The 72,089-nt window shown below is 45.4% G+C and overlaps 1 pseudogene; it reads left to right on the forward strand.

Annotated features, from left to right (window-relative positions):
• Positions 1-11,123: 11,123 nt before the first annotated feature.
• LOC147706319 (uncharacterized) lies at positions 11,124-46,258 on the forward strand (annotated as a pseudogene).
• Positions 46,259-72,089: the final 25,831 nt, after the last annotated feature.

The following is a 72,089-nucleotide window of genomic DNA, read 5'->3' on the forward strand; positions in this document are numbered from 1 at the left end:
GCTGAGGGAAGGAAGCCCCAGAAAGCCTGCATATGAAAACGAGACAGTGCATCAGCCGCCTGATTCAGTACCCCTGGGACATGTTTTGCTCTGAACAGCACATTCAGTTGCATACAAAGTAAAACAATCTCTTTGAGCAGTCTTAAAATCAATTTACATCGTGCTGCCTGACTATTGATGCACTCGACCACAGTCATATTGTCAGACCAAAATATCACAGAGTGATCCTTGAACCCTTCCGGCCAGGTTCTCAGGGCCACCAAAATGGGAAAAAGTTCCAGGAAAGCAATATTACTTGTCAGACCATTGTCATGCCACCATGTCGGCCACCTTTGTGCCGACCATTTTGTGCCGAAGATGGCACCAAAACCTATGCTACCTGCAGAATCTGTCCATAGCCCCAGCTCTTCAGAGGATACGGCTGGTTTGTTCCATATGACTCAACCATTAAAGTCCGCCAGAAATGCTAACCAAATACGCACGTCCTGGCGGACCTCAGCCGATAGTCTCGTGCGGTGATGGCCCTCCTTTAGGCCGACCATAGCTTGGGCAATTGAACGAGAAAAGGGGCGGGCCATCGGTATAACTCTAAGGGCAAAATTCAACTGTCCCACCAACTGCTGTAACTGATGCAGCGTAACTTTAGATCCCTTTAGACACTCTTGCAGGGTTGCCCTGAACTTCAACACTTTGTCAGCTGGCAAACGAAAACAACCTTCTCTGGAGTCTAACTCGATCCCCAGAAACTCGAGGCAAGTCGCAGGACCCACCGTCTTACCCGGTGCCAATGGCACACCAAACTGTTTCATTAATACACAAAATTCGGCCAAGGCCCGGCCACATTCGAGATCCCCGGCTGCCCCAAGGAACAGAAAATCATCAAGGTAATGCATTACATGTTTGAAACCCGTCTTCTTTGTGAAGACCCATTGTAGAAAACTACTGAATTTCTCGAAATAGGCACAAGATATAGAGCACCCCATCGGCATACACTTATCCATGTAATAATAACCCTGAAAGATAAAACCTAGGAGACGCTGATCGTCCGGGTGTACCGGGAGCAACCGGAACGCTGACTCGATATCTGACTTCGCCATCAGCGCCCCGGGCCCCAGGCGACTCAAAATGGCTACGGCCTCATCGAAGGATGCGTACCGCACCGAACACACTTCTGGGTCTATTGCATCGTTTACAGAAAGACCACGTGGAGCTGACAAATTATGAATCAATCGAAACTCACCCGGGTCCTTCTTGGGGACCACCCCTAAAGGAGAACAAACAAAATTCTGTACCGGGGGTACACTAAACGGGCCGGCGACACGACCTCGGATAACCTCTTTCCGGATCTTATCCTGCACTACAGTCGTATGCTGCAGGACGGAAAGTTGATTTTTGCACGTCCCGACACCCTGAAAGTCCCCCACCGGAATGCGGAAACCATATGAAAAACCGTTTCGCAGCAATCCAGCAGAAGTACGATCTGGGTATTCACTGAGCCAGGGAATCATCGCCAAGGTATCAATCGGGGTTGGTAAAGGCGCCCCTCGGACTATATTAGACCTGTTTGGCGCCTCCCCTACCCCCATTCTCACCCGTTCTGGCTCTGCACGAGGACTCAGGATGGGACGAACCGCAACCACTACATTCGTGCTTGAATTTACACGATCCCAGGGGCCTAGTACATTTACCTTTGTTGAAATTGAAGCAGAAACCCCTTTTCCCTGTATTACTGGCAGGTCTCGAGTAATCGTCGGTACTCGTACCTGACCGAAAGGGCGTCCCCGCATATTGGCGGGAGGACTCGCCAACATTGCTCCCCACCAACGGCATTTTCAACATTCCTGACTCTTTCATTTTCCCATGTCAAAGAATCATAACAGTCCCAGGTTAAACTTTTGTTATGCTCCTTCGCCTTCCTGAAGAGATTATCATAACAGAACCAATGGTTACCCTGGTGAGACGTCGAGTACCCCATGATTCGTGACTGATAGATCGGTAACTCGGAAAGCAATTCGGGCCTACGTTCCCCTAGGATCGACGTAAAAATTCCCCATGCATTGCCCCAATTGCCAATATTCTCATTCACTTTAAAGGCGGCCATTTTTGCGCGCCAAACACTCGGATGCATCAGATCCTTCTGACCCTTAACATGCTCCACCTCATAATGATCGACAAGCAAGGAGAAAATGTTCACATACTCCCCCGCCCAAATCTTTTCCTTTATTGCCAAAGGAACATGTTGCCCCAATCTTTCTCTACGAGAGGGTGCTGACTCATCCCTCGCGATCGGCAATGGCCGCTTACCTGCACCGGACGCTGCGTCAGTGGTCGCAACCGGGGCCTGCGGCTTGTCTATCACTGCAGCCGGCGCGGGCACCTTGGCTGCATCTCGTTTCTCACGCAACTGTTTCATCAGTACTTGTGCCTCGGCAGCCGTGGCGCCCTCGCTACTGTCGCCCAACCACGCTGCTAGCTGTGCCGCCAACTCGGGGGGCATATCCTCAGTGGATGTCGGGGTGACCACGACGGGAATCGGATTCCCCTCCACCAGTACCGGGGTTGGCGCCTCGAGCGGGGTACAGGGAACCGGGACGTCTCCCCCGGCTGGTCCCCTTCTAGGCCTCTTGGCTTTCCCTCCAGGAGCTGCTCCAGCCGATGGACGCCCCGATCCCCCCTCCCCATCTCGCTCCGCCACCCGCTTCTTCAGTTCGGACATCTCCTTCATGAGGACCCGAACCATCTGTTCCGTCGTCATTCTCTTCGCGCCTTTTTTGGGCATCTTTCCGACCAAGTATCTAGAAGACAAAAAGAAAGATCAAAAACGCTCAAAATTGGCTCTTTGTTCCGTCTCGAGCTCACGTGCAGCGAGGAGGTGCAGCTTCAGAGCACAGGAACAAGAGGATGTCTTCCGGTCTTGCGTCCCTTTTTATCCGTCTTCAGGGCGGGCGTAAACCCGCCCCTGCCTGCCCCGAGGGCGTGGCCAGCCGCGTCAGTGTCTAGGCCAGCCCACTCCAGGGCGGGAAAGAGCGCGCCCCGGCTACGCCGCTTCGGGCATACCAGCCGAGACGCGCCTCCCGCCCAAAATGGCTTCCCGGGGGGATCGAGGTACTCTGCCATACGTTCGGGGGGACCGAGTGGTCGCCCCTTTCCAAAAGTTAATTAAAGTAAAATGAAAGAATTAGAAAAAATGGGGTTATGGAAATACTTTTCACTTACAAGGGATTTCACTAAATTGGGTTCTTCAATGTGATGAAAGCCATGCATGTGCAAACATTTAAGGATTAAGATTTGAAACACATTATTCACGAAAAAGGGTTTTTCCCAGCCCCACTTGTGCCCAATAAAGACAATACAACTCTTCTACCATCACCTTTTCATGAGATTCCTAATTTTGTACAGTGTCAACATCAGAACTTTCACCATGCAATGAGAGGCGTAGAAGCCCAGGATGAGGACTTGAGTCTTGTGTGGGTTAAGCTGGAGGCAGAAGTCCTCATCCAGGTGGTGACTGCCTTCATCCCTTTGTGAAAGTTGCTCTTGGCGGCTGTGGGTTTGTCTGTGAGGGAGAGAATCATTTGGGGATGTTGAGTCTGTGGCTTCTGAAAATGGCTGCAAGCGGGCCATGCAGATGTTGAAGAGGGTGGGGCAAAGGGAGGATCTGTGAGGGTCTCTGCAACTTATCTCTGTGGGTTCTGATTTGAACGGTGGAAGTCTAACTCTCTGCGTTCGGCAGGTGAGGAAGGAGCGTTCATTCTAGGGCTTTGCCGCTGATGCCGGCGTCGTGGAATCTGGCGCAGAGGGTCTTGTGGCAGAAAGTGTCGAAGGCGGCTGAGCAGTCCAGGAGGATAGGGCCTGCAGTCTAGCCTTGGTCGAGGAGGGTGCCGTCTGTAGCGGCGAGGAGAGCGGTCTCAGTGCTATGGTTGCTTCTGAAGCTTGATTGGGAGAGGTCAATGATGTTGTTCATTTGAACGAAGTTGGAGTGTTGTGCATCAATGGCTTTCTTGATGACTTTCGCCGGGAAAGGAAACAGAGAGATTATTCTGTAGTTCATGAGGTCCATCGGGTTGCCAGAAGGTTTCTTCAAAAGGGGGGTGGTCTCCGCATGCCTCCAGTCTTCTGGGAAAGTTGCAGACTCAATAGAGCAGTTGATCGTGTGGCAGAGTTTGGGTGTGATGGAGCAGCAGGCTCTGTTGAAGATATGGGGTGGGCAGAGATCTGATGGGGCTCGGATTGGTTCTCTTCATGATCCTGAAGGTGTCATCAGAGGTGAGGGCAGTCCAGTTAGTCCAGGTCTGCTGGGGGCTGGAGCCAATGGGTGTGGAGGTTGTGGGTGGGGTGGGTGAGTCTTGGGTTGGCAAGCTGTCATAGATCTCCTTGATCTTGTGGTGTGAGAAGGTGGCAAGGTTGTCGCAGAGGTCTTGGTACAGGGGGATGTCTGCTTTCTCAGTGCTTGGTTTGGCAAATTCTTTGACTAAAGCGAAGAGTTATTTGTTGTTGTGTGCATTTGCTGTTCTGATGATGGTGGTGGTGTGCAGTGACAGCAGATTTGAAGATTGTGATCTTGCTGCTCCTCCATCTTTTCTTGTGCCGACTGCAGGTGCGCCTGGACGTTTTGAGTGCAGAGGAGAGCCAGGTGGCATTCTTGGAGGGCTGCTTCATTAGGGTTTCTTGAGGGGGACCAGTGTGTTTGTGCAGTGGGAGAACCAGCGGTGGATGTTGTGTGCTGAGGTGTTGGCATCAACGTATGTCTAATGTGGGGTTTTGCTGAGGGAGGTGGTGAGCTGGTCTTCGTGACCTTGTTCCAGCTTCTGAGTGGATCGCTGAAGATGTGATGGCATATGGTGGGTTTGGGCAAGGAAAAGTGGATGCAGTGGTGGTCATTCCAGTGTGGCTTGGAGGTGTGGATGATAGAGATGTTGTTGCTTGTGGAAAAGATGGGGTCGAACGTGTGTCCTGCGGAGAATGTCAGCATTGTGACCAGTTGTTTGAGTCCGATGGTGGTGAGGTTCTCCAGTAGGGATGATGTGTTGCTTTATTCGAGGTTGTCCAATTGGAAATTGAGGTTGCTGAGGAGGATGTAGTCCATTGAGGTGAGAGTGTGGTAAGTGATGAAGTCGGCAATGGCTTTGCTGAAGGGGGGGGCATGGTCCAGGAGGTCTTCAGATGAGGGTGCCATAGAGGATGGCGTTTGGGTTGATCTGGATCTGGAAATGGAGGTGGAAGTGGAGGTGCTCCATGTTGGGTGAGGGGTCGTTGGAACTGCTTGTGAGGCAGAGGGTGTCTTTGCATATGATGTCGATGCCTCTTCCTGGTCGATTGACGCAGTCATTGTGGATGATTCTCTATCCATCGGGGATGGCGGTAGCAATGTCTGGCGTTCATCCAGGTTTCTGTGAAGAAGGCGACATCTGGGGATATAGAGTCGAGCAGGTCCATGATCTCCAAGGCCTGTCTTTTGAGGGAGCAGGTGTGAGTACGATACCTCTGAGGTAGTTGGTTCCAGTTCTTGAGGGTCTTGTGGTCGGTAGGTCTGTCGTGCGGAGTCTGTAGAAGGTGCAGTTGCAGGTGCGGCAGATGAACAGGCCTTGGGTGTTTGTCTGCAATGCGAGGTGGTAGGCGGAGTGGCTTCTGGTGTTGCGTCATAGTGGTGAATGGCCCGAGAACCAGGGTTCATAGTGCTGGACGCTGTCCAGACGTGGATGAGCTTGCCTTCAGCGTACCAGTGACGTGTCTGCTGCATGACTGCACAGCAGCCACCAATAAGTAGTGCGAGAGGGCGGGCTGGCCAGCTGCGAGGTGGGACAAGTGGGAAGTGGTAAAGCGGCACTGGAGGGGGAGGGCAGCATGGGACAAGCAGCGGTGGGGACACAGCGAGAAAAAATGCACAAAAAGTGCAGAAGGGAGAAAGAGAAAGAAAGTGACAGAAATGCAGAAAATATCAAATTAAGGAAAAGAAGAGATCGGAGAAGAAAAGGCAGAAAGCAGAAAGATAGAAGGCAGAGTAGCAGCAGAGCAAAGATGCTCCCCACTGACCACCAGTGATGAGGCACAGGCGGGCGCCTGCGGCTGGAAGAAGGCCTCGAATTCAGGACCCGGAAGAGTCAGGGAGCAACAGATACCAGGCGGAGCTATGCGGCGAGGTAAGCTACTTACTGACAAGGTCAGTAAGATCCCTTCTTCACCTCGCAGCAGCCGCCATTAAGTAGAGTGAGTGGGAGGGATGGGCAACTGGGAGGCTGGAAAAGAAGAAAGTGGAGCTGGAAGAGGGCGCAGCTGCAGGGGACAAGCAGCGGCAGGGACACAGCGAGAAAAAAGGTGTAAAAAGTACAGAAGAGCAGAAAGAGAAAGAAAGTGACAGGACAGAAAAGATGAAATTAAGAAATTAGAGATCAGAGCAGAAAAGGCAGAAAGATGGAGGGTAGAGCAGCAGCAGAGCAGAGATGCTTCCCACTTGACCACCAGGGCGAGGCGCAGATGGGTGCCTGTGGGTGGAGGAGGGCCTCGAACTCAGCACCTGGAAAGGTCAGGGGGCAACAGCTACCAGGCGGGGCTGTGCGGCGAGGGAAGCTACATACTGACAAGGTCAGCAAGATTGCCTTGGCTGTGGCGCATTGCTTTCTTATGTCCTGTTGCTGATCTACACAGCTCTGTCTCATTTCTCCTCTTCACACCACTGCCACACCAAATGCAAAAAGTGTCCAGCAGTGCTTACAGCATTTGCGCATAGCTTTATTAACCCTACTGTGCCACAAACCTTTTCTGTGGCATTGCACTATGCATGTCAGGTAGATGCTGACCGTCATTTAAACTTGCATGCATAAATTAGAATGCTGTACGTTACACAAGTAACCAATACTCTGTAGCCTCGCAATTAAAAAACGAACGGCCACATGCATCATTGCACCCGTTTGCGATTCCTAAATTGCGAAAATTAAGGAATCGCAATTTAGAAATCGCAAACAGCAATGCATGAACAAATTGCATTTATTTTTGCGATTCGGTATTTTTCCTTAATTGCGATTCACAATTTGCGAATCGCAATTAAGGAAAACCCTTCCCATTGATTTCCATGGGCCAAAAGGCCCATAGGAATGAATGGGAAGGCATTGACATTTTGCGAATTTCAAATTGCGATTCGCAAAATGTGAATGCAATTTCACGGGTGCAGGGGGGGGGGGTCCAAAGAACCCCTCCCTGCACCCCTGAAATGTAACTTTAAAAGCAAATAAAAACTTTCAAAAATGCAATTTGTGCATATTTGAAAGTTTTCGGTAAATTAGCATGAAATTCAACTTCATGCTAATTTACCACTTCCAAATTGCGAATTCGCAATGCAAAAATGATCATGCATTGCATTTAAGTAATCTGAAATTGTGATTTCTTAAATGCAATCGCAATTTTAGAAATCACAACATGGTTGCAATTCCTAAAATTGCGAAATGCATGATGCATTCCAAATTAGTCAATTGCATTCGCAAACGGACGAAAATTGCGATTTGCACCCTTTGCGAATGCAATTCACTTTGATGCATGTGGGCGGTAGTGTGTAAATGTCTCCCTTATTGCTCAAGGTTGGTATTCGGGACGGCTCCAAGGTCATCGTGCTTTCCTGTGATTACTCCATACAAATAATTAATCAGTACAGTTTTGCTGTCTAAATTTTTCTTTATGAAGTGGAACATTAAAGAACAGCAGCTGCAGAGAAATTCATGAGTGTGTGTGTCTGTGTGTGTGTGTGTGTGTGTGTACGTGCTTCTGTGTGTGTATACAGTGCAAAGATCAAATTTGAGTTTATTACCACAGTACAACAATGTGACACGAACAAATTTAATGTTACTGCCTCTCACAATGCATTAACAGTTACTTTACGCAGGGAAGCATCTTTCCTAAAAGACATCGCTTCAATTGCTGCTGTCTGACCAATCTGCAAAAAATGTGATACTTGGCTGATGCTAGTTCTATATTGAATATTGATTAAGTCATCATATCATCAATGAGTGCTAGCTGATGATCACCCCAAATAGAATAGAAGCAACAAATTTGAACATTGGTATATAATTTGTCTAAAAATTCTTTATGGTAGATCATTAAGGGCCATATGTATCAAGCAAATTAGCATTCGCAAAGGCCGAAATTCCCAAAATTCGGCCTTTGCGAATGCTAATTTGGGAAATGGAATGTATGAAACATTTATCGCAGCAAAATAAGGAATAGCAAAATTTGCCATTCCTTATTTTGCGATTGCACTTAAGGAATCGCACATTTAACGATTCCTTAAATGCAATGTATCAAATAAAAATTAATGCAAAAATGCCCATGAGGATTCGCAAATTACCACCAATTTCTAGTTGGTGGTAAGTTGCAAATTCTGTTGAAAAAGCAATTTATTTGAAAATCAAAGGTGGCATCTGACGCTCATACATGTCCTTAGGGCATGTATGTGCGCCATATGCCCACACATGTCATTTTCAGGGGTGCAGCAGGGTGTTCTTGTGACACCCCAGCACCCTTGAAAATAATCGCAATTTGCGATTAGCAAATTGCTAATCGCAAATATCCCCTTCATTCCTATGGCTCTCCTGGCCCATAGAAATGAATGGGAAAATTGTGATTAGCAATTTGCTAATCGCAATTTAGGAATGTGAAGGAATCGCTAAAAATAAGCGATTTCCTACATACATACCGTTTTGCGATTTCTAAATAGCGATTCTTTAAAATTCGCTATTTAGAAATCGCAAATGGTGAGGATGATACATATGGCCCCAGGTAACCAAAGAAAACACAATAGGAAACAAAGATAAGACATATCGAACGGCCCATTAGGCAGCGGTCTCAAATACCATAATTTAATTCTTTTTCTTTCTCTGTATCAACAAAAATCCTCAGAAACCAATTACATAAAAAGAACGACAGGGCAAAAACTACAAGCAGTCTAGTTTCCTTAAAGGCACTTACATCTCCTCATTTACATTGTGCCTGCGGGTCCACGGGTTTCCATTTCCAATATGTGCCTAGATTCTACCCTACAAAATTAAAAATGTGATCATCCCTCATTTCTCAGAATTACATCCTCCGCAAAGTGTATGGGACGGATCTCCCTGCTGCTATGCATTTTGCCAAAGTGTCTTGCAATGGGGTAGTTGGAATCTGTGTTACAAATATCCTTTATGTGCCATGAAACTCTCTTTTTCACAGGGAATGTTCCAGTGCTTCCTTAATACCCCTCATGTTGTGGGCATCTCAGCTGAACGTGGTAAATAATCTACCTATATTCACTGGTTCATTCTACCCCTTGCTCTTTCGGGTCCAAAAAGTAATGCTTTTCTGGCGAAGCAGTCAGGGGCGTATTTACAACAGAATGATGAAGCATGGTGTTAACTCTTTCGGTGCTCATGGCGGCTCCCGGCCGTCATGCATCACAGTAGGCGTGTGCTCATGACGGCCAGGACCATCAGAGCATTGCAGCTCCGCCCACGTGCGGTAAGTTCCCCACCTGTGCGGGAGAATTATTCAGTGGGCGGAGTTCTGACGGCTCCCGCCCGTCATGAGCACACGCTCACTGTGATTTATGATGGCCGGGAGCCGTCATAAGTACCGGAGCGCCACACCCAACGCCCCCTCGCACCGTGACAAAATTCGCACCGCGGCGAAGGGATTAAGCAAAAATTGCTGACGCCACACCTTGCCATTCTGAAAACTAAGCGGGGCTTATTCACAAGAATGCGGCACACCCATGCGTTTCCTGTAGCACTAAATTAAGCTGCTAGCGCCAACGCAGGCATAGTGCAAGGGTGTCTGCATTGCGGGGAATGATTGTTTATGGGCAGGATGGGACACCTTCCTGCACATTCACAATAATTTGTGGTGATTTGCTGTTTCTATGTGTGCGGCACAACACAGCCCACATAGAAACAGCAAAAAAGAGGAGAAATTAACCATTTCTACTTGTTTTACTATGTTAAGACCAGGTTTTCCCTTGTCTGAATTTTGGGGCTGCCTCCTACGTACACCACCCTTGTAAAGGGGAAAGCGTGAAAATCAATGGGTGTTGCGGTGGGCCTTTGCCCACCCCTTTCACGCTAAGTGTAGTGTGAAAGTTGGCCCTATTTACTTGGCAGCATTAAGCTACGTTAAGAGGCTTAACACCGCCTTGTAAATAAGGCAAAGAGATTATCGCCACAGGAACGTCACAAAAAGTGACATTCCTGTGGCGATAGGGGATTGTAAATATAATTTTCATTTTTTTTCTCCTGCCTTCTTGAGTATATTGAGGAACACTCCGGCTTAAAAACGTAATAGCACTACTTTCTTCTCATCTTTATATACCTCCTATGGGTTTCAGTGGGTAGTCCTGTACACCACCAACAGATCCCCATTGTCTCTTATGCAGGCTTTAGAGAGAAGAAGGGGAAAAATTGCCTTCATAGGTACCCCACCCTAGCTTTTCATGAATCCGTGGCATTATGAATATACCCCAGCTTTAACTGGCTGCGGAATAACACATGACAAATTCTCCATCTTTACTGAGAGACCTGGCCGGCTTGTCTATGCCTTGTCCACACCTATGCCAATATTCACCTTCTCTTGCCTTGTGAGATCAATGCTTTCTCACCCTCTTCAGCAGTGAAAAGGGCCAGAGAGGAATTGTAATCACAAGTCTCTGAAGCACTGCATTGATCAAGGGAGGACATTGGTACCCGTCCATTTAGCCTGAGGGAGGGAGACTTCTTCCAGGATAATCCCCCAGCATTCCCAAGCGTGGGAAGATTCTCTTCTCTCTTTTTCCAAGGGTGGTATTCCCGAACCCTCACTCCATTGACCTAAAAGAATGGAAAATGTCATCCCACCACGCATTGACCAGAGATGCTGCTCTACTATGGCCGAAGAGCGAGGGCCAGGGGTGACACTTACTGGTATCAGTGTGCAGGCTGTCTCAGGAAGGCTAAACCGACATGCGCATTGAAGCCGCCTCCAAACTGAACTGCGTTGCTAGGTTGGAGAGTGCAAATTCAGGGCGCCCAGGCCAATCCTGATGCTGTTCTCATGCATGAGCACTGCATCAGGATTGGTCGCTTGAGAGTCTGGGAGCATGTGCCTGCAGTAGATTGGAGAAGAAGAGTGCGATGCGGCCGGCTGCAGGTAAGTTATTTTTTTTGCATTTATTTTTGTATTTTATTTGTTACCTTCCTTTGGGTATTGGGTATGGATGTTTAAGCAAAGCAATGCTCCTGCCATTGTTGAAGGAAGGGAATTAAAACAAGCATTAGAAAAGCTGGTCACGCCTTTGAGACCTTTCGGGTCTGCCATTGCCTTTTGTTCATGCTTTACACTGTATGCACGATTATCTATGCACATGCATTTGTCTTTATGCAAGCACGCATGCGCAAACACACATGCATGCTTCCACAATGATACCAATGTCTTTTTTATTTACCAATCCATAAAGGATCAGTAATACATGAAAAGTAGTAAAGCAAAAGCACTTTTTTTTAAATATACTGTGGAATGAGGGGCATTGGAGGATCAGTTGGGGTGGTAAGCAATTGAGAGTAGGCATGGGGGAGGGAAAAGCAGCACACGAGGAAAAACAATTTGGGGGACTGAGAGAGGAGCACACAAGGGAGCAAGAACACCACTGAGTGTGAGGAAGGAGAAAAAGACAGACAAAAGCAAATCACAGAGCAAGGGTGTGGGAAGCCCAAAAATGTGACTGATCACTATGGGGAAGGGGGTGAGAATGGAAAGGGGCGACCAATCGGTCCCCCCGAACGTATGGCCGAGTACCTCGAGCCCCCCGGGAAGCCATTTTTGGGCGGGAGGCGAGCCTCGGCTGGTATGCCCGAAGCGGCGTAGCCGGGGCGCGCTGTTTCCCGCCCTCGAGTGGGCTGGCCTAGACACTGACGCGGCTGGCCACGCCCTAAGGGCAGGCAGGGGCGGGTTTACGCCCGCCCTGAAGACGGATAAAAGGAGCATCAAGCCAAGAACGCATCCTCTTGTTCCTGTGCTCTGAAGCTGCACCCCCTCGCTGCACGTGAGCTCGAGACGGAACGAAGAGCCAATTTTGAACGTGGTAATCTTTCTTGTTTGTCTTACAGATATTCGGTCGGAGAATGCCTAAGAAAGTCGGAAAGCGAATGACTACCGACCAGATGCTGCGTGTTCTTATGAAGGAGGTGACCGACCTGAAGAAGCGAATGGCGGAGAAAGATGGAGAAGAGGGACCGAAACGTCCGTTGGTTGGAGCAGCTCCGGGAGGAAAAGGCAAGAGGCCCAGAAGGGGAGCAGCTGGAGGGGACATCCCGGTTCCCTGTACCCCACTCGAAGAGCCAACTCCGGTGCCGGCAGAGGGGAATCCGATTCCCGTGGTGGTCACCCCCGTGTCCGGGGAGGATATGCCGCCCGAGCTGGCAGCACAATTAGCAGCGTGGTTGGGTAAAGATAGCGAGGGCGCCACGGCTGACGACGCACGGGTGTTGATGAGACAGCTGCGTGAAACGAGGGAGGCGGCGAAGGCAGCATCGCCAGTTATCACGCCGGCTGCGGCAGTAGGAAAACCACCTGGGACAGGCTCAGCCGCAGATACAGCTTCCGGTTCAGGTAAGCGGCCATTGCCGATTGCGAGGGATGAGTCTGCCCCGTCAAGAAGGGAAAAGTTGGGTCAACATGTCCCTCTAGCTATTAAGGAGAAGATATGGGCAGATGAATATGTAAACATCTTCTCGTTACTTACCGATCATTATGAGATGGAATATGTGAAGAGCCAAAAGGAGCTCATGCATCCGAGTGTTTGGCGCGCAAAGATGGCCGCCTTCAAGGTAAATGAGAACATTGGCAATTGGGGCAAGGAGTGGGGGATTTTTACATCCATCCTGGGCGAACGTAAGCCCGAGTTACTGTCTGAATTGCCGATTTATCAGTCACATATCATGGGGTATTCCGTGTCACATGGGGGCAATCAATGGTTCTGTTACGATAATATTTTCAGGAAAGCGAAAGAACATGATAAAAACTTAACTTGGGATTGTTACGATTCTGTGTCATGGTCAAAAATGTCGGAGACTGGTATGTTGAATCTGCCATTAGTAGGGAGTAGTGTGGGGGAGTCCTCCCGCCAATATTCTGGGACCTCCTTTCGATCAGGCGCGAGTAACGAATACCAGTCCAGGCCGAACGGCACCACAGGCAAAAAAGGGAGTTGCTGGAACTTTAACAGGGGTAAATGTACGAGGCCCCAAGGGTCATGTAAATTCAGGCACGAATGTAGCGGGTGTGGGCAAGCGTCCCATCCTGAGTCCATGTGTAGAGCCAAAACGGGTGATAACGGGGGTAGAGGAGGCGCCAAACAGGTCTAAAATAGTCCGAGGGGCGCCTTTACCTACTCCGATTGATACCATGGCAATGATACCTTGGCTCAGCGAATACCCGGACCACGCTTCCGCTGGGGTGTTGCGGAACGGGTTTTCATATGGTTTCCGCATCCCAGTGGGGGAGTTTCAGGGTTTAGCGAAATGTAAAAACCAAACATCAGTATTGCAGCACACGACCGTGGTACAGGAGAAGATTGGGAAAGAGGTGGCTCGAGGTCGAGTCGCCGGTCCGTTTAATGTGCCACCGGTTGCTAACTTTGTTTGTTCCCCCTTAGGGGTGGTCCCCAAGAAGGACCCGGGTGAGTTTCGGCTGATACATAATTTATCAGCCCCACGTGGTTGTTCCGTAAACGATGCGATAGACCCGGCAGTGTGTTCAGTACGGTATGCATCTTTCGATGAGGCCGTAGCCATTTTGAATCGCCTAGGGCCCGGTGCGCTGATGGCGAAATCTGATATCGAGTCAGCGTTCCGGTTGCTCCCGGTACATCCAGACGATCAGCGTCTTCTTGGTTTCATGTTTCAGGGACACTATTACATGGATAGATGTATGCCAATGGGGTGCTCTATATCTTGTTCCTATTTCGAGCAGTTCAGTTGTTTCCTGCAATGGGTCTTCACAAGGAAGACGGGGTTTCATCAGGTTATGCATTATCTCGATGATTTTTTGTTTCTAGGGGCAGCCGGGGATCCGGAATGTGGTCAGGCTTTGAATGAATTTTGTGTCTTAATGAACCATTTTGGCGTGCCACTGGCACCAGGTAAGACAGTGGGTCCTTCGACTTGCCTCGAGTTTCTGGGGATCGAGCTCGACTCGGAGGAGGGTTGTTTTCGTTTACCAAGAGAAAAAGTGCTTAGGTTCAGGGCATCCCTGGAGACGTGTATTAGTCAGTCTAAGGTTAAGTTGCAGCAATTGCAACAATTGGTGGGACAGCTGAATTTTGCCCTGAGAGTAATACCGATGGCCCGCCCCTTTTCCCGCTCGATCGCTCAGGCCATGGGCGGCCTGAAGGAGGGTCACCATCGCACGAGGCTCTCGGCCGAGGTTCGCCAGGACATGCGCATTTGGTTGGCATTTCTGGCGGAGTTCAATGGTCGAGTTGTCTGGAATAAACCGGCGGTGTCCTCCGAGGAGCTGGGGCTGTGGACAGATTCGGCAGGGAGCATTGGTTTTGGTGCCATCTTTGGCACACAATGGTCGGCTCAAAAATGGCCGTCATGGTGGCATGAGGATGGGTTGACGAGTAACATTGCTTTTCTTGAATTGTTCCCCATTCTGGTGGCCCTGAAAACTTGGCCTGAGGGGTTTAGAGATCACTCTGTGGTATTCTGGTCTGATAACATGACCGTGGTTGAGTGTATCAATAGCCAGGCGGCACGATGCAAATGGATCCTGAGGCTGCTGAAAGAAATTGTCTTGTTGTGTATGCAATTGAATGTCCTATTTAAGGCAAGACATGTGCCGGGGGTGATGAACCAAGCGGCTGATGCGCTTTCTCGTTTCCGTATGCAGGCCTTCTGGGGTTTTCTGCCCACAGCGGACCCGGTGGCGGCACCCTTTCCCGAAGCTCTCTGGTCTCTCGGTGCCCCGAACTACGAAACCTCGTGGGAGAGAGTTTAGCACCCAGGACAAGGAAGGCATATGAAGGGGCGTTCCGTTCCTATTTAGCCTTTTTGGGGACTGCTGGAGGGGAGCTTTGGGGCCAGGAGGAGTGGGTAGTAAATTTCCTGCTGTCTTTACATCAGGCAGGCAAATCTGTGGCTACTGCCCAGAGGCATCGGGCAGCCATTTCCTTTGTGGCAAGGGCTTATGGGATCCAGGACCCGACAGCGTCTTTCGTTGTACAAAAAGCGCTACGTGGGTGGCAACGCCTTGAGGGTCGCAGAGTAGATGATAGGCGCCCGATAGGTCTGGATAGGCTGGCCCTGTTATTATCTGTACTCCCTTCAACGTGTTCATCCCAGTATGAAACAGTGTTATTCCGAGCCGCTTTTGCGCTGGCATTCCATGGGGCTATGCGGGTAAGCAAACTAGTGGCAAGGAACAAGCGGGATGTGACGGGGGGACTGTGCCGAGAGCACGTTCAGGTCAGAGGGGAGTCAATGTCCATCTCGTTTGTCAGGTCCAAGACCGACCAGAGTGCGATGGGGGACTGCATAGTCATACGAAGGATCCCCGGGTCCTCCATGTGCCCGGTAAGTTGCGTAGAAAATTACTTAGCGCAAAGGGTGGCATCATGGGGGGGGACATTGTTGCGACACGCTGACACCACCCCACTGACGAGGTTTCAGTTTCAGCGGGTGCTTGCGATGTCAATCTCCACTGCGGGCTTGAACCCCGGCGAGTTTGGGACCCATTCCTTTCGGATAGGGGCTGCTACAGAGGCTACAGCCAGGGGTCTGAATGTCGAACAAGTTAAACGTGTGGGGCGTTGGTCCTCGAACTGTTATAAAAGGTATGTGCGGTTGCACATGTTGTGAAGCTGTAATGATGTACTCACGCTTCTTGTTTTTCTTTGGTTTTTCAGTTGCGCAAGCCTACGAGGCGGGGCGGACTGGGCAGTCGACCCAACACCGGGTCAGCGGTCAGACATCACCGGCTGTGAAAAAGGAGGTGTGGGTCGTGGGCCACTCATACGTGAGGCGGGCCGCGGACGTATTCAAAGCAGGTGACATGATTCACGTGGCTGGGGAATACGGGTACAGTGTGTCCTTCTACGGAAAGGGCGGGCTCTGTATTGACCAGTTTCAATCATTTTTTGAGGGTTTGTTAGGGCGGACGAGGTCACCGCCGTCTGTAGTCATAGTACATCTTGGGGGCAACGATTTGGTGTCCACTGGTAGACAACTACTTCTCGAGGCAATGCTTTCCACTGTAAGTTGGTTAGCGAGAAGGGTTCCAGGGTGCACAATCGCATGGTCCCATATGATACCGCGAAAAGTGTGGCGGGGGGCTCTTTCAGTTTCTGCTCTGAATCATTCAGTAAGGAAGATTAATAATAAAGTGAGTCGATTGTTCCGTTCAAGTACACTGCATTCTATTTCGCATGGCTGTATTAAAGGGGACAGTATGTATTTAGGTGATGGTATTCATTTGTCCCGGGTGGGGAACGAATTACTCATAGGAGACCTGATAGCTTGGCTGGGGACGTTAGGACATGACCTTTAGTTAGGAGTGTGTGGGGGGTCCGGATAGCCGGTCAACTATCCGGCCTGTGGCGGTAAGGTCATGATCGGTGAGCACTAATTAGTAGATCCCTATGAGTGGGCGTCACCCATTACGGATGGGAGCGCTCGAGGGAGGTGGCCATTGGCCCCTCAACGGGTAGGCGGTCCCTTCTAAGGATGGGACGCCGAAAGGAAAGGAAAGGAGGTCAAGGCCCCTTCCTGGGTAGGAGGGGCTACAGCCCCCTCCTGGGGAATTTCCCGGGGCCAGGATATCTGCGACGGCAGATGTGGTAAGTTGTGTGGGGTTTGGGAGGGGGTCTACGCTACCTTCTAGATACCTCACACGAGTCCTCGAACGACCTTTAAGTGGCGTCGAGTTTATTGGGGCCCCCGTCAAGTCAAGGGAAATTGGTAGTTGCACTTGAGGTACACCTCTGTGCGGTCGCCCCTCACAAGTGAGGGGGATTTTCGGGTTTAGGGATCTTGACACCGGTTACGACCTTGCCGTTGGCCCTTAAACGTTAGGATGTACAATTTCAAAATGTCAAGTTAATGTTTGTAGGATGTTAGTTCGGCTAGGAGAACCTTTGTATTAGAGAATATGTTAAGGTTAGCCAAACATCGCAATGTGGTAATGAAATTGTACATAATATGAAACTGTTATTTTTAATGTTTTAATTTTGTTTCATATTTTAATAAATACGGCCGGGAAGGGTAACTCCTTCCCGACTTCCAAAAGTTCAAGAACTGTTTCCGGTTTCCCATCCTTGGGGAGTGTGTTGAGAGGGGGTAGCGGGTATCGCGGCCATAGTGAGTGAGGGTGACAACAGGGAAACAAATGCACTCTCATGAATGCTTAAGCAAAAGAAAAAGTGGTTCTCTAAAAGCCAGCAGTGGATGGATACAAGAGGCTATGCTCCAAAGAAGGTACAAACACATGATGAGCAAGGCAAGCCAACAAATAAGAAACAAGAAAAGGAAAGTGACAATAATGCCACTTAGTGTTTAGAAAAGGGCCTGCCGAAAGCCCACCGGAAGTTCCAGGTAAGCCAATAATAAATCTTGTTCAACCAAAAAGATTTACTGTATGATGTACTCGACCTAAAATGAAGATTCCACACGACCTTTTAAACTTTTGGCAAGTGTTCATTAACATCTGCAAAGATTTGAAAAAACTCCCCTTGCACAAAGTAGGGAAAGGAGTCGATTTACACCACCATGGCAATCTGGGGTGTTAAATCTTTGATGTCCTTCCACAAGAATTTCAATCTGATCAAACAAAATTTAGTTTTTCTATAACAAAACTGCAATTTCACTGACATGGCCTCAGGGGTCAACAGTTTTTTCTCTCATGATGCGGACAACATCATGAGAGCTGAAAATAAATAACAGAGAATCCTTTAATCCTTGGGTAAAGTGAGAGAGAAGCAGATCATGACAAACGCTTGCATCCTATAATGGAGGGGGGGAATGAAATATAGACCCTAGTTCATTGAGCAAGTGAGGAGTGGGTAACCAAACTACCCAGGTTCTTGTGAAAAATGGCGGAGAAGTAAAGCAAAGAAATGGAGGAGACCCTTACAGACCAAAAAAAGTCCTGTAACATTGTTTTTACATTTGTTTAGGTTTCTTTGTAGAATTGTACACATCCATGAAGGCTACCAAAAAATCACACTCATCGCGTTTGATTCATACAGGGGTGTGAGAAAGAAACTACACCCCCAACAGTATTTGTAGAATCAGTGGGGCATGTGGGTGAAAATAGAAACCCCCTTCGCCCTCTGGGGTATCACAAAATGCTTCACCATTCGGCAAGTAAGATAGGAAATACACTCTCCTTGGTCAAGGAAGCTGTGTGGAAAAAGGGTGCCCTTCCACCTTGACCAAGGGTGGTGGACTTCAAGACCCTAATTCCTAGTCTGAACATTATGCATGGTGCAGGGGACAAGGCCATTAGTAGGGCAGTGCCCCCACCCTTCACTAAGGCAGGAGGTTAGCAAATATTTCAACCTTCCAACCATTGGCTAAGGCAAATGAAGACATCTTTTAAAAAGTGTCTGAATCACAAACATTATAACTTAGCACTGATAACACATAACAACTCCAGCACCTATTGTACCCGTAAAATGTATGCACTACACCATGGTAAAGAACACCAGAGCACAAAATGATGCCACACCTTACTGTTGGAGAAACATGGCTGCAAGTTTATTTGAAGTGCGTAAAGAAATGGACGATCATATGTGTGATCCACGGGCGGCCAGCAATGCTAGGACCTGAGTTACCTGCCCGCCTGACTAGCCATGAGCACTAGACCTATCCTTGATCAGGTTCTTAGACCTTTTTAGTCAGTTCATCCAAATTCTGGACCTCACAAACAGGGGAGGTGAGTTGTGAGTTACCAGGCAAGCCACTGCTGCTCAGGATTACAACTGCCCTTGGGACTACCTTTCAGAACAAAATGGCACAGTGTTAAAAACTGAACTGCTGATGTGAAAATGAACAATAATATTGTTGTACTCCTGGTTAGTCTCAAAGAAATTCTTGTGGTTACCTTACAACAGAAGGTCCATACTTTTAGTCAGATTATCCAATTCTGAATGAAATTCTTGATTTATCGTTAATTGGAAACTCTATTTCTGATGTTAGTTTCTTATTTTAAATTGATTTTCTTCAATAAATTAGATGACTGGAAATTCAACATGCATTTCATTTTTCTGGTGAGTTAGATTGAGTGTATTTATTCTCTAAGGGGGAGATTTACGCTGTGTTTGCATCTGGGTTTAGCAACAGAAAACTGCATCCTTTTGAAGCAGGTGCAACAAAGAAGAAATGATTTAATTTCTCCTTCCTTTTCCGACTTTGCACTTGTGCTGCACTTTACAAAGAGGGAAAAGAGTTAAAGTCAGTCTATGCATAGTATTTTGCACTGGAAGGGTACCCTTCTAGTACAAAACCTATGCTAGACTCACGGAAACACCCTTGCACTATGGCACACAGATGTCTCTGTGGCACGCGGCAGCTGATTTTAATGCCGGTGCTAGGAAGAGGGGAGGAGAGTGCCATATTTCTGTAAATATGGGGCTCCCCTGCTCTCTCCTTCTCACTCAGCACAGCATTTGCGGCTGCTGCACTGCACTGCATGAAATAGTGGTAAATCTGCCCCTAAATGTTTTTGGGTTCATGATTTCTGAGTTATTATCAGTGTATCATCTGTATCAATTGCTAGGTGCAGAGTAGTATCTTGAGATATCAGTTGATAAAGGTAAACAATAGGCCAGTAATAGATTATAATATGCCATTTTTTATATGGCACAGTAAGAGGTACACACTAGAATTGACACATTTCTTTATCTTCTCTTCTTTGTATTACAGAGCCATGATTTTAGTGCACAGTGAGTGACTTTGATATTTTGGAATAATGTGATCGTAATATTGTTAATAAAAAAACAAGAAGTATACATGGACATGATACGGCAGCCATTTTATAAAGTTGGTGTTGAGGCCTAACGGAAGCCTAGATTAACTTAAATAAGAAAAGCACTTCAAAACACATCATAGCAATTTTGTTTCAGTTGCATTCGCTTCATATTAATACACACATGTAAATTCAATAGTGGAAATACTAATATATTAATAGACATATATGATTCAAATGCAGATATGTATCAGCAGAGGAGGCACACTTGAATATGATGCTTAAAGTTTAGCTCAAATGAAAGGGCATCAGAGCTTAAGCATTTACAAGAAAAGAGTTGAGAAGCATTACAAAGACATACCCAGGAGACAGCGTACTTTAAAATTCTTACTTTTAAGATTGTTTTTGTCATCAGCAATTACAAAACCTCTGTTACTATTATGATAATCATTTTTGCTTTTATCACCACCACCATCATCAGCCCCATAGTTACCATTATCACTATCATTAATATTATTTAAATTAATTATCCTGCAGGCAATAGAAACAGGTAATTGCCCTACTTGGACAATTATGAACAAGAGCTGCCATTGCATATGGTGTATGGGGTAACAGTCACTATCGATCCACTGGTAAACATAATAAGGGTGTTAGCAAACTAACACCAAAAATGGAGAGCAACGAGACCAAGAGCTTCATTTCACCATGAGACTTCCAATTTGTTATGCAAAAAATGGCTTTATTATGGCTGTCCCCCACTTGAAAGTGCCTCTGCTTCAATAGAAGTCAATGGAAGAAATACATTCTCCCAATTATTGTTTTTTAAATCTCCCACTTTTCTCTTAACATATTTTTGCCATGTATGAGGCTGGACAGTATTGAACACATAATGGCAGATTGTGAAAAGCTCCCCTATTTCCACAGCACACTTCTGGTGCTCTCTGCGGGTGGGCAGGCCATGTCTTAACCATGTTGACCTGGATTACCCCTCTTGTCAGTGATGAGCTAAGACGAGCAAACACTGATAGCGAGGAAGAGTGGAAATTAGAAAAGGGATGAATGACGTTAAAACCAAACTGTTACAACGCATACCTTTACAATGCTGTTTTTGCAATGCAACTTCCATTACAATGCATGCCATAACAACGCAAGCCATTAAAAAGCATGTACCATTACAACAAAAAGGACTATTTTAACACCGCCGGGTGCTTACTTCAGGAAAGGTGCTGGCCAGTGAAGGATATGCATTGTAATGGCATGCGTTGTAATGGAACTTGCGTTGTATTGACTCTGTTGTAATGGATGTTTTCCTTAGAAAAGCCTAGATAGAGTCATGGGAAGGGACAGAGAAATGCAGCAACAAAATGCTTCCATTGTGGGCCTATCAAGACAGCAGCTTTTGCCAATGAAGCTAGACTGGTTGGTCAGGGGATCAGCTCCTGATCTTGAATTTTGGGTAATAATAATGATATTACAAACAGTTATAATAACACCACCATCATCATCACTGGCAAAGCCAGTAGGTCTGACTACTTTATACCAGAGTCAAGTGTAAAATTGGTGGAACTTGGTAACTTCACTTTATGCTTGTTATGCTGACTTCCTGACAAATTCTGTCAATCAGCGCATGGTGGAATTATTCTGCCTTTCGAGCTTTTTGTTGTTGATAGAAACAACACAAGGCTCCATCAATACATGCTTCTGAGTGAGATGTGCTGGCCGCTGGCACGATTTCCGATTGCCACAGCCTTCCAGTGTCATTTTGTAACGCTGAGAGTCATGAGCAGTCAGGACTGCTTCTTGAGAAGATTGTTTACCCTAGAAGCAGCTAAATCATCTCCAAAATACCTTTCCAAATGAATATTCTACTCGGACGGATGGTACAGGTAGTTTTTTATCATGTAGCACACTTTTTTATTTTACTTAATTTCTTTACAGGGAGGAAGTGCCACATAAACTCCAACTTCCTTTTCCTGTCCATAAGGCTCTGCCCAGTGCTTTGTCTTTCTCTTGGTCACTTTTCATTTGGATTCTGAGGTGAAAAGATCACTCTCTTTGTCAGCAATTCCTGCTGCATATATCATTAAATTTTAAGGACTTTGTTTTTGTGACATCAAGTAAGGCAAAACGCGTTTGGATAAGGGTTTTGTTTGATAGAGCACATTCACCAATATATATTTATACATTTTATTCAATTTATAAAATGTATTGCGGTTGTGGTGGGTGTCCTGGAATTTCTCAATTTTTGCACTATTCATTTATTTTACCATGTGGCTTAGTCTGCCCATGAGCCATCTAGCCAGTACTAGGCTTTGGATATATGAAACAACTTTTTCTGTACGATATGTAGTTTTACAACATTTATGATTTAGGGATGCAATTGATTTAATGCGAAATATGTATTTTTTGTATTTCACTTTTTTTCTGCAAAAAGTGTATTTTGGTAGGGCAATATTTTGATACCTTGGGAGGATGTTTGTTTTTTGAAACTTTTCATAGCTGACTTAATTTTTGGTTTTGGCATTGCTGAACCAATGGAGGCATTTTCTTCTTTGTTTACCTTGCCTCCTTTATTTGCTAGCCAAGTGGTAATTTTTTTGTCTGGCCATTATGTGTGTGTTTGCCATAGGCCACCATTTTCTCTTTGTTTTCCATGCCATGTGGCTGGCTGCCATTTTGTGTAGTCAGTGTTCATAGGCCTGCATGTTTTCTTTTTAGTCCATGGCTCCTTGCTTTTTGTTTGAATATGTTTGAATATGTTGTCGGCGGCCATGATGTGTAGCCAGCCAGTATGATTTTGCCATAGGCCTCCATGTGTTCTTTATTGCACATGCCTGCTTGCTTGTTGATGGCGCATGATTTTAAAAATCATAATAAACGACATGTCTACTGATTAAAGTCAGAAAACACTGAAAGTATACTCTGAACACAATAGACACAGCAACACATAAAACTGATACAAGTGATCTCTGTTTTATGTGTCACTGTGTAGTAGAAGCACTATAAAAGCGTGCTTTAAAAATACAAGGTGAAAAAAGCATACATGCAATCAAAGCAATATTAACACATATAAACGAGTTGCACTGATGAGAGTCTCTTATAAACATGTTGTTTATTAATGTTAACTGATTATTTGTCCTGTCAATAAAGTGGCCTGTGTTTCTAATGGGTGCCAGCTTGCTTAGATATTTGTTAGACCTGGCATTCTTGGTGCGGTTTCCACCTAATGTTTTGCCTTCAAACCTCTTGTTCCCCTGCAAAGTACTTGTGCCCCATCCCTAAAACCTGCCAACATTGGCTTATACGCAATAGACATTTAATTTACTTGTGCCCAGGACCTATAAATAAATGCTGCTTGTCAGACTGCAGCACTGGTTGTGCCACCCACTTAAGTAGCACTTTAAACATGTCTCAGGCCATTGCAGAGCTTTTGTTTGTAATTAAAACTAACATTTTGACCTGATAAACTAAAACTTTTGCAAAGCCCAATCATTCTTTCTTAATATATATCAGTCATCCTTAGGGTAGGCCCTGGACAACCCAGAGGGCAGGGTGCAACATATTTAAAAAGTAGGACATGTACTATTAAGTTTTACATGTCCTGGTAGTGAAAAACACTTAAATTCAGTTTTCACTATGGCAGGCCTTTCTTTCATATTGGATAGCATTGGAGTGACCTTATTACATTTTATAAGTGTAATTTCTAATTGGGAAGAGATAACTAGTGTATGTTTGGTGTCTCTGGAATCACAATTTATAATCCTAATTTTGGTGAAGTTAGATTTTAATTGCAATACTGATATTGGCACTTTTAGAAAGTTGGCATGTTCTTGCCTTAGCCATTTGGTGCCTGCAGCCTGTCTCTGGGTCACTTGACTGGGTGTCATTGACAGTTGGGCTTTGTGCATTCCCCCTAGACATCCACACACAATAAGGAGCTTAGATGTGACTGCATGGGTCATCACTGGCAGGATGGGTGGGAGGAGCTGGACTAAGCTCCACTTATACTTAAATAGGCCGTGTCAAGTCTCCACGCAAAATGCTGCATATCCCCTGTAGTTAGTCTAGAGCCAGGGCTAGGATGGCAGGCCATCCTTGCACTTCAAAGGCATGCCTCTAGAAACTTCTGCCCACTTCAAAGGCACAAGTGTGCTGGTGCAAGGACTGGCATTCTGCCAGACTGCTGCTCTAAAGGAACTGCTGCCCTGTTGACCTCCTGCCCTCTTAAAATCAAGCTTTTGGGCTCTGGGCACTGAGACTGTGCCACTCACACCAAAATCCAGTGAAATCCAGAGCTAGTCCGTTTCTTCCCACAGCAACATCAACAGCCCGCAGAGGACAGCCAACACGAAGCACCACCTCAGACGTCTGCAATGTCTGGCCTGCTCTTTGCAGCATGCCGACAACCACCCACAATGCTCTCATTGCTCCCCGTGACCCTCTTCCATGTGAATAGGACTCTTGGCACAAAATTTGAAAAGGTAAACTTTCAGCTGAACTAATCTGGGACTGTATCCGACCTGTGCTCAATTGTGGCCTGACTGAACTTTTAACTTTGACCTGCTCTAGCACAACCAGATAGCTGCAGTTGGTGCTTTCTGCTCTTAGGTGCTATTTTACACTTGATTCTTTAAAAACTCATAACTATTGTTCTACGGATTGGAGTCTTGACATTTAGGTCTTGTATTATAAATTAAAGTCTGATCTATTTTTCAAATGTGGTGTGGGATCTTTTGTGTGGAGTTTTCACTGTTTTACTGTTTGAAGTGTTGCACAAATACTGTACACATTGCCTCTAAGTTAAGCCTGACTGCTATGTACCAATCTACTAGGGGGTTGAGCACAGGTTAATTTGGGGTTTGGTTGTGCCTTACCCTGTCAAGGATTGTGGTTGTTGCTTGACCGGGGCTCACACTCCAGTCACCAGCAGCAAGCCAACTTCTATAATATTGAAAAAGGAAAAAACACAAATGTATTCATTGAGGGTGAGGAGTAAAATGAGTCAGGATATAATTGGAAAAGAGCATATTAACTAGGAGTGCAGAATTAGAGGGAGGGCTTCACCCTGACCCTGCGAGTCCCTGCAGTGACACTTTAAATTGGCAATTTCTGTGAATTGTGCTGGAACATATGGGATTTTGTCCCACTTACACAAACTGGGTTAAGCTGTTGTATGCATCACTTAGGACTTGAGTGTGTAAGTCGGACAAAGTCTTGGACTCCTGGAATCTATAGAGAGGGACCCCATCCTTTATCGCCACTACTGTATGCAGAGTCAACCAAAACCCTAACTAGTAGATTGGGATCAGAGCTCCACCCGTGGGGTATACAATTTGGGATATAACGCATATTGGATGTATGACGTTACATCGCATACATTTACATCGCACACCATTACAACGCAATTTTCACAACGCAGATTCCTTTACAACGAATGCCTTTACAACACATGACTTTACATAGCAGGTGCTATTACAACGCATGCCATTACAACGTAAGTATAGGTAAGTATATTATTTTTAAAAAAATGCAATTAAAAATATTTAATTAATTTAATAAATAAAATTATTTTTAAATTAATTTATTTGTAAATACATATATATATATATTTATACATATATATATATATTAAAAACTATTATTATTAAAGAACTATTATTTATAAATATTAAAATTATTAAAATATGTTGTTTTAATATATTTAAATTATTTATTTAAAAACGGAACCCTAAAAATACCCCAGTTCCCCAAAACCCTAAAAATACCCCTGTACCCCAAAACCCAAACCTAGCCCTGAACCCTAAAAATACCCCTGTACCCCATAAACCAAACCCAGCCCTGAACCCTAAAAATACTCCTGTACCACAAAACCCAAACCCAGCCCTGAACCCTAAAAATACCCCTGTAACCCAAAACCCAAACCTAGCCCTGAACACTAAAAATACCCCTGTAACCCAAAACCCAAACCTAGCCCTGAACCCTAAAAATACCCCTGTACCCCAAAACCCAAACCCAGCCCTGAACCCTAAAAATACCCCTGTAACCCAAAACCCAAACCCAGCCCTGAACCCTAAAAATACCCCTGTACCCTATAATCCAAACTCATCCCTGAACCCTAAAAATACCCCTGTACCAATTTATTTTTAATATTTTTTAAATTAATTTAAAAAAATTTAATTAAAAAAATGTTTAAATAAAATGATTCACTTACCTATACTTACGTTGTAATGGCATGCGTTGTAATAGCATCTGCTATGTAATGTCATGCGTTGTAAAGGCATTCGTTGTAAAGGATCCTGCGTTGTAATGGTGTGCGTTGAAACAGTATGCGTTGTAAAAGTTGCGTTGAAACGGTTGTATACCAACGCATATTATATGGCTGTGCAGGGACGACGCCTTGGTATATTTAAAGGGCCCACTTATATCATTCTCATAGGTTTTTAGCTGTGCCAGATAGGTTTATAGCAGTGTCTGGCCTACATAATAAGCGTAGTGAATCCTAGATGGACCTACCAGATGACATGGGATTGGAATGGAGAAGAAACATATATTGATATCTGGAAATATGCATGGCCAGAGATCCAAAAACCCAATATACACAACACAAGTAAAGTGGCGAAGAATTGAGCAGATCAGTGGAATGTTAGAGAACACTGCCCCTCACATTTATGGGTATGATCTCTGTGGGGAAGGTTGTTGCCACAATGCATGTATGTGCTGGCTATACCCCCCAGGTCTTCTGCATGTAGCAGTAGTGGGACCCCCACAGCAGGTTTTTTACATTATCTTCATGACCTGGGGTGGAAGCTTAATGGTTTGATGTGGTAAATATCATGAATACATTTATTGATATGGAGAAATCAATTAAAACTGGTTTGCTTGAGGTAAGGCACAAGCAAAAACACTGCTGTAAAATCATCAAACTATAGATGTGGACACTGGGGACTATCTTGGCAAAAAGCTGAATTGCTATACACTGGGTGCCCCTGGGAACTCCAAGGGTGGTAAGTTGGTAGAAGGACCTGCTGGAGTGGGTCTAGCTGATTAACAGCATATCAAAATAACTGGAATAGATGAAAAAGAAGACTTCACTGAATAGGCAGCAATGCTGGCTAAGCTGTCTGAACCTCCAGATAATAGACCTCCTTGAACAAAGTGTGTATGAAGTGATATGGCGGATAATGAGAGGGCAACGTCATGGTGGGCACATGGCAAAGAATTTGGTTTCTTGGTATAGGAATGATGTCTAAAATTATGAGTATATTTTGTAATTGGCAATGGCATGGTACTTTCTCTGTTTTCTGTGACTGTGATGATGCAGTTTATAAAACAATTCAAAATGGTGATCTTACTGAAATTGCTCTTTTTGCTGTAACACCTCTCAGCGCTTGCAAAAATGTCATTGGGTATGTCTCATTATTCTGATGGTAGGAAAGATCATTTACAACGTGCACTGAGCCACACATGCTGTTTCAATGCAGGCGGAACAAAACTACGCATATGCCTTAACTACACATATGCCTTACCCACGTATATGTGTGTTTAAGATAGTCATCGGTCTAGACTCTAGATGCAGAGCGGTTGGGTGGGGAGAGGAACAGGAAGGATCGGGAGAGGAAGGACTGGGTGCGGCTTTGTAAGTGAGGTTGCGACCGGTTTTTAGGGAGTGTTAATTTTTAGGGCTGGGTGCCGGTTTTAGGCCTCAGGGCAGATGGGAGTCAGGGTAATTTTGTGGGCTGGAACTAGGTTTTAGAGCTCAGGGAAGGGGGGGAGGGACAGTTTTTAGGGCTGGGGGTCAGTTTTAGGCATCAGGGTAGTAGGTTGGGGTCGAGGTAGCTTTTTGGGCAGGGGGCTGGGTTTTAGAGCTTAGGAGTGTGTCTTTACCAATCATGTCTTTTCAGCAAAATATGTTGTAAAGGCATGCGTGGTAAAGATGCTGCCGTGGTTCAGACTGTGTTGTTGAGGAATGCGTGGTTTAGGTATGTGTTGTTGTATCATACAACCCTGATGGTAGGGCCAGTGGTCCCATCCTCATCTACTGTGCTGTGACCCTTGCTGTAAAGCTAAATCAACTACGTCTGTGAAGATAACTGTGCTGCGCCTCTCCAATGTATGCATGGGAACAGCATATGAAGTGGCATTGAGCTTGTTACTTCACCGCTCCAGACCTGGATAGTGTATGTAGGTCTGCCTAATCGTTTATGTCCAATGCAGCCTGACAATAGATGTATTTGCATTCTGTGTTGGCCTGAGTTGGAGTGAGATTGCCAACTTTTTAGAGATGGATGTGCTAAGGTCACAAGCATCCTTGACATTGTGCAAACTATCTTCCAGCAGGAAAGATACAGCGGTGGAAGCAGCTATGCACACCTCCCTCATGTGGATTGCAAAATGAATAAAGGGAAGGCATGGGCAACATGTTTGCAAGCTATCCACACACAGATGAGCCCTAAACTACCACATTCTCGATTAAACGTGTTGCATTCTGGGGCTTGTAGTTTATCTTGTATATGATATATGGTCAGTTGATGGCTATGAAAAGGTATATCTCAGGCAGCAGTTATACAAGAGTCCATGAAACAAAGAGACACAAAATCATGCCCTTTAAAGCCCGCAATTAGTCATGCTATATCCTCAAGCGGTGGCAGGGTGCCTGGGTGTAGTTGATGCCTTCTAATACTCATGGGCACCTGAGGCTGGGTGCTGGATCAAGTGCTTCTTGGCATTTTGTGTAGAGTTAGGTGGTTGTGGTGCAGGGCCCTATCTGCTTTTACATTCCTGGAATCCTAGATGCTGCCTGGCAGCTGGTGCAGAATGAAAGAGTAGCATTAGGGAGTAGTTTACTGAACATTCCCTAAAAGGTCCATGTACAAGAACGCAGGATGCTTTTTGGTAACTGTGAACAGTTGTGATGCTGGGAAACAGTTTCCTGTCTGCTGATGTCAGATTCTGGTCCACAGGTGTTCCTTGCCGTTGATGCTTGGGTGCATCGTTTTGTCTACTATCTATAGATTTTAGGAACCTGCAGCACTGCTTAGCAACAGGTGTAAACACAGAGGTCCAAGGTATGATCTGTTGCAGATTAAAGTATGACAAGACCTGACCTAGGGTACTCCATTTGCATCCTACAGAGCAGAAGCAGGGCTCGGTGGAAGCAGGTTCTAACTGCGGTCTGCATGGTATTGCTTGCAGATCCTGGATGAACAGACCTGGCGTTTACGTCCTTCAATTGGGGTGCCCTTACTATATCAGGATATCAGTGTAAGTTTTCTAATTGCTGAGCAAGAAAGGGCACTACCATCAGAAAACTGGCACTTGACTCAAAATAGAGTGGGCAGGTTGAGGTTTGTCGGACAGGGTGCTCGGTCACTTTTGTCATGGATCACAATGTCCACCAAACTCTAAGTCAGATTCATACTTTCCTTCAATTGTTTTTTTTTCATAGTGAATTTATATTTTTTTCTCTGTACCACATGCATCCCTTAATATCAAAGCACACCTTCTGGCCCCTCGGGCAATATTTGAGAGTACCTTTCCTCTAGATATAGCCCAATTAATCAAGCACACAAAAGATGATAGGAGTATATGCTTGCAATAAGTCTAAGGATGGTAGCATTCCAACCTATTGTTCTTTTGCCCACCACCCCACCTCAGATTAGACCCAGCCATATGCATGCCAGTCTTTACCCTGCTTCCATTTTCACTGCACCACCGGAACTAAGCTATACCGGACTGATGAACGCTAGTCGAGGTGGAACAGGCCTTTGGTTGCTTTTGTTCCAGTTCACGGAGGACCTCGCCTGGCAGCTTGGGTTGGGCTGTTCCTATTGGAGCAAGGTCAAGACTGATTTGCATATAGCTGGGTCCAAACTTAAATGGCATGGAGTGCTAAAGAGCTATTGGTTGGGATGCTACCCCAAGTGATTGCCAACAATTCGACAAATTGCAAGCATTCCTCCTATCCCCTTTTCTGTGTTTGATGTACGCACTAAGTGGGAAAGGTATGACCAGACATAGGCCCTCTGCTCACTGCACCACTGAAACCAAGATATATAATCAACTGAAGAGCCCTAATCTTGACGTAGCTGGTCTTGGGTTGCTTGTGTTATGGTTCAGGGATGACTTGGCCTGACAGTTCAACTGGACTGTTTCTATTGGCGCAAGGTCCAGACTGATTTGCATAGGACCGGGTCAAAACTGAAATGGCATGGTCAGCAAAAGAACAATGGGTTGAGATGCTATCTTGAGCGGCTGCGAGTGGTTAAACAAATTGCAAACATTCCTCCCATCACCCTTTGTGTGTTGGATGATAGCCCCATTAATGGCATCCATCTCTCCAGGGGAATGGCTGCTCTGTGTTACTTAAGTCTACCCCCATTGGGTGATGACAACATTTTTGGGTGTTTTTTTTTAGTCAGTTGGTGTCATCCTTCACTCACGAATTTCAACTCTTCTGGAAATGTCCTTTTTTCTGCTGATAGCATTTTTCTTTATTTACATTCTACCAAGCTCGGCGCCCCAGCCTTGAAATTTTGGAAGGTAGTCAATTGTTGAAGAAACATAAAACGACCTTTGTTATGCTAATACCATTTCTACTGCTAAGACCTCCTATCTTCAGGAAAAAAAAACCCATGAGAGAGCATTCTCTGGGGCAGCCCCCAGAATCTGAAACTCTCTTCCTGCGAACTTCAGAAAAATCTCGAACACTGTATCATTTAAGAAGGAAACTAAGATCTTTCTTATGAGCAAATACCTCCCATAGGTAGGCAATTCGCCATCTGAGACTTATCAATGAGGATCTATTAGATAACAAACTGGGAAATATATAGAAAATGACCCACGGTAAGAGGACACTAGCGGTTGGCAAGAGACAAACCTGGTGATGGGAGAAATCAATCAGCTACTACCTCAGAACAGTTGTACCAGTATCTTGTAATATTGTAGCGGTCTTTTATCATTTCCTTTTATCCACCTATAGACTAGGTTTGGAAGTATTCCAACTAATGTTTTCAATCTTATTGCTTGTTATATACATTGCTGTCTTTATCCTATGCCATATGATGTTAAGCGCTCTGATACCCAAGGGTCTAGTTAGCGCTATAGACAACTGTTTATAAATAAATAAATAAATAAATACATATATACGTTTATTACAAGCCTTAGAACTTTTCCACATTCCATCTTTAGTTTGGCTACATAAGTGCTGATCCATATTGTAGTTGAATTGGAGTAAAAATCCACTTTGAACTTGACAGTGTTTTTGTTGGGGATTATTTTCCAGTTCCTTTGTGTATATTTTCATCATTTTAATGGTGCAGAAAATTGATATGCATTCCTTTCTCAATTCTCAGATGCACCAGCGAGACTACTTAATTTTAAGTTATCAAAATGCGTAAACTCTGTGCTAGACATTTATATTTGTGGTATTTTTCCAAACAACAAGAACAGCAAATATATGATTCTGCACCATTTCAAAAAGGATGCCTTGCACTGAAATAGAAAGTTTGATTCAAAGGGACAATTTCTGTCTTTTTATGTACATTTAATATTATCATCACATGCACCACATGAAAAAACACTCATGTGTACTACATATTTTGTATTATCAAGATAAAAAATGTTGAGAAGAGATGCCCGATTACATATATTGAAATTAAAGAGATATCTCTTTTTAGTTAAATGATACTGCTATCTGGACATTGATTTGTTGAGAGTCCTAATGTCCTATTTCAAGTTAAAGTTATACCCCAAAAACCAGCTTTCATGGTTTTGTCTTGCCTACTCGACCTCTTTCCCCCTGAAATACAAATGCAGAGAGCACCGCCCGCCACAATGTTAAAAATGAGGGATGCGCCCGCCACTGTGGCGGGCGCATCCTAATGCCACCATCGGGACCCCCGTCCTTATGGCAGGTGGTCCCTTTTTCCGATGGGATGGCGGGCGGACAAAGTCCGCCCGTCATCCTAATGGGGACCTATGTTCCAGTAATTAGTACACACTAGTCAAAAACGTCCAATCGATTTCTGCAAAAGAGAGTTGGGCTATTGTGCTACTAGGGTTAAGAATGTCCCAAACTATAGAAAACAATATCCCTGGTCATAACAGTGCAGGTCACACAAAGTTAGCAGTCAGAGATGCTTGGGTGTCTCTCTCAATGATGGAAGGGACCAGGGCCTGCTATAGCCCAAAGTGGCAGTAATTATTCAATACTAGATTGGCTATAAAGTACACAAAGCCAAAAGAGCTTCTTCCACTCATGCTTATGATTTGTGTAATGGGATGGTGGTGCATGAGCTCAAGATCACCAAGTAGTCACTGATTAGGGTTGTCTGCACTGGGTCATTAATATGGGTCATTAATATGTCTGTGCCATCTATTGGAAGGGGGAAACAACCTTTGCCACACAATCTTTACCATGAATTGTGTTTACCACGCAGACTTTACCATGCATGTGTCTTTACCACATACTCGTTTACCACGCATGCCTTAATCATGCATGTTGATAAATATTGTAAGTAATTTTAATCAGTTTAGAAATACATTTTGGGTTTAATTTTTACATAGCGACTGATTACGAGTGCGGTGGTCCCAAGACCTCCATACCATTGGTGGTGGTCCAACCACTGCCTCCTCAGCATGGCAGTCAGACCGCCATGAGACTGGCAGGATCTTAGATCCCACTGTGGGGTAAGTAGCGGGCCATGGAGGTGGGTAATGCCTAAACAGCCATGCTGGTTACAACCTGCCTTTCCGCTAACCTTCTTATGGCGGGAACCCCGCCATGTGGAGGTCAGCGGAAAGGCAGAGAAAGGGCCCCTGGGCAATTTAGCCCATTGGGCATTATGGCTGAGGGCGCACATTGTGCCCCCCGATGTCTGCACTGTTGTGCCCGCACTGTGAGCCATGCACGACACGGTGCATGGCAACAGTGCACGCAAGCCAGTGCAGGTGCTGCAGGGTGGCGGCATTGCCTTCAGGCTCTCTCTGTGAGCCAAAGCATGATGCCACCCAAAGACCACCACTGGCAGACTTCCAGCCTGGTAGTGAACTCCAAATGCAGTGGTTGGGATGCCGCCAGCTTGGCTGAGCTCTCCCGAACGCCAATGCTGCGCAGACTGCCTAGTCGTATTAGGCAGTTTATGTTTCATTTCTTACTGCATTTGATGATAAAATAATTCTAAAAAAAATTATTGTATGATACCTGTTACGCACTGGATGCAAAGGATATAGGGGAATTCGGTGGGGAAGGGTATTACTACTCGGGTATCAACAATTCAAACTTTTTTGTTGATTATAAAAATGTAATATAATATTAAATCTTTTCCTTAAATCCACTAAATAATAATGTTGAATAGGTTTTAAGCACAAGATACAATGGATTTAGGGGTATTAGGTTGGGAAATGTATTAATGCTCGGGTATTAACTATTTATATGTGGGTATTATTTATAAAAATGGAATATAGTATTAAATGTATATATTAATTACATAATAATGTATAATTAGTTTTGAGCAGCATGAGATTCAAGAGACATAGGGGTATTGGGTGGGGCAGTGTATTAATACTCAGGAATTGACTATGGATACTCAGGCATTAACTATTAATACTCCGGTATTAATGATAATCAGTTAATATAATAATACATTAATTTATTTAATACATTGAATAGTATTGCATGATGAGTTGTAGGCACGTGATGCTGGGTACCTGGGGTTATTACTTGGGGATGTCAAGTATTACCAAGGTAAATACTTGGGTAGTAAATTCAAAAATGTAAAACATTATCACATGTATTGATTCAACAATTTGAAGAATACTGTATGGTAGATTTTAGTCAGGGAGGCAAGGGATATAGGGGGTTTGGGTGGGGAAGTTGAAATGCTCAAATATAAATTATGCTTACATATATATTAATGAAAAATGATTAATATATTATTAAATGTATGGATTAACTACATCAAATAATAATGTATAATGAGTTGTAGTTACGGGATGCTGAGGACATAGGGTTATTATTTGAAGGTGTGTGTTAATACCCAGGTATTGCCTATTAATGTTCGGGTATTATTTACAAGAATTTTAAATATAATTGCACGTATTGATTAAATACTTTAATGATTAATATATAATATGTTTTAAACACAGGATGCAAGCGATATAGGGGTTTAGGATGGGGAAATGTATTAATGATCAAGTATTAATATGATTACATGGCTATTATTTATTAAGTATAAGTAATGCATAAAAGTGGATAACATGATTAGGAAAAACAGGAAATTGTAATAAATAATCTTAAAACAATGAAAAATTGTGAAATGTGTTTAATTTCTTTATTAAAACACATTTTTATTAGCATACAAAACTTTCAAATATATTATCAAATTATAAATAAATAAATTCATGAAACAAATTGTCTGGGAATTAAATTAATGTAATAATTTAAGACATTTCATTCTCTTTTTAAAACTTTTTACCATGCTTTACTATTCTTTTCAAGGGGAGAATTGTCCTGGATAATTGTTTACTTTTCAAGGTTACATTCTTGCTTGTGCATCTGTTTCTACAGTTGGTGGTGCATCATGGTTTATATCACAAGCACAGAGGAGCTATAGTTAGGTAAGATTGGCGTAATTTTTACTATCAATTCATTTGTTAGGAACTTTATTATGAGGTGAGAAGGAGGGAAGTAGCTAATAGTAAAATGTTTTTTTCAATTATTATATGTCACTTTTAACACTTTTGTCATCCCTATATACATTGCACTTATATGTGTATATCAGGGTGTATTTTTTTTAAAATATTAGGTTTAAAAAGAAGGATCTTCAAATTGAAAATACTTATTGTTAAACCTGAATTTCAAAAATAGAAGTAATTTTTTTCACTATTGTGTTATTTTCAATGTTGAGACGCCAGCAGAAACTTATGAGGGATATCATTTATTTTTTATTTTTGGCTTACGGAACATCATTTTCAATAAACCTTTCAAAAAGAATTTCAAGTTTTCTTTGATGGATGTTTCTTTTTTTATACAATGACGATGGATTAGGAGTTCAGACAGTGTTTACGTTAACTGGACTTTGGAATTACCATGGACTGTTGTGACTGGATCATTAAAAATATAACTAATAGTTTAAAAAAGAAGGCTTCCCCAGGTAGGACGTTGAGTTGGTTTTTTTTTAATGGACCATTTAAAAAAAATGCCAAATTAATTAGGAGTTTCTTTAAAAACAGGAGAGTAATGCATGGTAAAACTTAGCAGGTTTAATAGTGCATAATGCAAGCAATGTTTTCCAGGTAGTCTGAGCCTCTCATAATTTTTGTCACAGTACATTCTGGCATTTCTTTACTTTGTTTTTAAACTCGAGGTTTCAAACAACCTGCTAAAGATTGTGCCTGCCTCATTTCCCAAAAACGTTGTCCCTTATTAAAATTTTCCAGGAAATGATAGAGGTTCAAAGGAAGTTTGCTAATGCTCTGTTGAATTAGTTATGCAAAACATCAGTGGCATTATTTGCTTTTGCACCTCCTTCTAAGCAGGTCGAGTAGAAGTTCCACCATTCAATTGGAAAGTGTGACTTTCTCCTGTGATTCGACTTGCTTATATAGCCAATCTATGTATCTTCAAAATAATTTAGGCGGGGGACCAATTTTTCCTTATTGTGTGTAAAAAATTCTGATTGCAATATTACTGTATTGAAGTCACTCACACATTCAGGAGGTACCAAACCTGAAGCTGTTCATTTTCTAAGTTCAAATTGCAGTTTACTATTCAACCTGTAATCTTCCACTAAAGATGTTTTGATAGATTTTTTTCCAATATGTCTGAACGTATCCTTGAATGTGGGTATAGTTTAACAATAGTGTTAATCATTTGTAATACAAAAGCAAATGTTATTTTCCTAGGACCATAACTTACTGGTTTGGATTTTATATCTAAGAAAAATCCATTATAGGTTAGGGATTGCTTGTCAGGGAGTAAACCATAAATGAATGAGATAGTTGTGTGATTCATGTTATCATGTTATGTGTAAATATGGGTGAATGGATGACATATGGATTTAAAGGTGATACTCATCATCCATATTTCACTGTTTCTTATGTAACTATGTTATGAAGCGTTGCAAAGATAAGAGTATGTTCATGAAGGTATTGGTTGTCATAAAGAAGAAAAGGTTCATATTTGAAAGATAATGTTAATTCTGGGGGATTGATAATGTCAGAGTGCACATGAGGAGTTGATAGTTAAGGATTACGTGCCTGTTTTTGACCTTGCGACATTCTTCTTTAATTGTAATTGTGGATATGCCACTGGCAACATTCATGGAGATGTTCTACTCTACCTCACTTAATATTGAGCCACATGGTTCATTGGAGGAGCCACCTAGTGTTTTGATATGCTGTACATTTCCACATGCTTGCAACTCTGCTGCAGAGGGAGAGTGCTTATGCACAGTTGTTCTTTCACCTATGTCACCATGTGTAACAGCTCTGCATAAGCAGTAGGTTGAGAAGTACTCCACACACCTTCAATAACTCCTGGGCTCAGTAGGTCTCTCCTTACAATAGAGGTACCTACCATATTTTATTAGTTTATTGTCCATTTTGGAGAACATCTATTTAGGTTGTCTTCCATTTTCGATCTTCTTGTTCTAAAAGAAAAATGTATGTTTGAAATAGGTTATAGTAAAGTCTATTATAATACCATTATTCTATAAAAAAAAACGATTATTGATTTTCCTGCTCTGCTTTTGAAAGAAAACATGTTATTTGCTAGAATCTGAGAAGAGAATATATGATTTATAATGGCTAAAAACGATTTTACTTCTCCTGTGAAAAGGAAAAGAGGTTATTTTATCAATGGCGTCCTGTTGAAAGTCTTTTTGTGAAGGGATTTAAGGGGCATATGTATGAAGCCTAATTCCCATTCGCAAACGGGCCAATTCTCAGAATCGGCCCGTTTGCGAACAGGAACAAACCTTTTAGGATGTATCATTCCTAAAGGCCCTTGCAAAATTTGCGATTCCCTATTTTGCAAATGCATTTATCGAATCGCAAATTGTGATTCCTTAAATCCAATGCAGGAAGCCCCCAAGTTGTGCAATTTTACCCTAAGAAATTGCAAATTACCCCCAACTTCAAGTTGGTGGTAATTTGCGATTTTTTTTAAAAATGCACTTTTTCGCATTTTTTTAAGTGGCATGTGACATGCATACATGCCCTTAAGGCGTGTATGTACGCCACATGTGCATAAATACATATTTCAGGGGTGCAACAGTGTGTTGTTATGACACCCTTGAACCCTTGAAATTGCATTCGCAATTTGCGAGTACCCAATGGGTACTCGAAAATTGAGAATGTCTTCCCATTCATTCCTATGCGCCTCTAGACCCATAGGAATGAATCGCAAGGTATTCCTTAATTGTGAATCGCAATTTGTGATTTGCAATTACAGAATATTAAGGAATCACAATCATTATTGCAATTCCTACATACATTGCATTTTGTGAGTCCTTAATAGCGATTTGCTAAAAACCGCTATTGAGGACTCGTAAAACCTTGTGTTCATACATATGCCTCTAAGAGATTATTTTTGTGTTTGAAGGAGAAAAAAATGTAACTGTTTTTTTTTACATGAAATGTGTTTATCTTTAGCTTTTAATATGAAGGTTTTACTTCAGTTGAGCATTTCTATCTGTAGACTTCAAAGGAAATTGGTGGTAGATTTTCTAATTTTCAATGTAGGAAGTAGATCTGAAAAATATAAAAATCAATAATAAAATCTTAGATGTATGTTTCAAAAAATGTTGGTTCATGCTGTCGAAGATAATCAAAAGTCATACATTTGAAACACAGATTTCAAACTAATAATTTTCATGTTGGTTGCAATTTTGCTTAAGGAAGTTGATTATTGATGTATTTTAAACCTTTAAAGTGTGGAAGAAAATAGTTATTATTGGTAGCAGAACAGATGGATAACTTTTTTGCCTCATAGATTGTTAAATTGATGTGTTTGTTGCTTAGTTTTCAATGATGTACCAAAGGGAATGATGGACGGAGCATTGGAGCAAAGCAAACACTCACCCCCAGTCAACTGATCTGGGTTTAATCCATCATCATTCTTTAGCTCACTCCACCACCCCAGTTCAGACATGGCCATATGACATATGCAAATCAGTCTGACCCTGTGTCTCATGGGAACAGTCCAGCCCGAACTGCCAAGCCATGTCGTCCCTGGACCGGAAACAAGCATCCAGGGACCAGTCTCTGGCTAATCAGCCGTCATCAGCCAGGCTAGCTTGAATCCAGTGGCAAAGTGAGCAAGGGATCCATGTCTGGGCATACCTTGCCAACTTAGGGCGAACAAAGCGATACCAAAGGGGATGATGGACAGAGCGTTGGAGCAAATCAAACACTCACCCCCAATCAAGTGATCAGGGTTTAATCCATCATCATTCTTTAGTCACTGCACTACCCCAGTTCAGACATGGCCATATGCAAATCAGTCTGACCCTGTGCCTCATGGGAACAGTACAGCCCAAACTTCCAAGCCATGTCTTCCCTGGACCGGAAACGAGCATCCTGGGACCGGTTTCTGGCTAATCAGCCACCACCAGCCAGGCTAGCTTGAATCCAGAGGCAATGTGAGCAAGGAACACACGTCTGGGCATACCCTGCCAACTTAGGGCAAACAAAGCGATACCAAAGGCGATGATGGACGAGCGTTGGAGCAAATCAACCACTCACCCCCAGTCAACTGATCTGGGTTTAATCCATCATCATTCTTTAGCTCACTCCACCACCCCAGTTCAGACATGGCCATATGCAAATCAGTCTGACCCTGTGCCTCATGGGAACAGTCCAGCCCGAACTGCCAAGCCATGTCTTCCCTGGACCGGAAACAAGCAACCTCAGAAGACTTAGTTGATCTTTTCTGAATGGGAACCTACAACCTGCAGTTTACATAAAGATCTCTCCATCAGGAACTCTTCACCTAACACTTTTTTACTGTCATTGGAACGGTTGAGCTGTAGGTGACTTGTTAATCTCAGCAGCTAACACAGGAATCAGCTGTACTAGCTCATAACTTGTCACAAGCAAATTGCACAGAGCATTATGATTTAGGGCCAGTTCATGGCTAGTCCCCACATTCCTTGATGATATCTCTAAAGGCAAACTATGTTTATAACGCTGATGTGCAGGCCATCTTGTGTGCTGATTCTTTCCTCACCACGCCACCTTCTAATCACCACGTCACCTTCTAACTGAACATTGGTGCTTCATAGGCACAACTGGATTTCACATGCTCATAGTGTGTAGGGCTGCATGAGTATTAACCCAGCCTACTTAAAGCACCCAGCCAGTATGCTGGAACAGTAATGTAGAAAGTATGCTACAGGCACTACCGCATACAAAGGAAATTGCCACCCTTTTCTATTAACTAATTGAGGTATTTTGGGTACTCCCCCCGCTGCATGACTGATAGCTTATCCCTTCAGTTCAAAGCTTCCTAGTCTTCCCTTGATTACCTGAGCTCGGTGGCCTATGCTTGCAAAGAGAAAAGCAATGGGTGCTAATCCCACTAAGCTATTTTACTGGCATTGACGCATCTGACAGTCAGCATGCACACAATACTGTAATCAACCCAACCATGATCTTCCTCTTATAAAATTCCTTACCCTTCCTCCTTCTTACCCCCTAATGTGCATGTACCTGTGCACTAGGCATCTGTGAAATAGCTGATTTTTTAAGCATAATTAAAAAAACTAGTAAAATTATTCAAATCTCTTGAATGCAATTCTGCCAGCAACTTAAATGAAATTTTCAAGCAAGGGTATGCCCTCATGTGTGATACAGACAGGCAATCTCCTCAAAGAAAAAAATGCCACTCAGCTAGGCATTTACCTGCAGCTAGATTTCTTTTTGCTGAAACCAGGCTTCTATGATTGATTAAAAATGTGACAAAACCACATGGTATGAAATTTTGTGAATTTTGTAAAATGTCACTCTTGGACTTAACCCTTTCTGCATGGTCATCCCCAATTTTTTGCCTTCACCCTCTTGTTTTCACAACCCATTTTTGGTGGTTTTTAGTACTCTGCTAACAAGTGCTAAAGTGCTTGTGTTCTCTCCTTTAAACATGGGAACATTGGCTTACACCTAATTAGAACACTTCATTTACGTTTAATCCCCTGGTAAAGCAGTACTGTACCCAGGGCCTGCACATTAAATGCTACTAGAAGGCCTGCAGCACTAATTGTGCCACCCACTTAAGTAGCCCCTTAAACAAGTCTCATGCAAGATAACTTTTTGCCAGGCTCAAAACTCCCTTTTAAATACACCTAAATCACCACAGGGCAGTTCCTACACAGCCAGAGGGCATGGTGTGGTGTATTTAAAAAGTTGGACATGTACGTTTAGGTTGTACATATCCTGTCAGTGAAAATTTCATAAATTTGTTTTTCACTAATGTGAGGTCTACCTCTCCCATAGGATGCTGTTGTCTTACCTTAATGCATTCAATAAGTGTTAACTTGCAATTGGGAACAGATACGAATGGCTTTCTTGGATGTCTGAAAATCGCAAATAAAAATCTTTTTAATGGTAAAGTCTGATTTTAAGTTACCGTTTTGAAAATAGCACTTTTAGAAATTTGTCATTTTCCTGCCATAGATATCTGATGCCTGCAGCCTGTTCCTGGATCACATGACTGGGTGTAGTTAACAGATGGACTTTGCTTATTCCTCCCAGACAGCCACAACTAGAGGAATTAGGTGTCCCAATTTGGGCCTTCAACTGGCAGGATGGGGGTTCGTATCTAGGCACAGCCCCAGTTGCAACTAAAAAGGCTATGCCCTGCCTTCACACAAAGGACTTGTCACCACTGCATTGTTCATGCACCCAGTTTAGAGCCAGGGTAGGGGAAGCAGGAATCTTCAAGGGCTTCAGAGAGAATTCTCTAGAAACTTCTCCTACTTAGTGGGCACAAGATATAAATATTGGACCATCAGGCCCAATTCTTCACTACACTTCTGGACCTGTAGATGATACAGAAGAAGGACTATGGTACTGCTTTGTTGACAGAAAGAGTGCCACTCTTCCACTCTGCTACTCTGTTGCTTTCGGGCCTGCTGCCCTGCTTGCTTGCTGAGAAGGAGAAGGAAGACTGGACCTGCACCCTTGTAGTGACTCCAAGGTCCAGCAGGCTGACCTCCTGTTTTACGCTACAGTGACATAGCAAGCTCCAGAGGCTCCCTTCAGCTGCCTAGCTGACCTGCTGCCTTGACCTGCAACTTGACCTGCCTGAGCAATGTTGGCATCTACTGGGGTGAGTTCCTGACCCGCAAGAGGTGCCCCAAAGGTCCTGGACCCTTGATGTGACCTCATTTGAGCTCCTCTCTAAAGAAAAGGAGAAATCCTCAAGTTCTGAGCCATTCATACCAAGATCTTGCCACCCACACTGTTTGACATTGCAAAGTTCAGGGCGGGGGAACCTCAAGCCGCAACCACATCTTTCTTGTCATGGTGAGTCACAAGCAAACCCAAAACTAACCTGTGTTCAACCCTGTATTAGTTTGGCACAGATCAGTCAGGCTTACCTTAGAGGCAATATGTAAAGTATGTATGCAACACTTCAAACAGTAATAAAGTGAAAACACAACAAAAGGAAAATACCACACTAAATTAGAAAAATAGAGTAAATTCTAATCAATAAAACAAGACCTAAAATGAGAAACATCCAATCAACTAAACCGAAGATATACAATTTTAAAGATTTAAGTGAAAATAGCACCAAAAAGTACAAAGTGCCAAATTTGGCTCTCTGATCATGCCGGACCAGAACAAAGTCAAAAGTTCAGGCCGACTCTGATGGAGTGAAGGCCGGCTAAAGGGACCAAGTTAGGCCCACTGAACAAGAGTACCTTAAATCCTGGTTGTGGGTTGTTGCGAGGCCCTGCACTAGGATGCATTGCGCAGCTGAATCAATTCCCAGGTGCTGCAAAGAAGTCAGGCAAGGTCCTGCATTGTCATCGAGGATCCCGCCTATAAGGGCTTTCAATGCTCAGCCTGGTGTCGAGGATGCACGGCGCTGTTGAGGCGATTTGTCTGTTGTGAGGAGCTCAGGAGTTGCTATGAGTGAACCTATGCTGCACAGCAGAAGAGATGCGTCCGTTCTGCTGGGTCCACAGATGGGCTGGTAGAGCACCTGTAGGCCCACTTCCAATAAACCAGGACTGGGGTGTCACCACTAGGCAGGGTAAGACTCAGAGATGGTAAAGTCCTGATGCTGGGTTCAAGGTTGTTGTAGCCTTCTGTCCCTGAGGCTCTAGTCAGGAGGCCAGACATCTAGCCCTTGGACTCATTTTGGGGTCCTGGGTTAAACAGATGAAGCAGGTCAGCATAGCAGTCCATCAGAGCAGCAGTCCAGCAGAGTGGCCGTCTTTTCAGCAACAAAACAGTCCTTTTTCCTGGCAGAGTATTCACAGGTCCAGAAGTGTACTGAAGCCCTGCTGTCTAATATTTTTACCTGGGTCTTCCTTTGAAGTGGGAGAAACTTCTAGAGGTTTCTTTAGGAAGTCCACAGGCATCCTGCCTTCCCTCTCCTGGCAGCTCTAGACTAACTATAGGGGCTATGCAGCCCTTTGTGTGGAGACAAGACACAGCCTATTCGAGTGCAAGTAGGGCTGTGCCCAGCTCTGCCTTCCCATCCTGGCAGTGAAGGTTCATGCAGTCACACCTCAGCTCCCCATTGTGTGGCTGTCTAGGAGAAATACACAAAGCCCATCTGTCAGCTACACCCAATCATGTGGCCCAGAGGCAGGGTGCAGGCACCAAATGGCCAAGGCAAGAAAAATGCCAACTTTCTAAATGATTTTAAATTGTGATTACAGAGACACCAAACATGAATTAGTTAGCTCTTCCCATTTGTAAATTTTACTATTAAAGTGTGGGGGTTACCATACATCCACCCATGACATTTGGGCCCTTCCCAGATTTACTAAGGGGAGTAAACCAGGGAATGTGTCAAAATGCCACACCATCCCAACAGACTATGCATGTTTATTTCCCTTTGTTATTTCCTTTTTGACTTGTGCTGCATTCTGCTTCACACATAGAAAGAGAAAAATGCTTCTGAGCATTGTTTTTGTGCTGGACTGTGTACCTTCCTGCGCTAAACAATAATACCTGTAATGCAGGCACCCTAGGCGCAAGGGTGCCTGCATTGGTGTGAGACAGCACTCAGTGCACCAGCACAGAAAGAGAGCAGGGATGCACCATATCTTAGAAAATAAGATGAATTCCTGCTCTCTCGATTTGATGCAACGCATTGCAGCAAGTTGTCTTGCTGTGGTGCGTTTTGTTGAGTCAAATGTTAGTAAATCCGGGCCCAAGTTCATCCACTAAGGGGGATTTCAAGCAGCAGAGACTCTAGTTCAAAATGGAAGTGATTCTGTGAATTTCAAAGGGCTTCAGACATTTCTAAACAGTCTGATCTTAAAAGCAATAGAATATGTAGGGTATTAATGGCTCTCACACCAGAGGGCCCCTCAAGAATCCCCCAGGCCCCTCCCTCTAGTTCATCTCTTGACCCAATCCCAAGTTGAAGGGCGGGAGCACTTTCTCCAGTCTTCTTCATCTGGACAAGGTAGGTGATGAGAGGGTTGTGACAAACCGCAGGAGTCATATCATGTAAAGTAAGGACAGGGACTAATAGGTTAAACAAGCATTTGCAATGCAATAGGTCTCCCATTTGTAAAAGCTATTTGTTATAAATTATGTTTTAATTTATATGTTTTGGTTTGCCGTGGAGTGCTTATTTAATGAAAAAGTGCATGTGACTTTATATTATAAGCTTTTACAGGAACTGTAAACTAAACCCATGGCTATATTAACATAAAAATGCAAGCTTAGGTCAAATAATTTACTTGACACCCTCCCTGAAAGGGAAGCTTTTGCATTAATGAATCATATATTCATACATACAAGCTTATCTTATAACTAGGGACACTAATTTTGTCAAAGGGTTTGCCATGCAGAGGGGGGTTGTCCAGTGATGAAAATAAACATGTGCTTTCTTGGATGTTGGGTGATACAAAATTCCACACCCCTGTACAGATATTCACCAGCTATGGTTATTATTACCAACCACCCTTATGGTTCTTTCCATTGAAATAGGCCTGGAAATAAACCTTGGTTCTCTGATGCGGGCCACTATAATTGGGCAAGTGGTTAGTGGTTTTTGCCTTTAACTTTATATGTATTTCAACTATAGGTCTAATAACAGACATTTTATGAGAAGCAAGGAAAGACAAGCATGCACAATGATCTGTTGCACTGATGAGGACAAATATTCAAGTGCAGGAATCCCACAGAGAGTGGAGGACAAATTTACAAGTGCTTTGCATACTGCTGATTGTGGAGGGCTGATATATGACTGTAGTGATCCAATGAGCAGCATCAAACTAATATAACAGCGCAGTGATCGTTTGGGTGCAGGAGGGCAGATATGCGAGGGCAGGGATCATATGGGTAGAGAAGGATAGAAGCAAGAGCAGGCATCCCATTGACACACGCATTGATACCTATGGACTGAGGGGAAAAGCTATACAGAAGGAGGGATCCTATTGGCTAAGATTGACAGATAATTGAAAACAAAGGTCCTATGGGCAGAGACCAACAAATATACATGGTAGTGCTATTGCCTAAATTGAATAGTGATTTGGTTGGCTTAAGGTGGAGAAACATAAAAGAACTGTGAAGCAAAAAACTAAGGAATGATATTGAAATAAAACAAGGATAAATACACATTCTCTCACGAGATCCCAGGATTGGAGGAGGATTGTCTGCCATGGCTACTAACTGTGGGCAGTGACCGCCTCCCCTTCTCCATGGTGTCCGGCGGGGAGACTGCGCAGGGGAGATGCACTCACCCGTACATTGTGCTCCCTTGAACAGTGCGTCGTGCTGCCCCCAAACCCAGCGGTAAAGGAGTGAAGTCTCACACAGAAGGGGGCTACCTTAAACAGCTCCATTCTTTGCAAGCGGAGGGGCAAAAACCTTTGACCTCAGTTTGACATTGGGTATTGATGTAAATAAGGGAGGCGGCATCCAGCAAGTTGAGGAGGTAAAGGGCCTTTCAAATCAGCTTTTGCCACCTTCCCTATTGGGACTAGATATTTACTTGAGGAATACCTGCTCTGGTTTGTCTTCTCCAGGGACATCCCCTTCAGGCTCCTCCATGAGCTCATTGGACAGCGCGTTCTCGCAACTTTCTGACTATTTTAAGTTCACGGCGAATGAGATTTCCTCTCCACTGGATTGCCCTTTCCGGTTGCAAAGGAAACCAGTGGAAGCTTCTCATGACTGCACCAGCTTCCACCCATTCTCCATGGCTCAGACAGAAAAGGAGAAAAGTGCTTCAGTGAATCAAGGCATCAACAGCGGTGCACTTTGTGTTGGAAATCTCCAGTGGCCACCACTAAAGAGCCATGGCACCCGGCACCCAAACACGGCTCAGAAGTGGCGCCTCTACAATGAAAAACTAGTCTCTCAGGAATAGGGAACAATCTAAGCATGATGACAAAAAGCACAATTCTGGCAAAGCAAACAACTGCGAGCCACAGAATCGTGATGAACTTGAAAAGATGTATTTTGTAGAAGAAAAAATGTTGCTCAAAAATTCAGTTTCCGCAGAATGTAGTCTGACCAGGGAGTTGTGCAGCCTAGCACCTCGCCATCTTGTAACATGGAAGCTGAAGACAGAAGCCAGATGTTCTTGGAATGCTTCATTAATCAGAGTATTTTTGACAAAAATTGAATTGGGCTGAAAGATACTGATCACATCGCACCCACTTGTCAGTTTGCTGGCTAGAAGACTGATGGAGCATCAGTAATGGACACAAAACACAGCCACATCCCTGAAACTGTTTTTATGGGCAGCATGTTTCTTTGTAGTCAAATACAAACAAAAGACAAGTGCCCACCTAGTGCATGGTGGGAGAGGTTCAAGGTGTGAATGCTAACATTCATCATTCTTCAGAGGGCATCAATGTTAAAGGAAGGGCTGGGACAGTGTGACGAGGACAGTCAGGCTGTGATTGGAAGGGAACAAAGCACAAGTGCGACAAGTTTCAAGAGAAATAAAGTCTTGCCTTACAACATGGACACTACATGTACAACTACAAACAGTGCGACTGAAAAGGCTTTCTGTGCATCCCCAAAGCCATCAAACACTGCGGATCTGTATTTCTTTCAGCCAGATGTTCACAAATGCCTTCCCAAAAATATTGGGAACAAAAGGGGTTAGGTCCTTTATGTGGTGAGGGCTAGACCTAATACCAATAGTGAACAACACAAAGTACCCAAACCACAGTTACTCAATACGTTTTTTTGATACAGGGTAAGAAACCAATTTATTGTCGCTTCCCTAGACACCATTATTTTGTGTCAATCATTTTGTATTTTTTATATTTTCAAAGAATTGCTGACAGAAAAAGACATTGATTGCAAATATTTACAAGGCTAAATAAACTTTAACAAAATTTAAAGTTTGTTTAGCCTTGTAAATATTTGCAATCACTGTCTTTTTCTGTCAGCAATTCTTTGAAAATATAAAAAATACAAAATGATTGACACAAAATAATGGTGTCTAGGGAGCGACAATAAATTGGTTTCTTACCCTGTATCAAAAAAAGGTATTGAGTAACTGTGGTTTGGGTACTTTGTGTTGTTCACTTTCCAAAAGTATTGGCCAAAAAACTGCAGTTCTGACAATGCATTCGAAGAGACAGATGAGAGGCTTTTTGCAGAGGAGTCTTATGTTTGAAAGCGCTGTTGTTAAGCAATAAAGGATCTTGGTTCGAACTCCTTCCACAAGTTGCTTGTTACAGTCTTCTCAGGGGATCTATATGGCCATCCACCCAGAACCATTACAAAAACATGCAAGCGGGCACCGTGATACAACATGAAGCGGGGCGCCCATGCATAATACATTTATGCGCATGGTAATGCAAATAAACACATGAAAGCAGGCGATATTAAAATAAAACAAGGATAAATACACGTGCTCCCAAGATTCCAGAATTGGAGGAGGATTATTTGCGATAGCTTTAAATTGTTTAAAGTGACCGCCTCCCCCTCTCCATGGCGTCCGGCAGGGGGACCGTAGAGGGGACATGCACTCAGCCTTACATTGCGCCTACATGAACCAGAAGGCACCATGCCTGATAGTGTAAAGGAAAGTAGCGGTCGGTGGTGGAAGTAGCTGCCAGGCGGTGACAGTGACGAATTTTGTTGCGCTCACTGCATCCCCAAATGCGATGCAATGCGCACAACGAAATTCGTTTTATTTCTTTATATGTTTACTTACCTGTAATCCTCGGTAATCCATAGATTAGTACCCCCCACCCCAACGTCACCGCCCGGCAGCTACTCCCACCACCGACTGCTACTGGTAAAAGGAGCGAGGGCAGGCGGTACCGGGCCCTTGTAGGAGTAGAAGCCGCAGTGTAAGCCTCATAAATTAGCTGGTGCCTGCACCCCTTCTGCAGTACCTCTGCTCCTACGCCCGTACTGCCCCTATGCTCAGAGCTGCACTCTTACCTCTGACGGTGTTCCTGGACTGTGGTTATCTGGGGTGCTTTTGCAGGTGAGTCTTCTGCTTTCGCCCTGCTCCCTGAGCGTCTGGCTGCGGCTCCCAAGCTGGGCAGCGTGCTACTGGCTCCAGACTGCTGCACTAACCTGCAAGAAAAAATTGGCAGCGGGCCCACCCTCAGAGGCCTGGATTCCCTGATTTTATAGAAATAATGATGAAAGCAGGTGCTGTGCTACAACATGAAGCTAAACGTGCATGCTAAATTTATGTGCATGGCAGCCCTTAAAGCAGGCGCCATGGTGAAATAAATAATAATAAAAACATGCAAGCGGGTGCTGTGCTACAACTGGAAGTGTTCCACCCTTGCATATCCAATTTATGTGCATGGCAGCGCTTGAAGTGGGAGCCATGCTTATACGAAGAGGGTACCGTGCTACAATATGAAGCTTGGCACCCTTGCATATTACATTTTTGCTCATGGCAGACTGACTAGTTGGCGCCATGATTATACAAATACATTTATGAAAGCGGGCAGTAGGCTTGGCGTCATGGTGATATAATATCACTGGCACCAAAGAAGAAGTAGTCTTAAACAAAACTTCTAAACACCTAGTAGCATAAGTAAACTGTATTTGGCTGGTGCTCCTTGCCAGAAAACGGGCTTGATGTTTTGGGAGCACCAACCAATAAGGATCCAGGAAACAAGAGCAACATAGGAGTGAACCCTCCATATACAGATAACATCAGGTCTTACAGACAGCTCATGCACGCTGCCTAGGCTTGACCTAAAAACTGTCTTTGTCACAGTTTTGTGTTGACAGGCGTATTAATTTATTTTAGAACTGGAGCACCTAAGTCTTTTTGGTAAACAGGTGCTTGTCACAGGAACTTTCAAGGTAAGTGCTGCTTTTGGCTGGAAATACAATAGCATTTGTTGGCATGTCCAAACAGCCAACCATAGCGCAATAACTAGGGTTGGTCAGGCCTACAGGGCCATCAGGCAGTGCCTGAAGGGCTGGGCTGCTAGGTCAGTGTGTGGGCCAATATTTGGCTGTGAGCGGGCCTGTTTTATGAACTGTTGGGCAGGTTTATACTGTTGATTTCCCTGATATTGATACAAGCATTGTCTGCAGCAAGCTCAAACTAATTCAGTGTTCCATACTTTGCAAAAAAACTTATACAGTGTGTCTTTGCAAATTCATATATGACATATTTTGAAAAAACATGGGCTATGCTTTCAGCAATCAAATCCAGTAATGGGAGGGGCTTTTATTTTAGTGCCAAGGTCGATTTTCTGCCACAGTCCGACCCTTGTAATTACGTACACAAAGTGATACAACCAAAACAATTAAAACATAACAGGGCTGAGCACTAGAAAACAGCCCAAAGAGAACACAGCACAACATCAGTAAAACTCAACCAAATCACATTTCATTAAAGCAGCACAAAAGTACAGCAACACAAAATCAACGCAAATTACCACCTCTAGAATCCAGTTTTCATAAAACAGTAGAAAAAGGTGTTTGGAGCAGCACTGCATTAACTTTACCACCAAGTGCTTGAAATTGCAACTGTCAAAAATGTTTTGTGATACGGCCCAGGTACCATTCTTGGTTCATATCAGTCAGAGCCAAGAACAGACAGAAAGCAGGAGACGTTGACAAGTCCAGCATTCACAGAGGAAAAACAGAACAAATCCCTCCGCTGGTTCTCTTCTGCCAGCTGCCAGGAAGCTTCACCCGTGAAATTAATCAACGGCTGCCAAACAAGTGCTGAATTATGCAACACCAGAACGTGGGTGGATGTTTAGCTGCACATAATGTCTTTATTTGCATTTTGATGTTTTCACAATGTTGCTGTCCTTCAGAGGTGGCTCTATGCACCCCTTCACATCAGTATTTACTGACAGGGTCTGCTGCAAAAGAGCTTTAACAATCTCTGCCCTTAATGGAGAAGATTGAGCACATGTCTAATATGTGGGTGTGTTTGCGCGCGTGTGTGTGTGTGTGTGCGTGTGTGTGTGTGTGTGTGTGTGTGTGTGTGTTAGTGCTGTGCGCGAGGGAGAGGTACAGAGACCTGAGAGGAATGTGGCAGCTTTCTCAGCAAACCCCAGATGAATTTTGTTTTATCTCTACTGATGAAGGATAACATATAGAAACACATGTGAGATTAATAGCACTAACCTCCACCAACTTTGTTGAAACACTCTGCAAACTTTCAAGTAAGCATTTAAATTGAACTGCATTCACCAGGATGCAAAGGGGCGAACTGTGCTGGGAGGTGAAGCAGTGTGCTCCCATCCCCCTTCTGTTTAAAAAGGCTCCCTTGAGCCACTGAGCTGACGAGCTCTTGGAGATGCACCTGTGCGCCAGGGAGAGGTACAGATTCAGAAAAGGGGGTGGTGATGAACAGAGTGTCTGAATTAAGCAGACCACTCTTACCCAGTCCAAAGATCAGGGCTTGATCCATCACCGTTATTTATCTCACTGCACCATCCCAGCTCAGAACCTGGCTATATGCAAATCAGTCTGTCCCTGGCCCAGTGCATCATGGGAACAGGGCAGACTAAACTACCAAGCCAATTCTTCACCAGAAAGGAGACAAGCTACCGGGGACCGGTTTCTGGCATTTCAGCCTTCTTCGGCCCGGCTTGCTTGAATCCTGATGGTGCAGTGAGAAAGGGACTCATGTCTGAGTATACCCTGCCACACCTATAGTGGCCAAAACCGATTCAGAAAAGGGGGTGGTGATGAACAGAGTGTCTGAATTAAGCAGACCACTCTTACCCAGTCCAAAGATCAGGGCTTGATCCATCACCGTTATTTATCTCACTGCACCATCCCAGCTCAGAACCTGGCTATATGCAAATCAGTCTGTCCCTGGCCCAGTGCATCATGGGAACAGGGCAGACTAAACTACCAAGCCAATTCTTCACCAGAAAGGAGACAAGCTACCGGGGACCGGTTTCTGGCATTTCAGCCTTCTTCGGCCCGGCTTGCTTGAATCCTGATGGTGCAGTGAGAAAGGGACTCATGTCTGAGTATACCCTGCCACACCTATAGTGGCCAAAACCGATTCAGAAAAGGGGGTGGTGATGAACAGAGTGTCTGAATTAAGCAGACCACTCTTACCCAGTCCAAAGATCAGGGCTTGATCCATCACCGTTATTTATCTCACTGCACCATCCCAGCGTAGAACCTGGCTATTTGCAAATCAGTCTGTCCCTGGCCCAGTGCATCATGGGAACAGGGCAGACTAAACTACCATGCCAATTCTTCACCAGAAAGGAGACAAGCTACCGGGGACCGGTTTCTGGCATTTCAGCCTTCTTCGGCCCGGCTTGCTTGAATCCTGATGGTGCAGTGAGAAAGGGACTCATGTCTGAGCATACCCTGCCACACCTATAGTGGCCAAAACCGATTCAGAAAAGGGGGTGGTGATGAACCTGAGAGGATTGTGGCAGCTTTCTCAGCAAAACGCAGATGAATTTACATTTATCTCTACTGATGAAGGATAAAATCCAGAAACACATGTGTCTAGAGATTAACAGCACTAACCTGCAGCAACTTTGGTGAAACACTCTGCAAAACTTTAATTAAGCATGTAAATTGAACTGCATTTACCAGGATGCAAAGGGGCAAACTGTGCTGGGAGGTGTGCTCCCATCCCCCTTCTTTCTGTATAACCTTGCAGGACCATGTCATGTGATAAATGTATTCAGGCGAGCTTGTGCATCATGGACAACTTGGACTCTGCAGGCGTCCTGCCCAGTATAGCTTGGTAGGTGTGAGATATGCACAGCGAAGATAGTCAAGCTTATTCAGACTAATACTAGCTCATTTGGTAAACGTTTGGGAGCAATGAGGGCGTCCCTCCAATTCTTGTCCTCCAAGGGGCCCACCCATCTCTCCCACTGGTACCGTAACTGGTCTAGAGTGTAATGGACCTGTAAATCTGGGACACTCCGTCCATCCCCAAGGTTCCCTTGATGATTTTGTCCTCCAGGGGGCTGAATTGTGGTGGTGTGGTGCCAGTGGGGATGAGAGGAGTGATAGCATGTCGGAGCTGCAGCTATTTATACAACTGATTGGTGTTGAGGGAGTATAGACCCTGCAGGTCTTGAAAAGTCCATATATGCCCTCCCGACCAAATATCTTCCCATTTGTGAAATTCCAATAAAGTCCCACTTTTGGAACCCCTCCTGTGTCCCTACATCCCAGGTCCACATACCCCACCACAGCGGTGTCTGGAATGTGAGTTTGGTGTCCCATTGGAGATAACACAACACTGACCACCAAGCCAAGAGGACCGATTCCGTCACCGTTGGGATACTTTGCCAGATTGGTGCTCCATAAAGCGTAGCTTGAAGCTTTGAGAACCCCAGACTTTCTATTTCTTGTTGGTATGCCGGGTCCGACCATCCCCCATTGAATAAGTCATTGATTACCAGGAGACATGTTGCTATATAGTAGAGGAAGAGGTTGGACATTCACATTCCCCGTCAGTGCCACCCTTGGTCTGGAACTGCCCCACAGGAACAATGTTGTCAGTTAGTCAAGAGAGTGGGAACATTAGCGTGGCAGATGGAGCGGGAGGTTTTGCAGTACATAAAGCAAGCGTGGGAGTATCATCATTTTGTTTAAAGCCATATTCCCCTTCGGGTTTAATGGAAGGGACTGCAACTTCTGCAGATCTGTTTTGGCCTTTTGTTATCAATGGAATCAGGTTCAGGGACAAGGCCAGCTCCAAATGTAGTGCCACCCAGATCCCCAGGTATCAAAAACTGAGACGCCTAACAGGAATGTTCGACTGCCAGTCTATGCATTTCCTCGAGGTATGAAGGGGGACCAGAACTTATTTATGTGGATTAAGCCTCAGACCGGATGCCTCCCCAAAGAGTTCTAGAATCCATAGACAGCAGGGGCTGTGCAGCTGGAATCCGCCATGTACAGGAGGACATCATCCGCATGAAGGGCAATACGCTGTTCATGAGAATTGCTCCAGTGCCATCCCTGGATTCGGGCATCGCATCTGATGAGTCACGGATCGAAAACTCCTGTGAGAGAACTCTATTGACCAAGATGGGTTAGAGCAGAGTCCTTCAAACTTTTGAAGGTTGAGCCCCCCGAGCTGAATTTTTGTAAATGTCGGGCCCCCCCACCACCTGACAGAAATTTCTGGAATCTGGTACACTACATAATCGACCGTCACCCACATATCCCGGGCCATATCCGGCAAATAATGTTCAAAACAATGAGTGTTTCCTCCTCCATGAATTCCCTCACTACCACTCCCCAACAATGCACCTCATCTCTCTATAGCACCTTCCTGCCAAACATATAATTTTTTTATAGTGCTACTCATAGTTTCATCATACTCAGGGCATATGTACAAGCCCCTATAGACACCACACCGTCACTTTTTACGACTTTGTGGTGATAGGGGCATTGCCGTATTTACAAGGCAGAATTAAGCCACTTAACTTGGCTTAATGCTGCCTTGTAAATAAGGCCCCCTTTCATGCTATGCTTAGCATGAAAGGGTGGGCAGTGGTTGTTGCGGTGGGCGTTCCACTGCAACAGGCACTGATTTTAACACTGCCTCACTTTTACGCTGCCCTATTTACCAGGGCAGCGTAAAAGTGAGGCAGTGTTAAAATTAAGAACAGGGAAAACCTGGTCTTAAGCTGGCGAAACTACGAGAAATGCATTATTTCTCCGCATGTTTGCTTCATCCATGTCTGCTGCCTTGTGCAGCACACAGGGAAAAAGCAAAATGCCTTGTATTTGTAATGTTTAAAAAAAAATCTATTTTGTGATTTCTGTGTGTGCTGCATTAAGCAGCACACATGTAAGTGGGACAAATGACATTTAAAGATTGTTTATGTACAGGAAGGTCCCCCTCCTGTACATAAACAATCTTTTCCCTGCACCCAGACACCCTTGCACTATGGTGCAATGGTGTCTACGTTGGCGCTACACTGCTAAGTGTAGCGACAGCGCAGGGGAAATTGTTGCAAATATGGTTCAGCCTTCTTTTTCTGAAGTGGCGGAGAAAGGCATTAACCCATGACTGCTAACGCCTCACTCCTCAACTTCCTTGAACATATGCCCCTCGGTTCTTTGATCTGCATGGTACACCTTCTTTGTAGCAGGCACATTAACCCTCTGTGCTGTGAGGGTGGTAGGAGTGCTCATGTGAGTGCACAGTGAGGTATGCAACAGTGTGAGAGTAGGGTAAGTGGAGTGACTGCAGGGTGAGGTGGCCATATGAATTTGGGTGTGCATGTTAGTGCAGAGTAGGACTAATGAATGCATTGTTAGTGATGGGCTTGTTTAAGCGAGATTGCAGTTTGAGCAGTGAGGGGGACAGGTGAGTGAAGTGTCACATGAGTTCAGGGTTGGTAGTGTGCGTGTGTGGCTGCAGGTTGAGGTTCAGGGAAAACAGCGCAAGTGCATTGTGAGAGCAGAGTAATCACTGAGTGCAGGGTGAATGGTGTGAGTGCATGGGGGTTAGTGTCAGGAAATTGTGATCGCTGTGAGTGCAGGGTGAGCATGAAAGTGAAGGGCGAGCATGAGGAGCAAGTTGTCTGAATGCAGGGTGCATTCCCAGACACTTGCAGTAACTCAGCATGCTATTGACGGCAGCGTAGGGTTTCAGATATGTTAAACTATTGCTATTGCAATTAGGACATTAACCAGGGATCGAGGGTGGAGGAAATAAATACTGGGCTGATCTTGCAACAAAATTCCAGTTTTATGATTAGGGTTGCCAGCTAATTAATTTGATGTCCCACGTGGTACAAAAATAAGCAGTCACCTAAAGATCTATTTTTAGCACTTATCTGTGCATACCCTGAACAGCAAATATAAATAGAGAGCACTTTTCAAAATGTGTTTTAGGGCTGCTTGAATGATATGACTGATAATAAAAGGGAATAAAGACAGAAAAGTAACATAAATGAATACATACTTCTTTATAACTCATATTTAGTGTCAAGAGAAGCAATGTGCAGGCTGTTTAAACACCTGACTGGGATTTGTCTTTTGGCAACTTAAAACCCTTTTAGCCCTGTGATCATTGCTCCTGCTGGTGTAATTTAAAATGCACATTGTCGCCTTTCTGGGAAGAGCTGTCCCTCCCTGGACGGGGTTAAATTCTGAGAGCTGAAATACTTCAGCTGCAGTGGGAGGAAGGAAGCCGTCTCCCTGCTAAAACTGAAAGCAAGTAACATACATTTATTTCATCTGCAGTGTGAGGCAAGGAGTCTCCTCTGTTATGAAATAGTTGCTTTCAGTTTTAGCAAAGGGGGCTCCTTGCCTCCCACTGCAGCTAAAGCATTTCAGCTGTAAGAATTAACCAGGATAGTCCCCCCCCCCAACCCAGTGTGTGGCAGCCTGATGAGACAGCTTCCCAGCGCACACAGAGTATTTCACATGTCTTTTACCGGTTCGATGCTGATGACGGAACTGCTCCGTCATCAGCTGCGGGTGCGCTGTGCTGATGACGGAGCGGTTCCGTCATGGCCCGCTCGGAACGCCTGCGCGGCGCGAATTCCGCGCCTGCGCTGGACGTTCTATTGAGCGGGGCGGGCCATGACGGAACCGCTCCGTCATGAGCACAGCTCAACCGAGGCTGGTGACGGACCGGTTCCGTCACCAGCATGCGGCCGCCGCGCGGCCGCCCCGCCCCCTTAGCACTGCGGCGGAATAGCCGCAGCAGTGAAGGGGTTAAAAGACCTTTTTCTTGTTAATGAGGATTTGATGGCTTTCACCCATTCTTAGGGCCCCTGCAGCTCCACTCTGCCGTTTGTTAGAGGACAAAGGTGAGATTTTAGTGCAGAGTGCGCGCCACCCCTGAGACGGTGTCGCGGCCCCCCAGGGGGGGGGGGGGGGCACCCCACAGATTGAAGAACTATGGATTAGAGTATAGTACTGCTTGCCTAAACATGCAACAGAGCTGTTTATGCTTTTAATGGATGAATGCCCTGATGTTTTATTCCTCACGGAGACTTGGAAGAATGCGGGCTTTGACCAAGGCATTGCAAAGGCTGGACAGGAATTCAGGCAAAGGAGGAGGAATTGCTATCATCTGTAAAAATCACCTAATTTCCCGAACCTCTGGAAGCCCTTTGCTTGACTGTGAGAAGCTCCAGTTCTCAATAGGATTCTCACCCACGCTCTCCCTTTTGGGTATTGTAGCTTATCGACCCCCCCAAATCCATGGGTCAATTTCATAAATCATTACCAGAAATAGCTGCAGACCCACCCGACCTTCTGTTGTACAGTATTAACTTGTTTCCCCAAGCACCCACAAGCCATGTTACATCAGGATACAAATATTTTTGTAGTGAAAACTGAGCCACAGGGTGTTAACTTAATTTAGGCACCTCTCTGTTTTGGGGCAATGCATTTAAAATTATTTAGGATGTGGGACTTTTGCTTGACATTTTGACTATTATTCAGACTTTTGACTGTAATCTAAGGGCTGATCATGGGGTGGTGGAGGAATGAGCCCAGGAAGATGGCAGCGGCCCTGTAGAGCTCCCTAACCTGGTCATCCTGAGAGGCTCTGGTGTGTTTGAGGACATCAGAGATGGAGATGGATCACAGATATGCATTCCTTAAAGCTCAGAGCACTCAAGGAGGGTACTCTTGGGCTTCACTGTGACCGGACCCCACTTCATCATGCATTACACTAACGGCAGTCAGTCCAAGGAGGGCTACAGTGCATCGCAGCATTCAGTGTTGCTAATGGGCCCAGAACACCAAGACCGGCCCAGCAAAATACTTTTATACCCCAGTAAGTCTCAAATGTCCCCACCGCCTGCTGGCTTCAATTCCTTACCCCTGCTGTGAGATGTTGATATGGTGGGCAGCACCCTCCCAGCTCTGCCTGATCTTAACAGCTACCAGTGACAGGGCCATGGAACTCAAGACATGTAAGTCCAGGAAGAGGCCCCACCCACTCTTATCTGCTGGACAGGACAGTCACATCCACACCACAACCAGAGCCAGGGGCCAAGGGTTAGTGTCATCGCCTCTAACGCATGGCTGTAATGGCCAAAGACTGCCAGACACACTGCCTAAGCCTCTCTCGCCACAATCTGGCCCACATTTAGGTTGCGATTCTTAAGAGCGACAAAGCTACCCCAGCAGCTGTCAAGGTGGGAGCAGAAATGTCATACTGTACCCCACCACTCACATGCATGCCCAAGGGCCCTTTTCTCCTTCCTTCTCAACGTGTCTATCCATCTCTCCAGGCCCCACCCAATGAACACAGTATCCCAGTCGAACATTTTTGTGCATTGCTTTCAACTGAATATTTGTGCCTCGCTAACAAACTGTGAACCTTATCCAAGAAGGTGTGACAACTACTTTTTACCAAGGGGGTAGTGGGGAGAATTCCCATACTGCAGACTAAGCATGATGCCTCACCAATGGTATCAACTATGGAGGCCATGCTGAAAGAACTTTCAATCTTCTGGCTCTCCATAGCCACAGTGGAAGGGACTACTACTAAGACAGCGGCTGGCATCCGCTCAATCTGTCCCGACATTGCCTACAGTCCACAGAGGACAGGCCACAACAGGTGGCGCTGAAAATTGTGTCCACCATTGAATGGGAGCAGGATCATTGGTTCTTCCAAAAACAATGTCATGGTGCTGGAAGACAGAAGCTGCCAGGACACGTTCTGCTTTTCCATGATAGAAGGACACCCAGAAAGCATGGACATGATGGTGTTCTTAACTTCCATATTTCCATATTTCCAGGACTCACTGCCCGAAAATTCGTACTGCCCCGGGAATTTCAAAGAGCCCATTGGATAAGAACCAGATGGAAATAGGCATCTGGGAGACGCCACTAGGCGATTGTATTCTTCCTTTGTCATCAACAAGCATGGAAATTATTTTTTAAGCAAAGAAACATAGTCTCCATCAATATCAAGGCATGAGCATCTCAACTTCTCAAGATTTTTCCCAAAACACAGTATACCGCAGGAAGCGGTTCCTGGCCCTTTGTGTCTAAAAAACTGGAAATAGGTTACAGCTCCTGGACCCGGCCATCATGGAGATCACGTGTAACAAAACCTTAGAATGTGATGACCCAGGACAAATGAAACACCTCCTGGTCTTACGGAAAGAGTCATACACCTAACATAGAGGCTTTGCCCATATAACCCCTCGGATCCTGAGAGTCAAAATTCAAAAAAAGAAAACCGTGGAAAAAGAGGGATTTTTACTTTTCAGCAATGATGCCGTAATTCTGACTGGTCATCAGTGTTTAATCACATGTAAATTATTGGCAGACATATTATCAACAGAATATATATTGTTCCAACTCATCTCCATTTAGATAATACAAAACAAATATACAAAGCAGACAAACAAATCATGATATAGTAAATACATTTCCTTTTGGCTTCCTGTATTTTTCCGCATGGGTAGGGTGATTGTCCCAGACCTTTATTGAGCAATCCACCTAAAAGTAGTTCTTTATCCAGATGAAAAAGTTATTCTCAAAGTCTGCTAATCCTCATAATTCTTACCTAATCTATTACTATCGGACTCCTTCAACGCATGTCGACGTGTTTTGGCCTACAGTGATTTCAGACCTCCTCAGGACAAGGCAAGTCGAGGAAAATCTGATTATATTCTATTCATGCACTGGGTCTCTAAATGAAAACATTGCACATATGGTAGGTGACAGCCAGCCAGACAACCAGAATGACATTAACTGCATACGGTGCACTTGCACTGGAAAGTAGGGCATCTTGGGCCACTTCACAGGTAAGTTCTGCCCTCTGTCTAACCTCGGTGCACTGCCAAAAACGCAACAAAAACCAGCCTGTAGTCTAGAAACGTGCAGCCTTTGCGTAATATTTACAGCTGCTCAAACGGGGTTGTACCGATCCGCGGTTAAGACGCGAAGCGAGTAGCGGTCACTCAGGGGTCAGACCACCGGTGGAAGGCATCCAAACTCAGATGACGCCAATGTTACTTTTCATAGAAAAACATTGAACGGCTGCCACGATGGATTAGGGAAAACAGAAGGAAGACCCACCAATTCATGGCAACACCAATATATGCTTATCAGTGAACCTGGGAAGCTGACCCATGTAATGCTGACACTGGAACCCCTCCCATACCAGACAGCCTCATGGATGACCCCCCAGCGGAGCCAGCATCCCTAGGTAATTGCAGGTGCGGCCGCGGGACACGCCCAAGCCCTGTCACAGGACACGTCCAACAAGCATGTCCCGGTGCAGAACAATGGCATGGGTGTACCTGACAGTCCAGCAATGTGCTGCTTGCCTCCAGGTTCTGGTCCCTCCTTGGTAGGTGCACACTCCACCCGTTCAACAGGGCAATCATCTACTGACACACACCATCCACCAACCAGTGCATATTGTGACCACCCCTACACCACCACGCGTCCACCCCTGGGTCAGACACCCTGGATGGTAAATGTCATCAAATATGCTCAAAGTAGTCTCACACAATGTCAATGCCCAGGGGCACTTTCTCAGATGGAAGGACATACCCTTGTACTTACAAACCCTACGTCCCGGCGTCGCCCTGCTACAGAAAACACACTTATCTGATGCGGAAAGCTAAAAGTTGCGCAGTGATTGGGCTGGTAGGGAATGCCAATTTCACAAGCTGAAATAACCAGACTCCCCACAGACCCGTACTACCTCTCCGTGGAAAGGGTTTGTAGCAATTCTAATACGGTGGGGTCTCCCACTCAAGACACATAAAGTTTGGCATGGCCCACTAGTTCACTATATCTTCATAAAGGCATCTGTCCAACACCATACTCTCTTCATAGGTTCCATAGATGTCGGGGTCACAGACAAAAGGGAACACTTTTCAGGTCATCTCCAGAATCTTACTTTAATGCACTCGCACAAACACACTACTCAGGGGAGACTGAATCATAACACCCGACGCATACATGGACAGTTCCCAACACCCACACCCATTCAATCAGACAGATAGATGCCTCCTTAGAGACATCATAGCTGATTTTTCCCTGCATGATCCTTGGCATCTCTTCTATCCTACCATGCAAGACTATGGGCCAGATGTATCAAGATAGCATTTTACGAGTCCCTAATTGTGAATCACAAGGATTCACAATTAGGGAATCGCAAAATACAATGTATGAAGGTGTATAGTACACCTTTTGCGATTCCTAGGGGGCCGCAAATGACCTACCTCATGAATATAAATGGGATAGGTCACAATTTGCCACCCCCTAGGAATAGCAAAAATCACGGGACTGGTGGCCTGCTGAGATCAACAGACCACAATGTCTGTGATTTCTTTCAAATAAAGCAATCTTTATTTTTTTAAACAGCCTGTTTTCCCTAAAGGAAAACGAGATGCTTTACAAAACGAAAAATGAAAAGTTTCTTTTAATTTTTTAAGAGCAGGCAGTGGTCCACTGGACCACTGCTTGCTCTTAAAAATGCTTTTACAATCATTCACAAAAGGAGAGGGCATGGGACCCCTTCCCATTTGCGAATGGGTTAGCACCTACGTGAAGTAGGTGGTAAAATGCGAATGCTTTGTTACCGCAAATGCGGTCACAAAACATTGATACATACCGATGCGATTCGGTATTAGGAAGGGACCCCCTAAACACGCCCCTTCCTAATACTGAATCGCAAACCCATTTTGCGATTCAGTAACAGATTACCATATCACAAACTTAGGTTTCCTACATCGAAAAAGCAATTTTTGCATTCGCAAATCGAATCTGCCCGTTTGGAAACGCAAAAAGGCTTGATACATTTGGCACGACACCTTTATCCCCTGTGTGCATGGGACATGCAAACAAATAGACCTTTTTCTAATGTTTACAAATCTCCTACACAAAATCAAAGACACTACTATCCTACCCTATGGGGTATCAGATCATGCCCTGATCCAATTACAACTGGACTTGGGGCTGAGGGACAGTGGCAACTCAATCTATCATATTAAAGAATGCCAACTGACAAACACAGACTGAACCAAATGCTAAGCACTTTCTTGGACGAGAACGAACTCACAGTAACCTCAACTCAAAATGTGTGGGTAGCAGCTACAGCTGGGGTCAGGAGGGAACTTATGCGGAACTTGGCCATAAGCCAAAAGAAAGCATATCAACAATAACAAGCATTAAAAGACTAGCTCCTTATACTCACAACTAGATATGAGAGGATGCAGGTTCCCTCAGTTCTTTACGCCCTGCTACAGGCCACAAGTAAACTAATTACTCCTTACCCCTCTTCGGCTGAAAAATACTTTTCGACTTGAAACAGAGGAAATATGAACATGGGCGAAAGGCTGGCAGACGGTTAGATCTACATTTCAAACAGCAGTAATCCCAAAATGCTATCCCGGCAGTTTGGGACAAGGACAAGGAGTTTCTCACCCACCCTCCTAACATCACAACACCCTTTCGAGTTTTTCACAGCACACTATACACCTAAGAAAGCTCAGATCTTAGCCCTGAGATGGAAGGCTTCCTGTTTGGCACCAATTGGCTCAAACTCCCTCTTGTACAATTAAATCAAGCCTTCATATTTACAGAATTCTCACAAGCCATAGACGATTTGCGGTACAATAAAGCACCTGGCCCGGATGGCTACCCGGCAGAATTCTATAAACTTAACAAACCCAGATTTGTACCCCTATTGTGCAAACTATTCAAAGACATAGTGGCAGGTACATTTAAATCCATTAGCTATTAGGGAGTCGATCTCTAGTTCATCTTCATTTCTAAATAATAGATATGACAAGTTTTTCATTAGAATTTTCTTCATTAAAAAAATCGTTGTTCTTCACAAATATATATATATATATATATATATATATATATATATATATATATATAAATATATATATATTTAACACTCATAAAATCGTTTGAATGTGCAAAAAGATTCTCTTATTAAGTAAAACAAATAAAATCGTTTTTGTTGATGTGAAATTTGGAAAATGGGTTTCATCAATGCCATGTTTTAACAATTTCTGTTTTTTTAGGTTGTTGCTTTCAATTTGTTCCAAACCAAAATACGAAGAAATGTCCAATTCCACCATTTGCTTTCTGAAATGTGAGGTAAGAACTCCATACATGTATTATGCTTGTTAATAGCCCCCTGAATCTACTGGCTGAAAATCCATTCATTTTTTAGGCCCCATGACAATAATAATGCATAAGTTGTTTTCAGCTAATTCACTTACCTTAATAAAAATGAATATTCTTTCCTCTATGCAGGCTTTACAACAGACTTTCAGTTTAAGTTAGGCTTAAAAGCATTCTGCCCTCAATAGCCTTTCTCATTCCTTACAGATGTGTTAACGCTTGAAAGAATTTACCTGAGACATGATGTGGCTTTAGGCTTTAATTGTCAAAGATAATAACATTTTGCAAGAATGTGGTTAGATATAGAAAAACAGGCTCACTCTGGGGACGTTTGTGTTCTTTTCAGACTTTAGGAACATAATGAGTGGAATGTGTCTCTGAATTGAAATGCTTTGTTTATAATTTGAAGGTACACTTAAAATTTCCCAAGGTAATTCCGTTTTTAATGTGCTACATTTGAAAGGAAATAAGGCTGGTGGTTTTGTTCCTGATTAACATTGCTTCATTTGAAGTTTCCGAATGTTAGTACACGTAAAAGCATATATATATAGTTTTCTGGTTAGTTTGGATACTCAGCAAGAAACAAAATTCAAGTTAAGTTTGGTGACATGAAGTGAATACTGTCCAATTCAGTACTTGGTTATGTAGCCACTGAAATAAGCAAAGAAAAGATGCTATTTTTATTGTGTTTAATGAAATCTGAAAATCCGGTAAAGTATGTGTTTCTATGCGCTAGATGTTAAGAATGCAGACGATTGTTTTTAATTAATTAATAAATTATGGGTCTTTTCCACAAATCTAGCTGGTTTAGATTTAATTTTTTCTTGGTTTGGTGTCATTTTAAAATCTGAAGTTTCTTGAATTACTGACAGTTATGTGACTTATGCAAATGTATTAGATTTTACAAAAAGGTATCAACAGCTGGATGTGATCAATGGACTTTTATCAACATCAGAGTAGAAAGATTGCTTGATTCCCTAGATCGCAGCAAAAGAGGGCCTGAAAGGAATGGGTATGCTGAGTTCCGAAAATGGACCTCAATAATTCCATAAAACAAATGGACAGGGGAGACTTTACCTTCTCATCTATGTGTCAGCTGATGTGGTAGTAAAATTACCTTTATTTTGTATTCGCCCCATATTTGGACTAGGGCAGTGCAACTGAGTAGGGAAGTGGTATGCATTTGACTAACTTATTCAGAAACATAGGAAAGACTCTGAGGGTACAACTCCAGAAAAGGCCCCTTCAGAGGGGGAGAACCAGACAGAAATATGAATCAGTAAATTACAACTAGTGATTTTTGGATCAATGCTCCTGTAAGGCAGGTGAAATGAAATGCAGGTGACTACTCACATTGGGTACATAGAGTACAAGATGCAGTTAAACGACAAATAAGTAGTGTGATCTGCCCCCCTAAACCACGTGTTGCTGAATTGGCTAGACAGATTGTCATTTTCAGTGGTGGAATTGGAAAGAGTTCATAATGCGGACACAGAAGTGCCACGGAACAAGTAAGAGCATGAAAGGCACGTTTGAGAAGAGCTGTGCTTAGTGCAAGATGAATTACAAGATAAAGCGAATGCATTACGCGCATTGCAAGATTAAACGCATAAACAATGAGGCCCAATTGCCAACCTGATATATATATATAATATCATATGGAGCTGGACTAAAAAGAGTTCTAAATATCAGAAAGAGATGACTATTGGAAAGGGGCGACCATTCGGTCCCCCCGAATGTATGGTGGAGTACCCCGATCCCCCCGGGAAGCCATCTTGGGCGGGAGGCGAGTCTCGGCTGGTATGCCCGAAGCGGCGTAGCCGGGGCGCGCCTTTTCCCGCCCTGGAGTGGGTTGTCCTAGACACTGACGCGGCCGGCCACGCCCTCGGAGGCAGGCGGAGGCGGGTTTACGCCCGCCCGAAGACGGATAAAAGGAGCAACAAGCCAAGAAAGCATCCTCTTGTTCCTGTGCTCTGAAGCTGCACCTCCCCGCTGCACGTGAGCTCGAGACGGAACGAAGAGCCAATTTTGAGCGTTGTAATTTTGTTCTTGTTCTTTCAGATATCCTCGTTGGAGAATGCCGGGCAAGAAGGTCGGAAAGCGGGTCGGGACCGATCAGATGCTCCGCATGCTCATAAAGGAGGTAGCCGATCTGAAGAAGCAGATGGCGGTAAAGAACGGGGAGGGAGGACCGAAGCGAATCGTCGGACCAGCATTGCCGGGAGTAGTCCCTAGCGGGAGAGGCAAGAGGTCCAAGAGGGGGGCACCTGGGGGGGAGGCCCCGGTTCCTGATACACCGATAGAGGAGCCAACCCCGGTTCCGAAGGAGGTCTCCCCAGTGAACGGGGAAGATATGCCTCCCGAGTTGGCGGCACAACTGGCAGCGTGGTTGGGAAAAGAGAGTGAGGGCACCACGGCTGACGACGCCAGGGCAGTATTGAGACAACTGCGGGAATCTAGAGAGGCCGCGAAGGCACCATCTTCTGTTCCCCCACAGGTTCCGGTGGGTGAGACCGCAGCGGGCACAAGTTCGGCAGCAATTACAGCACCGAGTTCAGGTAAGCGGCTACTGCCGATTGCGGGGGAGGGGTCTGTACCCTCACGAAGGGAGAAAGTGGCCCAGCATGTTCCACTTGAAATTAAGGAAAAGATTTGGGCCGATAAGTATGTGAATATGTTTTCTTTGCTTACTGACCATTACGAGATGGAGCATGTGAAGGGCCAAAAAGAGCTTATGCATCCGAGTGTTTGGCGCGCAAAAATGGCCGCCTTTAAGGTCGACGAAAACATAGGTACTTGGGGCAGAGCGTTTGGCATTTTTACCTCCATTATGGGTGAGCGAAGGCCTGAGTTGTTGACGGAGTTGCCTATTTACCAGACACGTATCATGGAGTTTTCTCTAGCGTACGAGGGCAATCAGTGGTTTTGTTATGACAATATTTTTCGGAAGGCTAAGGAGCACGACCCAGCTCTAACATGGGATTGTTATGACTCCATTTCTTGGCAAAAAATGGAGAATTCAGGCATGTTAAAAGTACCATTGACGGGGAGTAACGGGGGTGAGTCTTCCCGCCAATCCTCTGGGACGCCCTTTCGGATGGGGGCTGGTAACGAGCACCACTCGAAGTCGAGTGGCAACACAGGTAAAAGGGGGATTTGTTGGAATTTTAACAGGGGGAAATGTATGAGGCCCCAGGGGTCATGCAAGTTTAGACATGAATGTGGGGGGTGTGGACAGTCTTCCCATCCTGAGACCATGTGCAGAGCCAAAACGGGTGATAACGGTGGTAGGGGAAGCGCCAAACAGGTCTAATATAGTCCGAGGGGCGCCTTTACCTACCCCGATTGATACCATGGCAATGATTCCTTGGCTCAACGAATACCCGGATCATGTCTCCGCTGGGGTGTTGCGAGACGGTTTTTCATATGGTTTCCGCATTCCAGTGGGGGATTTTCGGGGTGAAGCAAGTTGTAAGAACCAACTGTCGGTCCTGCAGCATACGGCGGTGGTACAGGTAAAGATTGGGAAAGAGGTGACTCGAGGACGTGTTGCCGGTCCATTCGATTTTCCACCGGTTGCTAACTTTGTTTGTTCCCCATTAGGGGTGGTCCCCAAGAAGGACCCGGGTGAGTTTAGGCTAATACATAACTTGTCAGCCCCACGAGGTCTTTCCGTGAATGATGCGATAGACCCGGAAGTGTGTTCGGTGCGGTACGCATCTTTCGATGAGGCCGTCGCCATGTTGAATCGCTTGGGGCCCGGGGCGCTGATGGCAAAATCAGACATCGAGTCAGCGTTCCGGTTGCTCCCGGTACACCCAGACGATCAGCGTCTTCTTGGTTTCATGTTTCAGGGTCGCTATTACATGGATAGATGTATGCCAATGGGTTGCTCTATATCTTGTGCTTATTTTGAAAAGTTCAGCTGTTTTCTACAATGGGTATTCACGAGAAAGACGGGTTTTCAGCATGTTATGCATTATCTCGATGACTTTCTGTTCCTGGGGGCAGCCGGAGATCCAGAATGTGGACAGGCTTTAAAGGAATTTTGTGTTCTAATGAATCATTTTGGTGTGCCATTGGCACCAGGTAAGACTGTGGGTCCCTCGACTTCACTCGAGTTTCTGGGGATCGAGCTCGACTCGGTGGAAGGTTGTTTTCGGTTACCCAAAGAAAAAGTGTTAAAATTCAGGGCATCACTTGAAACTTATATGCGAGAGTCTAAGGTAAACCTGCATCAATTGCAACAAACGGTGGGCCAGTTGAATTTTGCCCTCAGAGTAATACCAATGGCCCGCCCCTTTTCCCGCTCGATCGCACAAGCCATGGTCGGCCTTAAGGAGGGACATCACCGCACAAGGCTTTCGGCAGAGATTCGCCAGGACATGCGCATTTGGTTGGCATTCCTGGCGGATTTCAATGGTCGAATTGTCTGGAACAAGCCGGCGGTGTCCTCCGAGGAGCTGGGGCTGTGGACAGATTCGGCGGGGAGTATAGGTTTTGGCGCCATATTCGGTGCGCAATGGTCGGCTCAGAAATGGCCGTCATGGTGGCACGAGTGCGGGCTGACGAGTAACATTGCCTTCCTCGAGCTCTTCCCTATTTTGGTGGCCCTGAAAACATGGCCTGAGGGGTTCCGAGATCACTCTGTGGTATTCTGGTCTGATAACATGACCGTGGTTGAGTGTATCAATAGTCAGGCAGCACGTTGTAAATGGATTCTGAGACTGCTTAAAGAAATTGTATTGTTGTGTATGCAGTTGAATGTGCTCTTTAGGGCGCGACATGTCCCTGGGGTGCTGAACCAAGCGGCTGATGCGCTTTCTCGTTTCCGTATGCAGGCCTTCTGGGGTTTTCTGCCCACAGCGGACCCGGTGGCGGCACCCTTTCCCGAAGCTCTCTGGTCTCTCGGTGCCCCGAACTACAAAAACCTCATGGGAGAGAGTTTAGCACCCAGGACAAGGAAGGCATATGAAGGGGCGTTTCGTTCCTATTGGTCCTTTTTGGGTTCAGCTAGGTGGGAGCTTTGGGGCCAGGAAGAGCTTGTCGTAAAATTTTTGCTGTCTTTACATCAGGCAGGCAAATCAGTAGCTACGGCCCAGAGGCATCGGGCCGCCATTTCCTTTATGGCAAGGGCTCATGGGATCCAGGACCCGACAGCGTCTTTCGTAGTACAGAAAGCGCTACGTGGGTGGCAACGCCTGGAGGGTCGCAGAGTAGATGAGAGACACCCGATAGGTCTGGATAGATTGGCCCTGTTATTTTCTGTACTCCCTGCGACATATTCATCCCAGTATGAAACAGTGTTATTCCGAGCCGCTTTTGCGCTAGCATTCCATGGGGCTATGCGGGAAAGCGAACTGGTGGCGAAGAACAAGCAGGATACGGTGGGGGGACTGTGCCGTGAGCACATCCAGGTTAAGGGGGAGACGATTAAGTCCAGTTGGTCGCACACTGCTTGTCCTATCAGCGTGTTGCCCCAAAGCATCGTGGTCTATGTAGTTAGCATCAGCGGGTACGCCTCTGCCAGGGTCTTGAGCAAAAAATACAAATCGCGTTGGCCATCCCTGGACACGTGTTTCGAGGTTGTTGCCTCTCGTCAGCAGGGAGTAGGACTGTGTGAAGGGGTGCTGCATAGGCTGCCAAAAAATATCCTCAGGTTCGGTACCACTCATGGCACGCAGGTGCGTAACCCGGCTCGTCAGCCCCACCAGCTCCAAGGAGCTTGAATATAAGTTTAAGTCCAGTTGGTCGCACACTGCTTGTCCTATCAGCGTGTTGCCCCAAAGCATCGTGGTCTATGTAGTTAGCATCAGCGGGTACGCCTCTGCCAGGGTCTTGAGCAAAAAATCCAAATCGCGTTGGCCATCCCTGGACACGTGTTTCGAGGTTGTTGCCTCTCGTCAGCAGGGAGTAGGACTGTGTGAAGGGGTGCTGCATAGGCTGCCAAAAAATATCTTCAGGTTCGGTACCACTCATGGCACGCAGGTGCGTAACCCGGCTCGTCAGCCCCACCAGCTCCAAGGAGCTTGAATATAAGTTTAAGTCCAGTTGGTCGCACACTGCTTGTCCTATCAGCGTGTTGCCCCAAAGCATCGTGGTCTATGTAGTTAGCATCAGCGGGTACGCCTCTGCCAGGGTCTTGAGCAAAAAATCCAAATCGCGTTGGCCATCCCTGGACACGTGTTTCGAGGTTGTTGCCTCTCGTCAGCAGGGAGTAGGACTGTGTGAAGGGGTGCTGCATAGGCTGCCAAAAAATATCTTCAGGTTCGGTACCACTCATGGCACGCAGGTGCGTAACCCGGCTCGTCAGCCCCACCAGCTCCAAGGAGCTTGAATATAAGTTTAAGTCCAGTTGGTCGCACACTGCTTGTCCTATCAGCGTGTTGCCCCAAAGCATCGTGGTCTATGTAGTTAGCATCAGCGGGTACGCCTCTGCAAGGGTCTTGAGCAAAAAATCCAAATCGCGTTGGCCATCCCTGGACACGTGTTTCGAGGTTGTTGCCTCTCGTCAGCAGGGAGTAGGACTGTGTGAAGGGGTGCTGCATAGGCTGCCAAAAAATATCTTCAGGTTCGGTACCACTCATGGCACGCAGGTGCGTAACCCGGCTCGTCAGCCCCACCAGCTCCAAGGAGCTTGAATATAAGTTTAAGTCCAGTTGGTCGCACACTGCTTGTCCTATCAGCGTGTTGCCCCAAAGCATCGTGGTCTATGTAGTTAGCATCAGCGGGTACGCCTCTGCCAGGGTCTTGAGCAAAAAATCCAAATCGCGTTGGCCATCCCTGGACACGTGTTTCGAGGTTGTTGCCTCTCGTCAGCAGGGAGTAGGACTGTGTGAAGGGGTGCTGCATAGGCTGCCAAAAAATATCTTCAGGTTCGGTACCACTCATGGCACGCAGGTGCGTAACCCGGCTCGTCAGCCCCACCAGCTCCAAGGAGCTTGAATATAAGTTTAAGTCCAGTTGGTCGCACACTGCTTGTCCTATCAGCGTGTTGCCCCAAAGCATCGTGGTCTATGTAGTTAGCATCAGCGGGTACGCCTCTGCCAGGGTCTTGAGCAAAAAATCCAAATCGCGTTGGCCATCCCTGGACACGTGTTTCGAGGTTGTTGCCTCTCGTCAGCAGGGAGTAGGACTGTGTGAAGGGGTGCTGCATAGGCTGCCAAAAAATATCTTCAGGTTCGGTACCACTCATGGCACGCAGGTGCGTAACCCGGCTCGTCAGCCCCACCAGCTCCAAGGAGCTTGAATATAAGTTTAAGTCCAGTTGGTCGCACACTGCTTGTCCTATCAGCGTGTTGCCCCAAAGCATCGTGGTCTATGTAGTTAGCATCAGCGGGTACGCCTCTGCCAGGGTCTTGAGCAAAAAATCCAAATCGCGTTGGCCATCCCTGGACACGTGTTTCGAGGTTGTTGCCTCTCGTCAGCAGGGAGTAGGACTGTGTGAAGGGGTGCTGCATAGGCTGCCAAAAAATATCTTCAGGTTCGGTACCACTCATGGCACGCAGGTGCGTAACCCGGCTCGTCAGCCCCACCAGCTCCAAGGAGCTTGAATATAAGTTTAAGTCCAGTTGGTCGCACACTGCTTGTCCTATCAGCGTGCTGCCCCAAAGCATCGTGGTCTATGTAGTTAGCATCAGCGGGTACGCCTCTGCCAGGGTCTTGAGCAAAAAATCCAAATTGCGTTGGCCATCCCTGGACAGGTGTTTCAAGGTTGTTGCCTCTCGTCAGCAGGGAGTAGGACTGTGTGAAGGGGTGCTGCATAGGCTGCCAAAAAATATCTTCAGGTTCGGTACCACTCATGGCACGCAGGTGCGTAACCCGGCTCGTCAGCCCCACCAGCTCCAAGGAGCTTGAATATAAGTTTAAGTCAGTTGGTCGCACACTGCTTGTCCTATCAGCGTGTTGCCCCAAAGCATCGTGGTCTATGTAGTTAGCATCAGCGGGTACGCCTCTGCCAGGGTCTTGAGCAAAAAATCCAAATCGCGTTGGCCATCCCTGGACACGTGTTTCGAGGTTGTTGCCTCTCGTCAGCAGGGAGTGGGACTGTGTGAAGGGGTGCTGCATAGGCTGCCAAAAAATATCTTCAGGTTCGGTACCACTCATGGCACGCAGGTGCGTAACCCGGCTCGTCAGCCCCACCAGCTCCAAGGAGCTTGAATATAAGTTTAAGTCCAGTTGGTCGCACACTGCTTGTCCTATCAGCGTGTTGCCCCAAAGCATCGTGGTCTATGTAGTTAGCATCAGCGGGTACGCCTCTGCCAGGGTCTTGAGCAAAAAATCCAAATCGCGTTGGCCATCCCTGGACACGTGTTTCGAGGTTGTTGCCTCTCGTCAGCAGGGAGTAGGACTGTGTGAAGGGGTGCTGCATAGGCTGCCAAAAAATATCTTCAGGTTCGGTACCACTCATGGCACGCAGGTGCGTAACCCGGCTCGTCAGCCCCACCAGCTCCAAGGAGCTTGAATATAAGTTTAAGTCCAGTTGGTCGCACACTGCTTGTCCTATCAGCGTGTTGCCCCAAAGCATCGTGGTCTATGTAGTTAGCATCAGCGGGTACGCCTCTGCCAGGGTCTTGAGCAAAAAATCCAAATCGCGTTGGCCATCCCTGGACACGTGTTTCGAGGTTGTTGCCTCTCGTCAGCAGGGAGTAGGACTGTGTGAAGGGGTGCTGCATAGGCTGCCAAAAAATATCTTCAGGTTCGGTACCACTCATGGCACGCAGGTGCGTAACCCGGCTCGTCAGCCCCACCAGCTCCAAGGAGCTTGAATATAAGTTTAAGTCCAGTTGGTCGCACACTGCTTGTCCTATCAGCGTGTTGCCCCAAAGCATCGTGGTCTATGTAGTTAGCATCAGCGGGTACGCCTCTGCCAGGGTCTTGAGCAAAAAATCCAAATCGCGTTGGCCATCCCTGGACACGTGTTTCGAGGTTGTTGCCTCTCGTCAGCAGGGAGTAGGACTGTGTGAAGGGGTGCTGCATAGGCTGCCAAAAAATATCTTCAGGTTCGGTACCACTCATGGCACGCAGGTGCGTAACCCGGCTCGTCAGCCCCACCAGCTCCAAGGAGCTTGAATATAAGTTTAAGTCCAGTTGGTCGCACACTGCTTGTCCTATCAGCGTGTTGCCCCAAAGCATCGTGGTCTATGTAGTTAGCATCAGCGGGTACGCCTCTGCCAGGGTCTTGAGCAAAAAATCCAAATCGCGTTGGCCATCCCTGGACACGTGTTTCGAGGTTGTTGCCTCTCGTCAGCAGGGAGTAGGACTGTGTGAAGGGGTGCTGCATAGGCTGCCAAAAAATATCTTCAGGTTCGGTACCACTCATGGCACGCAGGTGCGTAACCCGGCTCGTCAGCCCCACCAGCTCCAAGGAGCTTGAATATAAGTTTAAGTCCAGTTGGTCGCACACTGCTTGTCCTATCAGCGTGTTGCCCCAAAGCATCGTGGTCTATGTAGTTAGCATCAGCGGGTACGCCTCTGCCAGGGTCTTGAGCAAAAAATCCAAATCGCGTTGGCCATCCCTGGACACGTGTTTCGAGGTTGTTGCCTCTCGTCAGCAGGGAGTAGGACTGTGTGAAGGGGTGCTGCATAGGCTGCCAAAAAATATCTTCAGGTTCGGGACCACTCATGGCACGCAGGTGCGTAACCCGGCTCGTCAGCCCCACCAGCTCCAAGGAGCTTGAATATAAGTTTAAGTCCAGTTGGTCGCACACTGCTTGTCCTATCAGCGTGTTGCCCCAAAGCATCGTGGTCTATGTAGTTAGCATCAGCGGGTACGCCTCTGCCAGGGTCTTGAGCAAAAAATCCAAATCGCGTTGTCCATCCCTGGACACGTGTTTCGAGGTTGTTGCCTCTCATCAGCAGGGAGTAGGACTGTGTGAAGGGGTGCTGCATAGGCTGCCAAAAAATATCTTCAGGTTCGGTACCACTCATGGCACGCAGGTGCGTAACCCGGCTCGTCAGCCCCACCAGCTCCAAGGAGCTTGAATATAAGTTTAAGTCCAGTTGGTCGCACACTGCTTGTCCTATCAGCGTGTTGCCCCAAAGCATCGTGGTCTATGTAGTTAGCATCAGCGGGTACGCCTCTGCCAGGGTCTTGAGCAAAAAATCCAAATCGCGTTGGCCATCCCTGGACACGTGTTTCGAGGTTGTTGCCTCTCGTCAGCAGGGAGTAGGACTGTGTGAAGGGGTGCTGCATAGGCTGCCAAAAAATATCTTCAGGTTCGGTACCACTCATGGCACGCAGGTGCGTAACCCGGCTCGTCAGCCCCACCAGCTCCAAGGAGCTTGAATATAAGTTTAAGTCCAGTTGGTCGCACACTGCTTGTCCTATCAGCGTGTTGCCCCAAAGCATCGTGGTCTATGTAGTTAGCATCAGCGGGTACGCCTCTGCCAGGGTCTTGAGCAAA

The sequence above is a fragment of the Lissotriton vulgaris genome, chromosome 7 (genome assembly GCF_964263255.1).
Source record: "Lissotriton vulgaris chromosome 7, aLisVul1.2, whole genome shotgun sequence".
Lineage (NCBI taxonomy): Eukaryota > Metazoa > Chordata > Amphibia > Caudata > Salamandridae > Lissotriton > Lissotriton vulgaris.